The following is a 54,069-nucleotide window of genomic DNA, read 5'->3' on the forward strand; positions in this document are numbered from 1 at the left end:
TATTACGTAGAAGCAGGTAGGACACAACATCATAGCCTTCTTCACTGGCATCAGAGAAATTATGTAACTGAGCCGATGTGACTTCTCCAAACTCTACAGGTTTCAAACATCTTTTTGTCTCCAAGCCATGAAGATCTTCAAGCCAGCTTCTCCATCTCTGTATATTTGATGGGTATGACACTATCCCATCCAATCCTTTCGCTGCAAAGATCCTGAAGAATCTTCTTTGCGGAAAAAACTACTGGAGACAAAAATCTGAGCGGATCATACATGGCACTAATCACGGAAAGTATCCGTCTTCTAGTAAAACGTCTGTCCTTGATTACTACTACTCCTAAATTTGAAGGTGTCAGATTCAGCACACCACTGTACACCTAGTACCCTTTACATCGGAAGCACATCATGTTTCAAGTCAAGATCCTTTACTTCTTTCACCCAGTCTTCTTCTAGTATGGCATTCAACACTCCACGACTATTGCTCATCCATTTGGTCAGATAAAATCCACCTTTAGCACACATCGTATGGAGTTCCTTATATAGTTGGATCGCATCAGATTCTGTGGGCACAAAAGTAAGACAATCATCTACATAGAAATTATTTTGGTTGACTTCTGCTGTCCTGCAATTAAACACATCTCAATGGTCCTCTGCACATCTCCTGAGTGCATAATTAGAACAACTTGGGGATGAAGAAGCTCTGAACAGATGTACAACCATTCTGAATTCCTCTAAGCCTTCACTCAAGTTGCCTTTTGGCCACCATAGAAACCTTAAAAGGTCAGCATCTTCTATAGGAACCTTTACATGATAGAACATAGACTCAGTGTCAGCCATTAAGGCCACAGACTCCATTCTGAATCCGGTAAGAACACCTATTAAAGTGCTTGTTAGATCTAGTCCCTGAAGGACTTGTCCATTCAGTGATTTTCCCTGAAATTAAGCACTGCAGTCGAAAACAACTCTGAGCTTTTTCTTTTTTGAATGGTAAACCCCATGATGAGGTATGTACAACACACGACTGTCATGCCTCCCAAGTTCTTCAACAGGTACCTTTTCTGCATATCCTTTGGAAATCATGTATTCCATGGAAGCAGTATAATCTGTATGAAATGCAGAATCTTTTCAGAATTTCCTTTGTAGGTTTAAAGCTCTCTGTTCTGCCACTATTCTGGCATTTGGAATGACCATATCCTCATTCTTGACTGGCAAACCAATGCAGTAATGACCTTCTTTCAGTTTTACAGACTGAGACACCATATTCATGAACTGAATATCTTCTTTAGACATTGCAACCAGTTCATCCTAAGCAATTTCAGGGAAATCAGTCTTAAACTGTTGTTTCCAAAAGTCCTCCAATTAAGAGACAGAGGACCTGTTTACAGTCACCTGAGCCTGGTCATTACAGAAAATTTCATACTTTTCCATTCCTTTAAGAGGTCCATTCACCGTCCATCCAAATATGGTTTTAACCACATATGGTCCATTCCTTTGACCACAAACAACCTGCCACGGCTCCAGTGCCTCTGGTATGTTAGCTCCAATCAAGAGTTCAACTCCAGCTTTGATTGAGGGCAAAGATATATGATTTAAAGGGTTAGTTCACCCAAATATTAAAATTATGTCATTAATGACTCACCCTCATGTCGTTCCAAACCCGTAAGACCTCCGTTCATCTTCGGAACACAGTTTAAGATATTTTAGATTTAGTCCGAGAGCTTTCTGTTCCTCCATTGAGAATGTATGTACGGTATACTGTACATGTCCAGAAAGGTAATAAAAACATCTTCAAAGTAGTCCATGTGACATCAGAGGGTCCGTAAGAATTTTTTGAAGCATCGAAAATACATTTTGGTCCATAAATAGAAAAACTACGACTTTATTCAACATTGTCTTCTCTTCCGGGTCTGTTATGAGCGCGTTCACAACACTGCAGTTTAGTGATATCCGGTTCGCGAACGAATCACTCGATGTAATCGGATCTTCTTGAAGGAGTTCACCAAATTGAACTGAATCGTTTGAAACGGTTCGCGTCTCCAATAAGCATTAATCCACAAATGACTTAAGTTGTTAACTTTTTTAATGTGGCTGACATTCCCTCTGAGTCAAAATTAACCAATATCCCGGAGTAATTCATTTACTCAAACAGTACACTGACTGAACTGCTGTGAGGAGAGAACTGAAGATGAACACCGAGCCGAGCCAGATATAACGAACGAAAGAACCGGTTGCATCAGTTTTTGGATCACTAGTAGTGATGGGAAGTTCGGTTCTTTTCCGCAAACCGGTTCTTTCTGACAGTTCGATTCAATAAACCGGTTGAAGAAAACTGTTCACCAGTTCTTTTGCGCTCGACGTAATGACGTCATTGGCGATGATTGCCCTTGATTCAAGCTTTCGGTTTACCCGCGCTCATAACATTAGCACAGAATCAGTTCAGAATCAATCATCAATAGAACCAGTTCAGTTCAGATGCGCTGTGTGTCAGTCTGCTTCACGCTGAATCACGCATGCGCAGTATCATCAGCTCCTCTGTTCTCGAACCGGACGCGTCCGACAGAAAGGGTTCTTGACTCGAGAATGAGTCAATCTTTCGTTCGTTATCTGGCTCGGCTCGGTGCTCATCTTCAGTTCTCTCTTCACAGCAGTTCAGTCAGTGTACTGTTTGAGTAAATGAATTACTCCGGGATATTGGTTTATTTGAACTCAGAGGGAGTGCCAGCCACATCAAAAAAAAGTTAACAGCTTAAGTCATTTGTGGATTAATGCTTATTGGAGACGCAAACAGTTTCAAACAATTCAGTTCGATTTGGTGAACTGGTTCAAGAAGATCCGGTTACATCGAGTGATTCGTTCGCGAACTGGATATCACTAAACTTCAGTGTTGTGAACGCGCTCATAACAGACACAGAAGAGAAGACGATGCTGAATTAAGTCGTAGTTTTTGCTATTTTTGGACCAAAATGTATTTTCGATGCTTCAAAAAATTCTAACGGACCCTCTGATGTCACATGGACTACTTTGAAGTAGGGCTGGGCGATATATCTAACGATATGATCATGCGCATCTAGTCAGTAAATCTGGTTCCCTGATTACCGCTAAATCGCCATCACCTGCTTTTTAAATGGAGCGGCATTTAATAGATAGAGCCATAGATCACTGACAAGCTACGCAATATCGCGTTGATTATCGAAGGCGATACATCTGCGATAATGAACGTGATATTGCGTAGCTTGTCAGTGATCTACGGCTCTGTCTATTAAATGCCGGTCCATTTGAAAGCAGGTGATGGCGATTTAGCGGTAATCAGGGAACCAGATTTACTGACTAGATGCGCATGATCATATCGTTAGATATATCGCCCAGCCCTACTTTGAAGATGTTTTTATTACCTTTCTGGACGTGGACAGTATACCGTACATACATTCTCAATGGAGGAACAGAAAGCTCTCGGACCAAATCTAAAATATCTTAAACTGTGTTCCGAAGATGAACGGAGGTCTTACGGGTTTGGAACGACATGAGGGTGAGTCATTAATGACATAATTTTAATATTTGGGTGAACTAACCTTTTAAGTAAGGTCATTGAAAAAGATCGCTCTGCGTGGGAATATTAGCCTTAGATACTGGCATGCTTTTCTGGGTATACACTTCAGGCAAAAGACAATAGTGCATCTGATCCAATCCAGCAACTTCTAAATCTTTGATGACATAACTGGAAACCAGTTTGTCTTGATTCATGGTTTTAAGTAGTACACTATCTTCAGTTTTTTTGCCAGACAGATTGAGCTCATTCATGAGACCTTCAGTACAGAATGTTGATGAACTGCCTGAATCTAAGAAGGCATAAGTTTCCACAATCTTGGTTCCATTCTTAGCTTTAACACGTACCGGAAGAATGGACAAAGCACAAGCACCTTCACCTGCCCCAGTAAGACCACTTGACTGAACTGAAATCAGAGCATTACCCACTGCTTGCTTTGGCTCCTCAGTTCTATCTTGCTGGAAAACATGAAGAATACTAGGGTGTTTAAAGCCACACACTCTGCATGTAATTAGCTTCTTGCAATCTCTACTAATATGGCCTGTGCATAAACAGGCAAAACAGATTCCTTTTTTCTTCAGAAAATCCATCTTTTCCTTATGTTTTTTTTTTTTTGGTAAGCACAGTACAGGAATTCAAGAAATGTTCTTCGCTACAACAAAGACAGGATACACCTTTATTAGTTTTCCTAATGTCTTCCATTCCTCTTACAGTGACAGTGGTGGCGAAACTACTTCACTTAGGCTTAGAATGAATCAAGCTTTGACCTACCAGAGGAGCCTCAACAATATTTCCAAACACAGGATGAGTAACAATTTTTTTTTTCCTCAGGTCTTATGGACTTCCAAGAGAGCACTTTGTCCATGTATGCTGAAGATATTTTGACTTCATTTCCAAAGTGTTCCTTAAGTAAGGCCTTGGCTTTCAAGTAACCCTGCTTAGAAGCCATATGTTGACAACTTCTGACGAGTTCTCTTGGTTGACCTCTAGTATACTGATCAAGAAAATAGAAACAGTCACCACAATTGTACGCCTTTTTTTCCACAACATCCTCAAATGTTTGTATGATCGTATGAAGCATTGATATTGCAAAGGATCTCCATCAAAGGATACAATATCTCTGTGAGGAGGTAATGAAATTTTACGTTGTTGTACCAACATAGTAGTGATTTCATTTTGTTTTTCCATAAGACCCAATATATTTCCTTGTTCTCCATCAGCTGGCTGTCTTGAAATAGGTGCATCGCTACTACGGTTACGGGGTAGCTGCGCATTAACTGATGCAGTTGACTGTAATGGTGTTATGGACCTCGGTTGTAGCACAGGTTGAAGCTGAGTATTACTTTACACATTAACTTTAGCCATAGACACGGCTATTTTAGTTTGAAGATAAAGTTTTCCCTTCTTTTTTCTTAAGTGCTCATCTTCCTCTTCCCCAGCATGCTTCTGTTGGAGCATTTGCTGACTGGCTAATAAAGCCACCACTTCAGCATCTAGTGGGGAGTCGTGGCCTAATGGTTAGAGAGTCGGACTCCCAATCAAAGGGTTGTGAGTTCGAGTCTCGGGCCGGCAGGAATTGTGGGTGGGGGGAGTGCATGTACAGTTCTCTCTCCACCTTCAATACCACGACTTAGGTGCCCTTGAGCAAGGCATTGAACCCCCAACTGCTCCCCGGGCGCCGCAGCATAAAATGGCTGCCCACTGCTCCGGGTGTGTGTTCACAGTGTGTGTGTGTGTTCACTGCTCTGTGTGTGTGCACTTCGGATGGGTTAAATGCAGAGCACTAATTCTGAGTATGGGTCACCATACTTGGCTGAATGTCACGTCACTTCATCTACTAGATCGTGAACCAGAAGAAGAGCTCCTTTTACCTTATTTTTACTGTGTACATTTGAGATACTATCTGTTGTCTTGGTGACATCCGCAAAGTCATCACAAGGCAATGCATTACATTCATTACTTTGATTCAGAATCCTTTGTAGATTTGCACAATCAGAGGACATGACAGCAGGCAATTGATCATTTAAAGATGAATTTTCAACAGTCATGGTCTTGTCACTGAGGTGACAAAATATTTGTTACTCTGTTCAGACACTGCTGCTGCAGCTGGAGTAGACAGAGTTTTCTGAAAGAATGCAAGATCATGCAGCCATTTCTCCACATCTTCAATGAAACCTTTGTTGAACTGTAAAATTGAGCCATACAATTAATTTTGCTTTGTATGTTCCTCAGCTGGAAGTAAAGGAATCACACTCTCATGCAACAAAGTGACATAATTTCTCAAAAGCTTCAGTGCTTCCATTAAAGAATAAATTTTTGATGAATTTTCATCATTTTGCATAAGCTTTTTCATTGAAGCAATCAATTTTTTTATTTTATTCACTTTGGATTTACGGTCTCTTTGTAGCAATTCAATCTTTAACTTGCAAGCCTTTGCTGTAAGCTTACTCTCCCTTCTGCACTCCATAACCGCATCAGCCTCATCTTCATCCATTTTTTCTCATCAAACTTCAGCCACACATACAATTTCACAGCAATCCATTTAAATCACACACAATAAACTGAGCAAATCCCAGCGCTGCATATAACACACTCCAAACTCCACGTGTCCAATAGACCTCAATTGATCCAAACATAAGCAGCTCCGCGCTACACAGCCAGCACAACCAACATAGCGTTTGCAGTAGATAAGCCAGCAAGCAGATAAATAATAATCTGATTCACATACCGGTCCAAGTGCTGTGCGTCTTGTGTCCATGGCCTTTTACAATCCACAACTGCGTTCCAAATGCAGCACATGAACGGAATATCTTTGAAACAAAGCGCCATTTTCTGTTGACTAATATTAGTGGCATCCAGTCGCCACATAGAGGCTAGGTAGTGGGCTTGTGACTAGTTCATAGTCGGTCATTCTCATCAAAGGGAAACTGACAATCTTAACTTGCTTTCGAATTTTATTAAAGCATATGAAACATGATTAGACCAATGCAATACGGTCAACAGAAAGTTGGCTACTGCTCCTCACCCCTTCCAACCTAACAAACAATTTGACAAAGGAAATAATAAAGAAAACGGAAGTGATCACCTGTGCCCATGTGACCGTAAATAACCAATAAGAAATAACAAACAATTAATGCTCTTACACTTATAATGGTGTAGGCTGATGAGTTGATGAAGACGAGATATTGAAGGAGACCGGCAGCCTTGTTTCTGACTGCAGGCCCGGAGAGACTTTATGTGTGCAGGTTCACGTGAGCATACAGCTAAATATTTTGATGATTGAGACCCAAGCAACGCTTACGCAACAGCTCGGAGAGCACCGGTATTGCCAAGTCTGCATTTTTTCTTCGGAATTGGGCTATTTTAACACTGTTGCTGCCGGTTGCTTGTCATGTCTGTGGATTGAAGTGACCCCAATAACTCTCGAAATGCGATTGGGCTAGTTTTGAGTAGCAATTGGTGGTTTTGTTGAGAAAACCTGGCAACCCTGGAAAGCACTCAGAACTCTGCCAATGTTTCACATCCTCTGCCGAGAAAACTCCAAAGCCTGTATATCATCCAACATTGCCAAATGACCACAAACATTCATCGCAACACCAGACCAATGCCAACGATCTAGTTTGCATCTTGAGAGAATGTCAAACTTGGAATCCTTTGAAGGAGACAAACTTAACTATATGCAAGTAACCCCAGGGAAAGTCAGGCAATAAGTCAAGCAACAGTTAAGCAACAGCAAGAAACGTCGCAGCAGTATCTGCAAACACAATGAAGGGTGAGTAGAGGGCTTTTATATTCCTCGTGTTGAGTGCCAATTGGCTAGATCTAACTGTAATGTGTGACGTGGCATTAAGTCTTCCTAGTAGAACTTGCGCTGATGCTTCCATTTCCTTTCTGTGATATATTAATATAACCCCATACCCCCAATTCAATATTTTCTTCATATATTTCGACCATCATGAACACAATGAGCTGTTGTTCTCTGCCTGCTACAGTATTTTCTCCTCTTTGCGCTCGTCTTCAGCGTCTCTGGCCTCTGTTCCCTGTCCTAGCAGATCCCAGAAATAACAAAGAATGGAGAAATGTAATGCATTTTTCTACTTATTTTCTTGTTATTTTCGGGAACTACTAGGACAGTGAACAGAGCCCAGAGACGCTGAAGACTAGCGAAAAGAGGAGACAAAACAGCTCTGCTTTGTTTACAGCGGTAACCAAGGAAATGCTACTGTATATCACAGCTGGTTTATAAACACCACCTGCTGGTAGAGAGTGAATTTGCCTCTCATTCAGACCTTGTAAAGAGTCCATTGAAAGCGAGCTTAGATGCACCCAAGTGCAGTTTATTTACAAGGTGCAATCCAAACATCCAAATAGAGACTTGACGAAAACAGACTAGACTCACCGACAGCAGGTTACATTAATACAGGACAAGAGACAATGGCAATGACATGGCTACTTATAGCAAACAATGAGGGTAACATAACGGAACAAACCAATGGGAAACAAGACACATAACTAAAGCAACCAATGAGCAAACAGAACTGATAATCACATGACAAGACAATAACCAATGAGAACCTGACACATACACAAGGCAGAGATACATGAGGGCAAGGGAAGCATGACACAAACAGCATAAAAACTACAAAATAAAAGACATGAAAACAATGAACAAGAAACAAAACCCAAAACAGACCTGTTGTTTTTGTTTCATGCAAATGTGTTTTATGTAGCAAAAAAGGCTAAAGTCAGACCATTCTGTTTTTGTTTTAAATCCTGAAACTGTACAACCTATTCCAAAACAAAAACAACTGCTATTGTAAAATGACAGTGAATTTGCATCTCATTCAGACCTTCTGCTGTTTTTGTTTCATGCAGATGTTTTATGTAACCAAAAAAAAAAAAAAACCAAAGAAAAGGCTAGTCAGATGATTTTGCTTTAAATCCTGAAATCCTCAAAAATAACTGCTCATGCCTCATGCAACGTGTGTAACATCTTTGTTTGGATCGTGATTAAGATGCAGTGGTTGCATCTAATTTCAAATGCCTACAGATATTTTTGTTTAAGACCAGTTTGCTTGTTATAAAGCAAATAGCCAATAAATACATTTGCTTAAAAAAAACAACAACAACAAAAATAAAAATTCAGCAACCAGTATCAGAATTAACCAATTTTCTAATTAAAAAAAAATAAATAAAATTGTGATTCTGAATCAGTCACGATCGGTGCATCACCATTTAAAATACTAAATAAAAGGCCTCAAACTGGAAGTACAATCTGGGATGTTTCCTATCGATTCTTCAATAAATCTTGTCTATCATAAAGGCCAAGGTCAGGGATCTTGGGCTTAGAAATGTTGGTAACCACTGTTCTAAATCATAAACATCTTAAAGAAATTTTCTAAACGTCTATTTGACATCTGATAGGAAATGTCCTATAAACTTATTGCAGATGAGCACTCTATGTCTTGCAGATGTAAATGCAGACGTCAAATAGACTATCAGGGGTGTGAATTCTTCCACGACGAACATCTAATTGTCTTTGTTTTTCAAGACAGCCATGAGTAAAATTAATGCTGGAGTTTTCTTTGTAATGGTGCATGTCCACTGGAGCGGAGCAGAGCGAGCGCTTTTAATTCATATAGAAGTTGAGCTTCACACCCTAAAGCTCAACTTTCATAGGAATATACTGAAAATGCTTGCTCTGCTCCATGCCAGTGGACATGCACCATTAGCCACCATTTCAACACTGTTAAATTATCATCATTTTTTCACATTCTAACAAGCAACAACCATAAAACACAGTCTGACATTAATGACAGCTGAGAGATCCTACAATGTGACATGAGGATCATGTTTGTACAGTCTGACAAGCAACAATCATAAAGGACTATTATTAATCACACAGTTGCAAAGTTTCAGGAGTGACATGCATCCACATGTAAATGCAGCATTTATATGCAGATGTTACTATCATTGCAATGATAATCATAACAATGGACAGGGCAAAAATATGTCAAAATATATGTAGGCTACATTAAGGTTAGATCCCCCTTATTAATTACAGAAGTCTCAGTGATTTGATTCTGGAACTGGGGCTGTCTGTATCTGGAGAAGTAGGAGAAATTATAATTTTATATATTTCTATATAGTATCTTTATATTTACCATATTAAAACCTCCTCTGTATAGCACTCTAACACGATGTAGTACGTGCTTGGTCCTCTCCGATATGGTGCAGATAGCACACAAACTTATAACAAATTTATACCCCAATATATAATTTCATGACAATAAAGTTCTATTTGTCTATTTTAAAACCATATTTTAAAGTAGGCCTAATATATTAGGTTTTTGCATTGTTTCAGAGACAGCTCTAGTTCTCAGCTGAATGTGCAGGAAAAGCATTACTTCTAATTTGGCGAAAGAAACGTAGTAAAATTGACATTTTTCTATATTAATTTGTGCATTTTGAAAATTAAAGGTGGCACAAAAAGCCATAAACAAAAATCTGAAAAGAAGTCAATATTTTAGTTTTGCGGGCAACATTTTGTGTGCATGGTTCTAATTTCAATTTTGGTTGAAAATTTTTTAAAAAAATGAAAAATGAATGGATGCAGAAGACGACCCTTGGCCTAGACCAGCTCCACCTCTTTGCACGTAATGGGTGGAGCTTGACCTAGTTATGTTTAGGGATAGGGTTATGGTTGAGCATGGTTGGATTCACCATTTTATCCAGAGAGTGGCAGCTGGACATCAAGTTCCAAACTTTGGCTCTGCAGCAAGCACCTTCTCATTACATTTCCGGCCCGTGGCCAGGGAAAGGCTAAGCCTACACACACTATACACACTCTGCCTAGGCTGTCTACTTATTTGAACTTTTATTCAAGGTGAGCTATAATGTATCTCAAGCTCACATATTAACTCAGAACTCCACACTTCTTGTCTGATTAAAAAAGGGAAATGAATTCTAAAGTCATTTGAACGCTTTTATTCAGTCTGTCCTTTTGAATTATACTCTGGACTGCAGAGTCTGAATAGAATCACTGATAGCCTTTACAAGGAAATGGACACAAACCTTTTGCACAAACAAATTGCATTAAACAAATAGACTGCTGCCATTGGTTGACCTGTGGCCAAACTCTTTCTGTGAGAGCCCATGAGAAAACATTCCTTTCCAGATAATTAGCTTTCATTCACCCATCAACCAAAAGAGCCTAATTTCTCTCTCTTTTTCTCAATCATTCTCCAATGTCTTGAAATCTTTTTCTTATCAAGAAGCTAAAATGTGTAACAAAAAATCCGAGGTCAGAGTTAGAGAAAACTGACACCATCTGTTTCCCCCCTCCCACCTCTAACAAACACCAGGAGAAACAAGATACCACTGCTGATGCCAGGAAGAATAAGAGCCGTAAATGTACTAGTGTGTTAGTTTTGAACTTCCCTCAAGAGGTTTGGCAGAAAGAGCTGGCTGTAGTTTTGTGTGGTTTGGGGTCACTTGTATTAGTGTGACGTGAAGTGAGAAACTGGAGACAGGTGTGGATGAGGAACATTTACCTAAGCTAATGCAAAACACAGTGAGAAAACTTAATATGAAGGGACATGGTCACAGGGCTTTGGAAGTCATGGGACATTTGTTAGATCAGGGTGGGAGGTAACAGGACAGTTCAGTGAAGCATATATTAGCATTTTATGCTCTTGTACATCTAATTTGTTTTTCACAATTAGATTTCAGAGCAGATGTAACAGTAGTAAGAGTAAGTTTCACTCTTAGAGATGGTTGCAGATATAAGAGGGGTTTTTGAGAGAAGAGGTGTTTCTAAGTCTGCAATAGTGTAATACACCACAAATCCAGTTTCACAATTAATCATGGGCAAACACAGAATACAAACTGGTCTTGCAAGGAAGGAAGTGAAATTGTTTTGAAATTTGTGTGTGATGTGTTGCAATTAATATCATCTCCCCCAACTTTCCCATTCGTGTCATTTCTGGTGATGCAATTCCTTTGAAAGTTTTCTTTACATGTGTTTAGATTTATTCATTTTAAAACTGTATCTGAAAATGTTTCACTTGAATTGAGTTTTTGTAATGTTTCAAGTCCCTAATCCTCTCAGCTTTCAAACTACCACACTTGTTGTTGCCACAGTGACTAGGTAGGTGTACCTGCATATGTAAATTCTTTAGACATGAGCCAGTGTGCAGCTTTTTCAGCTCCACCCACAGGACCTCCCCTGAAGCCGGTTGCCTGGCAGCAGCCACAGAGATAGAGAAGGGGAGAGTAGGAGGGGCTGGAAACCCACAACTGCTGTCAGAGCTTCTGCGAGTGTGTAGAGGGACGGTATGTAGTCAAGCAAGCAAGCCTGAATTGTGCAGTGGGTTCACACAAGTTTCAGAAACTATTAGATTAGTTCATGAAGTGAGCAGATGAAAATAATCAGCATAAGGATTCTCTCTCTATTCCTTGATTGTGGACTACAGTAGTTAAGAACTTTTGAACAGAATCTTACTAGTGGATGAAGCTTCACCTGTTTCGATTTGAGTTGGATGTCAACAGTGGATGAAGTGGACTGTGAGGAGTGGAAGAGATCATGGTCACTCGGTTGTGAGAGACAAGGTAAGAGGAGCTCTTTATATTGTGTTTGACAAAAGGAGGAAAGGACTTAAAAAATATAAGGAATTCATGTCAAGTGTTTTACATTTGTGTTGCTCACTCATGGATTACATTTACTTGTTGCTTCTCACACTCTGTTTCATTTGTTTTCTCCCAAGTCTGACATTCTTTACTACCACTAATATGCTTAGACTATGTCTTTTGTTGATCTCCAATCTTGTTCTCTTTTGTACCTGTCTCTCTCTCATTTGTTAAACTGTCTGATTGCCTTGCAGTCAGTTGATAATGAGATTAATTGTTAATTGAGGGCAACTGGCAACTTGTGTGTGCACAAACCTAAAAGTCATTTATAGGACCAGCAGACATAATCAATATGTAGGTCAAATTATGTTTCACAGTTTTTTCTGACATTGACACTTTTTTGCAAAACATAAATGTACTTTTGCTGTATGTGGAAGGTCCCATGAGAGTGATTGATATTAGAATGCGGTTAACATTAATACTTTCCATAAATACTTTTAAAACCTGGTAGAACCTAGGCTGTTACGATGTTCTGAATAATATACTATATTTGAATAATATACTGTAATCTCACAATTTTATCTAAGTTTACAAATGTAAGTCTTAATCATATAATTGACTATAATTGTGTTCCTTGTGTATAATTGTGTTCCATAGAACACACCTCATCATGTAACTAGACCAGCTTGAGGCATGACAGATCATTTAAAATGTATTCTAGGTGAGTGTTTTAGATATGATTTGAGTGTCAATGAATATGGGTGTCAGTTGCTTAAATATCTAGTCTGTAACTGAAACCTACAAACACAGAATTTCCTTAAAATTGTAGCCTAGTCTAGTTTATCTCAAATGAAATATGTTAAAACTGCTGCTGATGGTAGACTTTGGAGAAAGATCACCATTACACAGATTTTGGTTAACTTTAATATTGGAGTTTTTAAATATCTTACTTTGTATTTTAAAGTTAAATTGTTATTGGAAGTATGTAAATGTGACTGTGGCAGCCCTGCTGTCCCTATCTGTCATCTCGCTGACATTTGTTATATCACCTGTCTCTCACCCTCGCAAACAGTCTTTCTTTTTCTTTCTCTCTGGTGTCTCAGTTAGTTTGAGTCTGCTAAATATAGACACAACAGGACCAGGGCATACTTTAATTTAATTTCCCACTAGACTTTCCAAACACATAAAGTATTGTGTAAAATGCACACTTACCTGCAAAAAAACCTCTGAAAAGCTGTCACAATTTATATTTTGACCACTAATCAATTGTGATGTTTTTAATTAGAAAAAAATTATAATAATTTGATATTTAGAACACCTACATTTTTTCTATACGTATGACATTTAGCAGCAGATGTGTTTTGAGAAATTTCTTTGACAGCTGTGTTATTAAAAGTACTCTTGAAATCCCCATGAATCTTTTCTGTATCTCTGTGTCAAGATATCTCTCACATAAAACCCCTCGGCTTGAGTTACCACTTTAGCACAGTGCAGGTTTCGATGCACTTACAAGCTGCACAGCACAGTCTAAACAAAGACCAGCTGTATGTTTCAAAATGAATAAATAAATCTTCGATAGAGTGGCCAGGCACAATCTGCACTATACATATAGCACTACACAGAAATAGAATGTTTATAAATATTATTAGTATTATTATTATTTTTTTTTTTTTACTGATCCATTAAATGCACTGTTTAAAGCTGAGAATTAAGCATTTGGGAAGTAAACCTGGTCTTGGCAAGGAGTGTTTGCTGTTGACAAACCTGTAGTTTGAGCAAGGGTTTTATTTATTTATTTTTTTGGATTGCAAATATTGCAGTGCATCTCAGGATGGTGACTCATTGGCTCCTGTGCATCAGCTTGGCCTTGACAGATCTTTTTTGTTTTTTTCCTGGGTGTGTGGGAGTGAAACTGTCTCCTCAGCTAAGTGAGAAATGTGAATCAGTATGATAAATTATACTATAATCATTTATAAAAATGGAAAATACACTTGTCACTTCTGTTCTAAAACTCTGCTGATTCCAGATTTTCAGTATGTAAGAAAATACCATGAGATGGGCACATGGTCAAGATTTATATGCAGCAATATTAGACACTCAATTTTACATGGCAATAAATTCTTACATATGATCTCAGCTCGCCTGTTCACACACACACACACACACACACACAGTAGTTCCAGTGTGCAAATGCCTCTTGGGAATCTTCTCTCTGTCTCCTAAAATGATTTCACTCTTAGCTGAACAGGCCAAAGATAGCCTACGATAATTTTCTGGCAGTGTCAGAAATTCAGCATGTTCATTGCACAGTGTGTTTGCAGTTGCAACCCACGTTTACTTACCAACCAGTAAAAATGCGACATGAAATCAACACGCAACAATGCAAAGAAAGAAGGCATAACTTTTATTCTCACTGTAGTAATGTTGTTGTGCCACCACCATGTTGTGGAGATGCTGTGTGTTTCATTGTGAAAGCGAAACTACTTTGTTTGGCCTTCCAAAAGAGGACGCTTCATCATGCCTAGATCTGATCCGTCCTGGTCGCTGAGGAAATGCAGCAACTTCGCGCTGTGGATCGCCAGATCTGCTTTCATCATGGACGAAGCAGAGTCCAGCCCAGGGTCGTCACATGTGCTTGCCGCAAGCCCGCTGGCTGCTCCTTCGTCGAATCCGACGGCCGTGCCGTTCTCAAGCTCGTCATATGTGATGCTGTGTGTTTCGTTGTTTGACAGCCAATGTGCAGGTTTCTCTTTGTGAGGTTTGGTTAGCAGTGACTGAAACACAGCTTTACACAGAACTGCCAGTCTGCATGGAGAGGATCTTGAGACTCCAGTAGCTTCAAACACCTGTCTGTTGCTCAGCAATGGCGTTTTCACCGCTGGCATTACAATACAGTTCATTTGTTTGACAGAATCTTTCCTTAATAAATCTTTATCTGACCAAGATCTTCTGTGCTCTAAGTCACTCAGAAATCTTTTGACAGTTCAATAATTTCTATTTGCTTTTCACGAAATATTGTTTGTTTTGATGCCTTTTGCAAGACATTGCATTGTTTCATACTTTTCATCTTCAGAAAGATCTTTCTTCCTCACCATATTTCATGGAAACTGTGACTTGCTTAATAATGTGGAACAACCTCTTTAAGTAGGGTTTCCATTTAACTAAGAAGACCTGGCTAACTATTGAACAAACCTGTCTGAGATTTATATCAGTTATCTAAAAAGATGTGAAAAACAACACAAACAAAAATCTGACTCTTTATTGTACTGAAATCCTATTGATGTCACTTGCATAATAATTTGGAATGCAGTGTATAAAGTGAGGCAGTTCCAACTTTGCAAGGACAGTCTGGCGCTTTTGACTCACAGCCTGTAAGTATGTTTATATATATTTAATGAATTTGCCAATGATGATTCAAACGCGAGTTTTGAGCAGTGTAGTGTAGCGATTGTTGTTTGTCGTTTCTCCGATCACAAATGCAGACATGGTAAAAATAAAGTCATTATAATCAGTAATTATTAGAGCCCGACCGATATTAGGGATATAACTGTATGAAAATTTCTTATCACAATTATAGTGACCAAAATTATCCCGATGTGCTGGAGATGTTCAAAAAGTACCGACACACAAATCACTTCACCAAGTTTTATATTAATAAATCAACAAACAACAAATAAAATGACTTTTTGTTTGCATAATCACAAAAACAATAACGTTACCAATGAACTCACTTTTGTGGCCAGCAGTTTAGACATTAATGACTGTGTGTTGTTATTTTTAGGGGACAGAGAATGTACACTGTTATACAAGCTGTACACTCACTACTTTACATCGTAGCAAAGTGTAATTTCTTCAGTGTTGTCACATGAAAAGATATAAAATATTGACAAAAATGTGAGGGGTGTATTTACTTCTGTGAGATACAGTGTATATATACAGACTGTATCTGTGAATATTAAACTGCAAAAAGACGAATTAAATACGAATGTTCTGCATGTTCATTTGATTACCAGAAAATACACAATACAGAGTTTGTGAAAAAAACATTAATTATTATTTATTCATTTTATATGTTTACATTTGGAAAAGCTGTGCTTCCTGCATAAACCTGCCACTGTTGGTTTGGCAGTAGCTTGCTTGTCCTACACAGTTACCTTCCTTAATTTCTTAATTCAGGTTATATATATTTTGTTGTATTTGTGTTAAGTTATTTATAATAAGTGAAGTGAAGTTTACTGTTAAGTGCACTGATGTCAGACTCATTTTGAATAATAAAGTTTATTGTTAAATACCCTGCCTCCACTACATAGGCCTATGTTTGTCACATCATTATAAGTGTTTGATCACCACCTTTGAGTTATCATCGCAAAAAAATGTGTTTATGTATATATTCTGTTTATGTAGGCTATATACTGTATTCTATATTCAGTACCAGTCAAAAGTTTGGACACATGAATGGGAAGTGTGTCCAAACTTTTGACTATACTGTACTATAATATAGCCTACACATAAAGAATATTGGCCGATAAATCTGTATTAGTCTTTTTTTATTCCCTAATATCGGTATCGGCATTGGCCCCCAAAAAACCCATATTGGTCGGGCTCTAGTAATTATGTCCCCACTGGATGCAACAAATGCCTCGTTTGTAATGGGTTTTATTGGTTTTGTCTTGTCGTGCCAGGAGACAGCATCACAGTATGGTAAGGGCCGTAACATTTCCGTCACACGCGTGAGGTTTTTAGCCAATCACAATGCACTGGATAGCTGTCCAATCAGCATACACCTCGCTTTTCAGAACGATGAACTTTGTAAAAATCATCGCGTTTCAGAAAGGCAGGGCATGGAGGAGCAACAATAATGTACATTATGTGGAAAATGATGTTTTTTTTTTTTTAAACCTTAAACCGCATAAACTCATTGCATTACACCAAATACACAACATAATGTTCTATTTAGCAACGTCATATGAGCCCTTTAAATCTATAATATGTATAAATGTCTAAGCTATATAACTGTCTATCTAATAAACATTTTGACTTTCCCCAGTGTAATAGATATTTTAATCATAGATAAATAACAACTAATATAAAACAATTATCTTCAGGATGTAGTGCTGCTAATTTAGCTGTGGCGTCATGCTTCCTCCCATAAGTCACTTGGTATTGTCTATAGAGTTTCTGGGCTTACAGCTGACAAATAATAGCGTTCCATAGAAATCCCTCAGGAAAGTAACCACTCCTCACTTCGTGAAATTCAGGTCTTCATGCCTAATGGAAAAGTCAGACTTTGTGCAGAATTTGTTGTAATTTTGAAAAAGGCTTCTTTTATTCCTTTATTTATTTAAAAAATACATTTTTTAAACAAAAACGTTACTTGTAAAGTATGGTTAATATCAGTTTGGTTTGGCAGGATCAAAAAGTAATATGTTCAGTTTTTGCTTCCAGAATTACTTTTTACTGCAGTGAATATTTGTCATAGTAGGTTTATTTTAAAAGTCTATTTCTGTACTGGGACATACCTTAATTATTTGAATATGAGTAAGCTACAGAACATTTTTACCATTTCTGCTCAGGAAAAAAGATATGGGTTAGGTTACAGTGGAACCTTCCATAATCCATTATACAGTCTATTATTATTTATTTTATATATTATTATTTATTGCACTAAAACAATTATAAACCTATTCATGAAAAAGCAGAAATTTTAAATGTAGACTATATAACAAATATTGAACCATTGGAACATTAACTAACTTAACTAACAACTAACAATATTTGAGTTATATCTCATGTCCAATCCAGGGAAGTTATTATACTGGTAAATTTTAAGTTGTAATTGTTAGTTACAACAATCTTTTGTGATTTGTGTTATTGAACTTTTATTTGAAAACCTCATAGTTTTTGAGATGTAGTAACATCTTGATATAGTCTGGTGGTTGATCTGTGACAACATCTCCAAGTAGAGCCAGTCTCCGATACACTCATTTTGTGTGTGGACTTTTACAGACTAAAAGATTAAGAAAAGTTATTTAAATGCAAGGTAAAATCATCCATTGAATGTGTAAACTGGTGAACTTAACCAGTAGTTTGAAGAGAGTTTGCACTGTGGAGCTGTTGTACATTTGACTCGCTTTTTATTCAAGTTAGTAAAGAGGCCTGATGAGGATTGCTATGAATTCTCAAGGCAGTTAGCAGTTAAATGGAGCTTATGATGATAAGCTGTTAATAAGGTGGAAATGAGAACAGGGCCCGGGGGCTCTTTGGTTCAAGGGCGGACATGAAACTTGACATTCTAAAAAGTGTCCATAAGACCCTGATGTACACTATTGATCCTGTAGTTGTCTTTAGCTGCACCCATTCTGCCCTGGGGAAGGATTATGTTTTTATAATTTCTCCTTAGTGATATCGCATGAGTTTACCTTTATAGATTCTGTTGTTGAATTTCATGTAATTACCTGACTATACCAGTTTGTTGTTTTGGGAGTAGTGTTTCACCCTACATGAAACATACTTCTCTTAGAATGATGTAAGAGGCAGGTGGAGAAGTTTGTCATTGCTAAGCTTACTCTTCCTTGTCTTACTTAATCCTAGTATTGTGTTTGAATCCAGTCACAAGTTTTTTTTTTTCTCTCTCTCTCTCTCTCTCTCTCTCTCTCTCTCTCTCTCTCTCTCTCTCTCTCTTTTCACTTCAGCTGGTTTTGAGTCATTTAATAATTGGTGCTTCTCTTGCTTTCTGTCTAAATTAGACCCTGCTAACTGTACATGTTCAAATGGCTAGTTAGGCCCCTTTTAGTTTTGCTTACTGTATTCATGAAACAGCTGCCCACAGTGGCCTTGAAGCTGTTTGCCGAAACCCATTAAAGTATTATGTAGTGGCTGGTGGGTGGTATGTTTGTGACTTACCACCCACCATCTGTCTAAGTGGACTGGTGGAAGACACGTCCTTAACTAGATGATAAGTCATTGCTACTTCACAGATTCTCAATCCTCAACATTGTGTTTGTGCTGAAAATAGCTTTAGATATTGTACTCAATGACAGCTGGGAAAATCATGAGATGAGAACATAAATGATGTCTAACTATGTGGTGTTACTATACAGTAAAAAGTACCCCCCCCCCCCTTCAGTTTTTTTTTTTTTTTATTATTATTATTATTACCAATTGGCATTTTACATTAACTGGGATATGGCAGCTTAGAGAGAATTGACATGATGCAAATGTTTTTAATAAATGAATAGATAAATTATAATAAATGAGCATCACAACACTTGTACATGTGCTGTGAGTGAAACATTCACAAGTGAGATACTCCTGATCACTTTTTTCCTGATATCCTGACATGCTACTTGAAGTGCCCTCATTCTCTGTTTACCAACTGGTTTCAGTTGATCAAAGAAAACAGCAGAAACTTTAACAATAACTACGTCATAACAAACACAATTATTATTTTTTTGTATAGTCATGTCAGGTCTCAGAGGTTCACAAAGAACATGTTTTCAGACAGCATGCCTTTTCAGTTTCATGTATAGCATATTGTCTGAGTAAGGGATTACATAATGGTTGCAAATGAGAAGTGTTCTCAACATCTGAAAAATACACTTTTATTCTGAATGTTAAAATTATTTGGAGACCATTATGTAATATTATTCTAAAGGGGCATTGCAATGTGAAATGCGATTACCTTTTGTGTATTTCACACATGCATAAAGCATTCAGTGTGTGCATGTACAGATCACTTTCTAGCATTTTTAGAGTGGATTTGTTTAAGAGCTTCCTGCAGGGCTTTGAATGTCATGTTTCAAGTCACGGCAAGTTGTGCATTTATAACAATGTGTGTGTGTTTTGTGTGTGAGAAAGAAGGTGGGAGAACAGTGTCTCAAACAACTGTGTGTGTGTGTGTGTATGCTCACCGCTTCTGTGTATGTAGGACCACTCACTGTTCAAGCAGCCTGACCACACACTGGCATTTTGTATCCCTGCCCACTCATGTTCAGCACAACAGAATACTAAAGAGCTTTTTTTTTCTTTCTCACACATGCACACCCACCTGCTGTGTGCTCAACTTACAAAAGTGTCTGTTAGTTGTAGAGCCAGTTTGGTAAACCACAGAAGGAGTGTGTGATTGATTAAAAATTGGGAAGAGATTATGCTTTTGCAGTTATGTCCATTCTTCTGCAAAGAAGGAACATTGGTGCCTGCCCAAGTTTAGCCATGTAGCTTTTGTTTTTGTTGTTTCCACGCCAAGACATATTATGAGCAGTTTACTTCCTTCTATTTCTTTGTTGTATTTTCTTTATTTGTTATTCAGTGTCAGGGAGAGACAACTTTCCTGATATCACAATGAATAAAACAGCCTCATAAACACAATACATTTTAGAATAATAATATTTTTTTATTTTTATTTCTTTAAAAATGTTGCATAACCAAGTCAAAGTCACGTGTTCCAAAAAAAAAAAAAAAAAAAAAAATTGATTTTACTAACCAGTAACCACATGACTGTTTTAAGGTCAGTCATTTTCTGAAACATAATGATGTAAACATAATGATTTGAAAATTCATAAAACCTTGAATTAATATATTTCAAAACTTTTTCGAATATAATGATTATGATTTTTACTTGATGGTTATACATCATGCAGTTTTTAGTTACATTTATATGGTATAAATGGTATAAAAGATTTTCAAAACAGTATGAAACCAATATGAATAGAAGGAATATTTACATATTTAACACTAGGGTTTTAATTTTGTTTTTTCTTTCTTTGACGCTAAATTTGCTCCAGTCACTAATATTACTACCATATCAAATGGGTGAACTGTTGATATCCATATTCACAGCATGTGAGGCACCAACATATGGTTAGGGTTATCATAGATAAATGCAGTTGTCACTCCCAGAGATTTTATTCCTGTCAGACATCCATGCGTTCATGATATTTTCATAATTGTTTCTATTCTTATGTAATCCAAGTTGGTTGCTGTGTGACTGTTCTAACAGTTTCATCTCTTTTGCTTTTGACAGTAGTCAGGACAGGCCAGGATACCAGTTATCATGTCCATCCAGGAGTGCCCTGAGAGTCCAATGCTCGAGGATGAGGAGGGTGAGGAAGGCAGAGGGGTGGAGAGAGAGTCGGACAGAGACAGTGCAGTAGACAGCACTCTGTCGTCAGAGATATCGGATGGAGGGAGAACTGCAGAAAAAGAGGAAGGGATTAGGGTTTGCCTCCCAGGAGAAAAGTAAGTGTTTTTATCATGTTTTCTTGTATACACAAGGCTGAATTTATGGACTTGCAAATTAATTCATGAATTGAATAATTATTGCTTTCACTGATATTAAGTGAAAAAACTAAGTCTACAGAAAAGTGCACAAAAAAATAAATGCTTTTAAAATTTCCATTTCTTCTCTCATTCCTCAAGGTGTGGTCAGATGTATAATCGCTCTGAGACTTCTGATCATTCTACACATTCATCTGCCTCATTAAATGAGGGGCAGTTTGAGGACTATGGAGAAGGAGAGGATGGAGACTACACTCCAAGCAGCCCCTGTCCAGACGATGAGATCCGCATTAATGGATGTTCAGATCTGGGCTCTTCTGTTTCCTCCAGGTGTGTTGGTTTGTGTGTGTATTCCTTTTTATGATTATTATTATGTAATTTATTTTTATTTATTTTTTTTACATCTAACTACAGCAGTACTGTCTCTCCCTCTGACTGCCCCAAAGCCTGTTTTCAAAGATTTACTTTAAAATGAAATGATGATTAGTTTAGAAGTCCAGATATCTGCCTTCATTACACAAGATTTCTTTCAGCATGCACTGTATATATTAGTGACTGTATTAGTGGATGGATCTGTTTGACTGTGGGAAACTTTTTCACTCACAAGAGATACAGCGTTAAATTTAAATAAAATAAAAAAACACTATCCAAAAGGCTGGATTTTCAATGTTCAAAATAAATAAATTAATTAATTAAAAAAAATAAAATAAAAAATAAGCACAGTGTAGAAAACAACTTTTGTGCATTTAATTTGTTAATCATATTTACTTGTTCTAAACATGTTTAGCTGTCCCCCAAAACCACTTCCTTCTGTTATTCTGGTCAGCCATTATACTGTATGTATTTTTTTTTTTTTTTTTTTATCAGGGAGATGTTGAATTGTAGTATAAATCAAATTAAACAAAATAATCTTCTTCATATGATACATGTTCTGTCATCTAATATGCATATCTGATTGCAAATCATATTATAACCCAGAAGTGATATGTTGATTTTTCTAGCCCGAAAGCTTTTTTCATCATGTAAATACTTTATATTTGTACACAATCTACTACCACCTTCAAAGGATGCTGGTCATGTATTATAACGATTGCATCAGTGTACCTAATTTCTAAGTGCTCAAACTGATGGTGTTACCACCATCCCCCAGTCTTTTCTATCCAAATATTTTTCTTTGGAAGTTGTATAATCTACTTGGCTCAAATAACTGTTGAGGCATGTTTGAATAAGCATGACGCTTCTGTGGGGGAGATTTTTATCAGACTTGGCTTACTAGAGATTATCACTTTTTATTTTTGTTTCCTTAGGTTTCACTATAGTATATTTTTTTTCTACATTCTACTTATATTGTTTATTGAATATTTTCAGAATGCTCATTTGATATGCCATAAATGTGTTTGACATTGTCTCTTTCCCTCTCCCTGTTTCCTCCAGTGCTGGTCAGACTCCTCGGAAGATGCGCCATGCTGGTAACCAGATGGATGTGTTTTGCTCTCAGTGTTGTAAGAGGGTCAGTCTGCTCAATGACCTGGAGAACAGGCTGAAAAATCTCAAAACCAACAGGTACTACAAAGGCTACAGTTTATACAGTATCTGTTATGAAAGATAAAGTAATAAAATACTTTTTACTGGGTGTAATACTGGGTGTGAGCTCATCTTCAGAAAGAATTGTTGTTAGAGTTAAACCTTTGAAATAAGGGTTAAGTGGTTATTGACTTGTCTAGTTTCTCTTCAGTAATGTAAAAGGAGTGACCCCTCACATCTGCAAAATAAGCTTTTAGTGGCTTGGAATCCACATTAAATATGCTTTGGGAGGATTAGTAGTTATCAGTTCTTCATTGCCTTCCTGAGGGCTACAATAGACGAAATTAAAGTGAGGCAGTATGTTCCTCAAGGAGGTAATGTGAGTATATGAGAACACAACTGAGGTGGAGGAGCTCTGATATCTTGCTGCAGTCTCTCTGCACCAATAATGATTCACTTCTTTTCCATACATCATTCTTCCCACCACTTTAGAGCCCATTAGAGCTTTATTAGGCATTTGGAAGTGGGCTACACACATATCCTCATGTTTATCGGACTCTGTGCATTCTGTATTTTGAATCATTCTCACTCACATCCACATTCACGGATGAATGAACAGGCACACTCTGAGGCTTTGGATACTTTGGATACTTTTCTCTTCTTTTCTTCATCCCTGCCAATTTCAAAGATTTCCAGTGAGTTTACATTAACATTTTCCTTTTTTTTTCCTTTTGAGAGGGCTTGTAATTAGCTTCTCATATCTTAGCTTCTCAAAACAGAGGATGAACTAGGAATTGGCTCAGATAGACTGAGGGATTTTGGGGAAGAAAATGCCATACTATACAAGGGGAAGAAAGAAAAAAAGACAGAATGGGCTATATGATAGAGAGGAGGAATGAAAGCTGAATGCCCTGTCAGCAGGCTGCTTCAAGAAATGCATTAGTTCACACCTCATTCTGTCACTGCTAGAAAAAGCTATGTTGGCAATAGCTCTGTGTGTGTGTGTGTGTGTGTGTGTGTGTGTGTGTGTGTATGAGAGAGAGAGAGAGAGAGAGAGTTTTGAATCTGTGTATGAATCTTTAGTATGTGCTTTCCTATAGAAATTATTAATATTTGAGTTCTGAGTGGACAGTGAAGACTTTAACAGTCTTATAGAAAGGAAACCATTAACAGTCACATCCTTCAGTTGCTTTCTTCTTCTGTTGTGTTGATCTCTTCTCCAGTAACTTGAGTAACTGCAAGTTTTACTCAAGTAGCAGTTGTATATTTGAGCAATGTAACAAACTCTATTCAAAGACTTTTTGTGAGCTTTGTTAAGGTTGGAGGTATGTAAACTGATATTCGTGCCAGGGCCGACACTATATTCAAATATGTTGTGAGTCTGGGTTAAGTGCAAAAATGGAATGAAGTCTTTACACTAATAAAGGTACAATTTGGTGTCCCATTACTTTTTAAAAGCATTAGACACAAATTTTATGTTTTTGTTTTGAGAATTATTATCATATATAACATATAATTAACTAGCATGTCTGTATCACCCTATAATTTGGTGATTTTGATCTGTTCCACATCAGAGCACTTGACCATCTTGATTAAAATCATATGTTATCATATAATCATATAATAATGTTGAACTGCCATTCAATTAATTGTTGTACAAATATATTTGTAATTATTTTTCTTAACTTATTTTCAGCAAGAATGTAACGTAAATATCAAACCGAGGGATTCACACCTGTTAATATGTAGTTCTAATTGGCTGTCTTTTGTTTGTTTTCCAGCCCAAACAGAAAGATCTCCAGCACTGCATTTGGAAGGTAGGTCACTCAATATCGCTCTGCTCAGTGTTTGTTTGTGTAGTCTATGCTGTTAATCATTAATGTGTTACTTTCCAACTCCCTCACTGCTTTGACTGTGGGCACCATGTGGTTAAATACATTTTATATGAAGTTTTGATATCAATATTAAGCTGGCAATATTAACCACGAGGTGAAGACAGTTTGGGAAAGGAATGTCAATTCAAATTTAATTAAGATGGTTTTAGTGAAATTTTATACTCCAGTGATAAGTCACTTGAAGATTTACAATACAATAGAAGCACATAACCATGGAAAATTGCCTGAATATGTGCTCTAGACCTATATTCGCCAAGATTTCTTGTCTTATGTACCACAACAGCCCCTCAGTAAGGTTACATCAAATCAGAAATGTGTTCCTCATATCAGCACAAATTAAATATAGTGTGAAATCTATATATATATATATATATATATATATATATATAAGTATCATTCCACATAAAATTACAAAACTTACACACTTTGTTTAAAAATCTTTTCAAGAAAACCCTAGGGTATGGATACCCCTGGTTGGGAATCACTGCTATAGACAGTTCCTTTGTGTTTAATTGCAAGAATCTGATCAAATGTTGTGTGGGAGTGTAAACGCTGGGTGGTAAAAATTGTGTGGGTGAATGGTGGTTTTTCTTGTCCCTTTGGCAACCAGTCTCCTACTCTAAATCACAGTGACAAGATGAAAGTGGCCTGCCACAGTTGACCTGAGTGTAAGAGAGAGGGAGAAAGCAGAACCACAGAGAGAAACCAGTGTGTGTAATTTATATAATGGAGTCTCATGTTGTGAAGTCATTGCTTTAATGAGAATGACACACAGCAATAAAACAAAGTGACAATCAAGATCTGACTCTGCAGAAGAGTTATGTGAATGTGAATTTGTGTACACAAAAGATTATGGATCTCAGAGGCTAATGCAAGTGGGACAAGAGAATGGTGTGCGTGTCTGCGCATGCGCGTTTGTCTTTTAGATGAGCGCTGTTTGGTTCTGGGTCAACTGTATCAGACACTACACCAGCTCTCACGATGCCTGTACTGGTCAGTCCCTTCTCTCCCTCTTCACTGCAGTGCTCCTAAAGATGCTCAGGCATGAAGAATAGATTCATGGAATGGAAGAGTGGTCTGCTGCAGTGATGCATAATGGGTAGTGTAGTTTGTAGTTGTACTGATGCTGCAGTGTAGTCCAATACATCCATAGGTCTGAGCAGATAGGTAAGTGGGACGTTCCTCTTGCAAAATGTAGCTGTCAGCATGGGATCTGAATGCTGAGGGTGCAAATAATTAACTGGTGCGGTGTGGGATGAAACAAAATATAATGTAATTGTAATATTATTGTGATGCATTATGTTTTATGACTCACTTATCTTGTTTACGTGTGTATTTGGGTCCAACAGGCAGCTGCTCCACAACAGTAACCTCAGTAGTAATAACGGCAGCACAGAGGATTTGTTCAATGACAGCATTGACTCCTGTGAAATAGACATTACTGAGAAGGTAAAATCCCCTCACAGCACACTCACTTCCTTCCTGAACACAGCCCTGTGAAGACTGCATCAGTAATTCTGACTGTCTTTGGAGTGTCTTTTAAAACACACGCTTAGTCCTGACCTGCGCTCAGGAAATCTCATCCGTAGGTGTAAGCTTCTTAATGCAGGGGGTCAAATGGGATGACTTCAATTGGATTTTGTCTGTATCTGGGTGTGCATTATTTAAAATCTTTAAAAACAGATTTTAGGATTTTTCCTCTAACTGTTTTCCAGACACACACTTTCAATCTCAAAATATAAAACATCTTCAGAAAATTGTTTCTATGGTGTGTGTGTGTGTGTGTGTGTGTGTGTGTGTGTGTGTATGTGTGTGTGTGTGTGTGCATATATATTTTAGCCATTTGCTAAAATCATTTAAGTTCATTTTTTTTCCCCCATTAATGTACACACAGCACCCCATATTGACAGAAAAACACAGAATTGTTGACATTTTTGCACATTTGCACTGAAATATCACATGGTCCTAAGTTTTCAGACCCTTTGCTCAGTATTTAGTAGAAGCACCCTTTTGATCTAATACAGCCATGAGTCTTTTTGGGAAAGATGCAACAAGTTTTTCACACCTGGATTTGGGGATCCTCTGCCATTCCTCCTTGCAGATCCTCTCCAGTTCTGTCAGGTTGGATGGTAAACGTTGGTGGACAGACATTTTCAGGTCTCTCCAGAGATGCTTAATTAGGTTTAAGTCAGGGCTCTGGCTGGGCCATTCAAGAACAGTCACGGAGTTGTTGTGAAGCCACTCCTTCATTATTTTAGCTGTGTGCTTAGGGTCATTGTCTTGTTGGAAGGCGAACCTTCGGCCCAGTCTGAGGTCCTGAGCACTCTGGAGAAGGTTTTCGTCCAGGATATCCCTGTACTTGGCCGCATTCATCTTTCCCTCGATTGCAACCAGTCGTCCTGTCCCTGCAGCTGAAAAACACCCCCACATCATGATGCTGCCACCACCATGCTTCACTGTTGGGACTGTATTAGACAGGTGATGAGCAGTGCCTGGTTTTCTCCACACATACCACTTAGAATTAAGGCCAAAAAGTTCTATCTTGGTCTCATCAGACCAGAAAATTTTATTTCTCTGTTTTTTAGCAAACTCCATGCAGGCTTTCATGTGTCTTGCACCGAGGAGAGGCTTGTGTCGGGCCACTCTGCCATAAAGCCCCGACTGGTGGAGGGCTGCAGTGATGGTTGACATTCTACAGCTTTCTCCCATCTCCCGACTGCATCTCTGGAGCTCAGCCACAGTGATCTTTGGGTTCTTCTTTACCTCTCTCACCAAGGCTCTTCTCCCTCGATAGCTCAGTTTGGCCGGACGGCCAGCTCTAGGAAGGGTTCTGGTCATCCCAAACGTCTTCCATTTAAGGATTATGGAGGCCACTGAGCTCTTAGGAACCTTAAGTGCAGCAGAAATTTGTTTGTAACCTTGGCCAGATCTGTGCCTTGCCACAATTCTGTCTCTGAGCTCTTCAGGCAGATCCTTTGACCTCATGATTCTCATTTGCTCTGACATGCACTGTGAGCTGTAAGGTCTTATATAGACAGGTGTGTGGCTTTCCTAATCAAGTCAAATATATAATCAAACACAGCTGGACTCAAATGAAGGTGTAGAACCATCTCAAGGATGATCAGATGAAATGGACAGCATCTGAGTTAAATATATGAGTGTCGCAGCAAAGGGTCTGAATACTTAGGACCATGTGATATTTCAGTTTTTCTTTTTTAATAAATCTGCAAAAAGTCAACAATTCTGTGTTTTTCTGTCAATATGGGGTGCTGTGTGTACATTAATGAGGATAAAAAAATGAACTTAAATGATTTTAGCAAATGGTTCAGTGGAAAAGCGCCATTTGTTTTGGTAAGCCTTTAATACATTCCATACCCACTATATATGTATATATATATATATATATATATATATATATATATATATATATATATATATATATATATATATATAAAAATTTAAGGGGGTCTGAATACTTTCCATACCCACTGTGTGTGTATATATATACAGTGTATATAATTTGGGGACTACTAACACCACAAATATTACATTTAAATGTTATTTTCATTACAAAAGACAATACAATACATGAACATAATTCAAGGTACGATGGAAGTAGCGTTGTGGTGGAAATCATGGATTATGATGTTTCATAAAAATTACAGAATTCAGCTGCGATACATGTCCACTCTTGGATCTTGTTATCATACACATTAAATAAACTAGTTATTGTGTAAAAAGTGTGTTTATTTTAAATGTCCACATGGCCAAAAGTGCTCATAGTTGAAAAAAAAATCTGTTTTTCCCCCCTGTTTATTTGACACAGGATCACTATAGGTTTGTACACATAAACACTTTTCAAACCTTTAACCTGCATTGTTGTTCCAAAACTTGATCAAGGGTTATGCTTACTGTAAGATTTGCATATATTGTTACTTTGTTACAGGTGAGTTACTTGGACAAGAAAGTGACAGAGCTGGAAAATGAGATTCTGATGAATGGGGATGTCAAGTCGAAGCTGAAACAGGAAAACATACAGTTGGTTCACAGGTAATTGGCTACTCAAAGTCCAGCCACCCACTCTGCAGACAAAGTTCATTTAATTGAAACTATGTTATATGCACATGTATTTGCATACTTGTCTCTTTAAAGAGTAGTTTTTTCCATTAGCAAAACCTTCCATTAAAATAGTCCTAACAAAAGTTTTGCATCTGCTAAATGCAAAATGGTCAAAGTGGGCCTCAGCAGGACTGACAAAAAATTCATGATGATGATGAGGACTGTGCTTCAACAGGATTCACGAGTTGGAGGAGCAGCTAAAAGACCAGGAGGTCAGAGCGGAGAACATGATGGAAGAGGAGCTCAGGAGACACAGAGAGGCCTACAGCCGACTGGAGAAAGACAAAAACACACAGATAGAGCTGCTTACAAATCGGTTGGCTCATCCCAAGACCAGAACTGCCTTTTTGTTTCTTGTTTTCCAGTAAAATTATCCAAACATCTTTAAAACAAGATACTTTTTCATTAATCTAACTAAACAGGGAAAATTAAAACTAACTAAAAAATTGAAATTAAAAATGACTAAAAAAAAAATTAACTTAATTGTGTTTTGAAAACAAATTACAATTAAGTACATTTGTCCTGGTGTATTTTGGATATTTATAGGGATGCACGATAAATATCGGCACGAGTAAAACAGTTAAGCCATTTCTGTAATCAGCGGTAAATCTCTGCACGTGCGTGCTTTCACGTGGAGCAGCCTTTACTACACAGAGCCGTTGTTCACTGACAAGCTGCACAAAATGTGCAAAATATGATCGTGGTTTTGCATAGCTTGTCAGTGAACAATGGCTCAACGTGAAAGCACTGACGTGTAGAGATTTACCGCTGATTTCAGAACCAGCTTTACTGACGAGATGCACATTAAATATCGAGCAAAGATATTTCGATGTTTGTTTGTTTTTAAATTGGAAAACAGGGCAAAAATACTAATAATACTATTATTTTTGTCATGCAGTAAATACTATTATGCTTTTAATTTTATTCTGAGGTTTTATACTCCATTGTCCCACTATTTTTCCCTCTTCCTGGGAGTTCTTCCAGTGTTGATGCACTTCAATTATAAAGCAATCTCACAGGGTCCTTCATGAGGGTGTTAGATAGAAGAGTGGCAGTTGAGCCACCGAAGGAACCATTACATTTCATCCAGAAATCTTCATCTAGAGATTTTGATTCTCAGGGCTATAGATTAGTGCAGGTTTATTGCAAGAGTATGATGAATGGCTTGTTTTTATTTGATTTTTTTCCCACTGGCAGAGTATACCAGCTAGAGGATGAAAATGGAGAGATGGCAATAAACATGAACAGACTGAAAGCCCAGACAGGGAAACTGGATGAGGTAGGATATTTATATTATACATAAACTGACTTAAAGTTTTTAAGAGAATATGGAGGAAATTGACTATTGTGATTTAGGCTGAAGGGGATGCAAATGAGGATGTGTGAATGCTTGTAATGTTACTGCTAGTTAAAATGTTTTGAACAAAATCAGTTCCTAACACCTGTTAGTTTTGCAGTATCTGGGAGTTCTCATTCTTTCAAAACTGATGAAAGGTATCTTGTATTTTCAGAGGGGGGGTCTGTGTTTTTTGTGGAGGATCAATGAATATTTTAAAATATTCTTTAAAAATAAATCGTCTTATGATGGTTTAAATTCGACTCGTCTAAGATTGTATGGTTTTGCCAACTGAAAATAATTACAACATGAACATACAGTATGATTGTGAAAGTAGTATAGTGCGTGAAAAGTGTTTTCTAAAAATCCATAGAACCAAAAGTGCTCATAGCTGAAAAAAACAAAAACAAACAACAACAACAACAAAAAAAAAAAAACACGGCTTTGATGGTATCTGATTAAATAAAAGTATTACATAAAACATAATTTTAAATATTGGGTCACAAAAAAATTACCCAATAGTGAATGTATAGATAAATAAATGACCATCAGTTGACCTAATTGACTATGCATAAAATTTTTGTTTGTGTATGTGAAGAGAGACAGCGGATGACAGATAAGCTGGAGGATACAAGCCTACGGTTGAAGGATGAGATGGATCTGTACAAGAAGATGATGGACAAGCTACGACAGAACAGAAATGAGTTTCAGAGGGAAAGAGATACCATGCAGGAGGTAAGATTGTATTTAATAGATTGTAAGCTTCAAGTGGGCAAAATTTTACAGTTAATTTCCGAAATGGCAAGGAAGTAAACAGTTGTATTATTCAGCAAGCTGTCAAAAGCAAAGGTTGTCTACTTGTGTGCCAATTGTTTTAAGATGTATGTAGTCACCCAAAAATATTTACAGAAAGAAAAAGAGTGGCAGAGCATTGGCCAGCTTTATTTGGCCTCCCCTCAATACATAGGATTGTGTACTTAAAAAACACAACTGGATATAGCCTAAAAATGCACACATATAAGTCAAACACTGAGAAGTTGTTACACAAACATAGAGATGACTATTCACTAGTATATTGAAATTAATATATTAATTTAGTCCAGAGCTATACCTTTATGTTGTATTCTGCCTAAAGGCTATACAGCAGTCATGTGCTTGATCGTAACATATAAAATAGTAATGTTATCAGTTCAGTAGCCTAGTGCTTTTTCTTGTTTTTTAGTTTATTTTTATGTTTTCTCTTTTATTCATGTTCAGCTAATTGAGGACCTTCGGCGAGAACTGGAGCACCTCCAAATATACAAGCTGGAGGCAGACAGAATGGGGCATGGCCGCAGACCTTCCATTAGCCTATCAGAATACAGCACTCGAACACGTGAGAGTGAGCTGGAACAGGAGGTCAAGAGACTAAAACAGGTGAGAGAGATGGAAAACTGGTAACTCGATCTTTCAGCAGGTCTATTTCCTGTGGCGTTGGCTATGTGGCATTCTGTGTAGTCAGATCTCTGAGAAACAGAATGAGTGCAAATTATTTTGCATTTTCACACAAAAATACAGTATGCTTATCATTTAAAAACACTTAAAGGATTTCTTTCTTACCTTCTTTATAAATGTTATTACGTTTTAACCTCTTGGAACTGGATGTGATATAACTGGAACAGTATATTTCCTCCAGCAAAGGCTGTAAATGTAATTCAGATAAAAGTCTCCACTTTTTGTTTTAAAAAGCAAAGAAAGCACCAGAAAACAGTGATACCAAAATAAACTCTTTTTTTTAATCATCTGTCTTTTATTTAATCTTGTTTACTCTGTGTATATGCAGAGGAACATTTCCAAGGACATGCCCTTTGACCTCCACAAGCTTGTGTCTGCTCGGACACAACTCTGTCCGAGTCTGATGGTAAACTGTAATCCCTGTGCAGACTTAATATAATTTAATTAACCACTAATGTGTTCATTCACAAGGAGTCTTCTCATTTGTGACCCTGGACCACAAAACCAGTCTTAAGTCACTGGGTATATTTGTAGCAAAAGCCAAAAATACATTGTACGGGTCAAAATGATAGATTTTTTTTTTTTTTATGCCAAAAATCATTAGGATATTAAGTAAAGATCATGTTCCATAAAGATATTTTGTTAATGTCCTACTGTAAATATATTAAAACTTAATTTTTGGTTGCTAAGAACTTCATTTGGACAACTAATTTGGACAACTTTAAAGGCGATTTTCTCAATATTTAGATTTTTTTGCACCCTCATATTCCAGATTTTCAAATAGTTGTATCTCGGCCACATATTGTCCTATCACAACAAACCATATAACAATGTAAAGCTTATTTATACAGCTTTCAGATTATGTATAAATCTCAGTTTCAAAAAAATGACCCTTATGACTGGTTTTGTGGTCCAAGATCACATTTAACATCTAATATAGCCACACTTTTTTCCATGTTCCTGTCAAAAGAAGGAAATAACTACACAATACCACAGAAGTGCTATTATACTAAATATCATCAATATCACCTCTTGCCCACAGCAGAGCCAGAGCCATGTTTCTCAAAGATTTCTGGTTTCATTCCGCTCTAATTTTTCATTTCCTGCACTCCACTGATACTTCAGCCTTAAAAAAAAAAAACACTCTTCACCCATGCAAAACTCCATTCACATACGTTGGAGTGATACAAATAGTGAAATGGCCCGGTGCTATTATATTAAATATGAGCACACTTGGACACCACTTGACCAATCAGATTAGGGGGCTGGAACTAATTGTGGTATAAAGTAATATAGCTAATGCTGCTGCATTATTGTAAAACAAAAGATTTAGTATAGTATTAAGTTTGGCTTAGGTCTGTTGTAAAGAAGATCTGGTAATTTTTCTAATCTACAGTCATTGCATAACCATCTCAAACAAATTACTGCTTTCTTTTGCCAGCAGAAGCTGGCCAAACCAACTTCTCTTGTTTTAATTAACAAGGCCACAATAAGGAAAAGGAAAAGCAAGACGACTCTTGGGTTATCTTTCGAGGTAAATTGTAACTCTACCCTCTTTCCTATCACAGGAGAACCAGAAACTGAGGGAACAGAATGAAGATCTAAATGGTCAGCTTCTCAGTCTGAGCCTCCATGAGGCCAAAAACCTGTTTGCCACACAGACAAAAGCGCAGTCTCTGGCCATGGAGATTGATCATGCCTCCCGTGACCAGGTAAGATAAGTGAGGACTTTGATTTGAATATTGTAAACAAAGAGTACATGACTTTGATCTTCTGATAAAACTGAAAGTGCCCCTATTATGGGTAATGAAAATATCATATTTTGGTTTTGGGAGGTCCCCAACAACAGGTTGACATGCATGCAAGGTCAAAAAACACTTCCATTGTCTTAAAATATGCATTTATTTTGTTCAAGGACTCCCAAATGATTTCCAAAGCCCTCCTTTGCGTGACGCTAATCTGCAGTGATTGGTCTGATGACCCAGTCTGTTGTGATTGGTCTACTGCAGGGTGTGATAAAGCACTGCATTTTATACAATGACGTATTGCTCTGTTCTTTATCAGAACTACAAGTAGTACCAATGACAAACATTCACTATTCATCAACACATTTTGAGACAATTACGAATGAATAGACATTGCTGTTAGCCAGTTAGACGGAGACCTACTGTAGCTGCGTGGAATGAACACAACACACACAATTAAATACGTATTTTGCATGCTACAGTAGAGAGTACATGACAACAACAGTTTTTATAAAGAATTACTCCACTTTCAGAATAAAAATTTCCTGATAATTTACTCACCCCCATGTCATCCAAGATGTTTATATCTCCCTTTCTTCAGTCGCAACTTATATAGCAAAACGATCTGTCATATTCTTAAAAAAGTAAATAAAAATTTACACTTTTTAACCACAAATGCTCATCTTGTCTAACTCTGCGAGGCGCATGCATACTCTGTGTACAACGGTTCAAGACAGGGTATGTCTAAAAACTACATTGTTGTCTTACCTGTTTTTTTTGGGGGGTTTTTTGGAAAGGGTGTTTGACCCTACTTGCACGTTCACTTTGTAAACACTGGGTCAGTGCTTCTGTAGCAATGTAGGATCTGATCCTGGAGAACCCTCAACACTGCACGTTTTTGGTGTCTCTCTTATCTGACACACACATTTGAGGTCTTGGAGTCTTCACTAATGAGCTGATGAGTTGAATCAGGTGTGTTTGAATAGGGAGACATCTAAAATTTGCAGTGTTGGGGGTTCTCCAGGACCAGGATTGGGAACCACTGCGCTAACAGATTTCCCCTCACAGTGCAGAGCACATCGTCTTCTCCACAGGAATCCGCCACGGTGTTTAAAGGGAGGGGATGTTCAAGTTTCCCAGGTCTGCACGCACAACAAGTGGGTGGGGCATAAATATGCTAATGTTTCATTTTGACGTCACCTTGAAACAGCTAAAGATTCGTTTTAAAAACGACTCGTTTTCATGACTCAGAGTTGACTCTTTCTTTTGAAAGACAATAACTTTATACACAGTGGATTTAAAACTTTGCAGGATGTTTTCATTCATTTAGAGCTGTGTTACACACTGCTTGGAAGGTAATTTTCAAAAATCCATAATCAGGGCACTTGAACAATGCTAGAGGAAGTCTATAAATAAAAACATCTTTTAATGTGTACCAGTAATAGAATAGTATGAAGCACTTTTTTTCTGGAACGTTCTCTGAAAAGGGCCTCGGGTTCCATTTACACTATAAACAAAATATATGAATTTTGTGAGGTTCTTAAAGGAATAGTTCAAGGTTCTTAAAGGAATAGTTCACACAAAAATGAAAATTACGTGATTTACTCACTTTCATACCATTCCAGTGGAGGAGGAAAAAACAAACAAACAAAAACTAAACCCTACTAATGAATGAGCTTTTGTCTTCTGAGGAGCACAAAAGGAGAAATAACATAAAATGTTCATTAGCATAATTGGGACAGAAGTTTTCTGAAACCACCAATAACAGGAACGGGTCAAAATTAAAGTTGTGTGTGTGTGTGTTAATCTTGACCTTCTCAGTAGTTCTCAAATCTAATTCAAATTTTTTAATTTTCGGCAAACTTTCCATTTTATTAGAAGCTTATAATACATTGACAGGTTTTGGAGACCTGTCCAAATAACAAGTCCAATACCATTCTAAAATTGTTTTGATTCCCACAGTTGATGGAAGCCCTCAAGGAACAAGAGGAGATAAACTTCCGACTCAGGCAATACATGGACAAGATAATTTTATCTATTCTGGACCACAACCCATCTATTCTGGAAATCAAAAACTAAAAGCTTGTCATAAGCTGTTTAAAAACTTAACAGTGGATCTAGAGCTGCCCCTGAGGTAGCGCTGAACCTCAAATGCCTCTGAATGCACAATAACTACAATGTCCTGGTGTTTTGTGCACCTTTCTCATGCTACAGAAATCTAAAATATACTGGTGAAATATTTTTCATGCACTTTTTAAGGGCATTTTTGCTGCTCTGTACAACATAAAGGAGTTTTAATTGGAATGTCATTATGGTTATTGAATTGCACCAACTAATATGTGAATATATGACACTGGATGTTCTCACAGTGTATTTGCGTCATATGGATGGTGTATCTTTGCTGAGTTTGCACTGGGATGTGATGAGAAAGGTTGAATGATAAAAAAGATTAAAAATAACTTTCTATTTGATGGCCATTCGAAGCCTGTCCCATTCATAGTTGCTTTATATATGTAATGATTTTGGCGAGAGAGATTTTGACCGTCTTCCAATTATATTATATGGCATGTGAGGGAACAATGTAAGGAGAGACAAATTAGAAGAATAGGGGAGAGGTAATTGAAACTGGAACTTATTAACACTGTCTGTTGTAAAAGAAATACATTTTAGAGCAGGGCAGTGCTCTAGTCTATGTTTGGAATTTAAAGGTGAGATGTTTATTCTGACATTACATGCAGTATGTGTGATTCAAAAAGGAGTGAAAATGCAAGAGGGTGAATGTAAAATGTCATTGTGAATGTACCAAACAAGTAGTATTCTGTAAGTAGTAAGTCAGTTCATCAGCTGAATTATGATCTTAATAGCATTAAAGAACATGCACTTGGTATTCCAAACTAAAATAACATTCAGTTAATAATTTCATATGCAACATTCTCATGATTTTCTATAATGTGATTTAAATGCAAATAAACATGTACATCAGATAATGCAAATCTAAAACACACAGAAAACTGACATGTGTTCCTATCCCAGGAAGGTTTCATATTTTGAATGTCAGACATTTATTAAATGTAAAATTCATCTAAAAATGGCAACTTTTTTTTTTAAAAGAGTATCCTAGAAGGTTTCCCCACAGTTACACATTTCTCTTATTCAGTCAATAGATTGTATAGATAACAATATCAAGCATCTGATTTATTCTGTGCTGATCTAGGCCTAGGTTCAGTATATGTGATTCTGTAAATTAGATTTTTTTTTTCTCACATAAATGCCTCCTTTTTCCTTGTAGCATCGTGGCTTTTCACTCATCAGTTGAACCCTCAAGGAGACCCTTTATTCAGTCACACATTAAAAAATTGCTGAGCTTTATACATGTGTGTAGGATTTTAACAACTTGTAAATGATGTAAAGAAATGACTTTATACTTGTGCCACTCATTGATTTTACATTGTTTCTCTGTTTATTTTGTGAATATTTTTAGTTGTCGAAACACCATGACAAGTATCTGATTATTTCGTATTCTCTTTATATTTATAAAGGAGGTGCTGGAGGAGGCGGCAGTATTCATTTTGTTTGTTTATGAGAGAGCAGACTTACTCAGTGGCTCATAATGTAACAACATGTTGAATGGTGACACACTTTAATCCAAAAAAGGGGTATCTGTACACTTGCACAAAATGTATACCGATTGCATTTCATTTTCTGCATAATAGATTTATCTGATATGCCTTAGCAATACTTACAACTGTGGGCTTATTTCTGTTTCAGATCTAAATTAGATCAAGATGTGCATATAGGCGTTTTTGCATGTCAGGTGTTACTGAAGACTGAATTTTGAACATGAGAAATTAACAAACTGATCTTTTAAAATAAAACAATACAAAATTCCATATATGGCTTAAAGGGTTTGGTATGTGCATGACACTGTATTAAAGACTGATGCAAATAGCATCAGCAGACAGTAAGAGAGGTTTATATAATATGAAAATTTTATTTAAGAATCTCGTAAGTGATGTACATTTGTCATAAGCAAAGAGCATTAAGAGTCATATAGGTTATGATACAATGGATATATAAATAAATAAATAAATAACATCATAAGGAAAATCAAAGCAAAAGATATCACAAATAACAGGAGCAATGAACACCTGCTATTGCCATGTAATGCTATAGCCTACAATTTACATAAACTTATTATATTTTGCATAAAGGTAGAAAGATAAGTGGTCAAGGTATGTTCACTAGGATAGTTGGAACTGTTAATGTCTTTAAAACAAATATCTTTTGCTGGAATACAGGCCGCAGATGCCTACAAGGCATATTTTTTACTTCATACTTTGAATAACAATCTTAATACTTTATATTGTTACTGTTCCTTGTTTTCATCACAGCACAGAAGCTTGAATGCAACTCTGAAACACTCTTGCTCTTGAGCTGATATTTCTGAGGTAGGCCTAACTTGTGCCAAGTTCACACTTCACGACTTTAAACGTCGACAGATCGCTGGGCTGTTCAGACTACATGACTTGATTGTCTGTCTTTAAAGGGATAGTTCAATCAAAAATAAAAATTTTATGTTTATCTACCTACCCCCAGGGCATCCAAGATGTAGGTGACTTTGTTTCTTCAGTGGAACACAAATTATGATTTTTAACTGAAGCCGTTGCAGTCTCTCAGCCATATAATGGCAATGGTAACAAAATCTATGAGAGTAAAAAAAACATGCACAGACAAATCCAAATTAAACACTGCGGCTCGTGACGATACAATGATGTGTAAAGACACAAAACGATTGGTCTGTGCAAGAAACTGTATATTATAAGTCTGCGATCCACCATAAAGGGTTTCAGGTACCCCCGAATTGAGGGTATTGTCAAGAGGAAAATGAGAAACGAGACCAAAAAATGCAGATGAGCAGAAGGCCACTGTCAAAGAAACCTGGGCTTCCATACCACCTCAGCAGTGCCACAAACTGATCACCTCCATGCCACGCCGAATTGAGGCAGTAATTAAAGCAAAAGGAGCCCCTACCAAGTTTTGAGTACATGTACAGTAAATGAACTGTACTACTTTCACAAAAAGTGTACTACTGTTCTACTTTCCAGAAGGCCAACACTTTACTAAAAAGGTTTTTTTTTTGTTGTTGTTTTTTTTGGTCTTATGAAGTATTCTAATTTGTTGAGATAGTTGAATTGGTGGGTTTTTGTTAAATGTGAGCCAAAATCATCACAAATAAAAGAACCAAAGACATAAACTACTTCAATCTGTGTGCACTGAATTTATTTAATACACAAGTTTCACAATTTGAGTTGAATTACTGAAATAAATTAACTTTTCCACGACATTCTAATTTATTGAGATGCACCTGTATTGCCATAGTCGTGTGTTTATTAGTCACATTGAATCAATGAAAGCAGTTAAACCTTCTGTTAATTCAGCTGCAGCTAGGTATTTCCCGGATTTCTTCTTCTGGGCATATTCTGCTTTCTTGGCATTTTCGTGGCTGCCAAGTTCAGCTATAGAAGCACGCAACATCCGGTAAGTGACGCTTGCTCGCTCTTATTGGCTATCACGGGTATCACGTCAGAGGCAGCCAAATCAAGAGTTGGAAAGATCAAACATGTCTGATTTGAGTTCGGCGAAGCTCAGTCTCGATCAGGAGCAGTTAAATAATCTTAATGACACCACAGAAAAGAGGATTTTTTGGACAAAAAAAATTGTTTGCTACAAGCCTCAAATCGGGCCATCGGATATTGAGAAATGCAAATCGGGTTTAAGATCGCCCTTAAAATCCTCTAGTGTGCAGCCAGCATTAAACATCTGCAACTTTACTTGGCGTCTCTCAGTCCTCTTGACTATATGACGTTAGCTCTGGTTAAATGTTATAATGCTACGATAACACTTCTGCTATTCATCAAAAAAAATAGTAAAAGTGTCTGAATTCAGAGTACCCATGCGTCCCTGTTCTTAATGAGTATTTACAACACCCTGCAAAGTTAAACACCGGCAAGGAGAGCGTTTAAAGCCTATATTACCGCTTTATCATGTGGTGTTTGCTTTGACCATTCGAGGGCGCTGATTGCTTTAGCAGTTTCAACTCGTGTTAGCGTAATTGTTTTATTTAGAGCCAGTACTTGCTCGCGGTAGTTTTACCACAGTGAAAACTAGACCACAGTGAAGTGAACGGCCGCCGCAAGAGCATCGCTTTCATTCACCATCGTATCACTGATACGAGCAATAGTTTTGACGAAAACGAGGTCGCCGCCGTGAGTTCAAAAATCTGAATACTTAATAAGTTTGTTAATGATGACAAAACGTAGGCTAATTTAGACAATGACAGATTGTAATACACGATCACATAGCCTAACGTACAAGAGAGACATGGATATTTGGCACAGTGACTAATTAAGGTTAATTGATACAGAAAACGTCAACAAAAACCCTGTCCAAAAGAAAAACAAACAAACATAATTCTAACATAATTGGATAATTTTGAAAAATAAAAAACGAGTTAAATCAATTCAATCCAAATGCATTTGGGATAAATCACAATGACAATTTGAAATTAATGTTAAAAAAAAACGGATTACCTTTCAAAAGTCGAGTAATATTTCTAACACTACCAGAATGGAATGTTCATGTGTTGTTTGCATTTCACACATTTTTAACATTTAACATTTCGACACATTTAACATAGGCTTAGCATCCGGAGGAAAAACATATCTCAGTTTCCTTTGAAGATCTTAACTTTAAAGGGGTCAAAAAGAAGAAATGCACCCAAACAAGTGGAGGCCAAAAAAAGTAAATAGAAAATTCCCTCGGATGGGTAACCACAGCATCAAGCCACAGCCCCCTAGTCAGGAAGAGGACTGGGAAAAGGAGTTGGAGGAGATTTCACAACGCATTGAAAAGCAGAAACAGCCTCCTTATGGTAATTTCATTTACAAATAAAGTTTTATTGAATCTCTGTTCCTTAAAAATAAGTTATAATAAACAATTTATGTTGATCGACATTCATAGCTGTATTTCTACCACAGATCCTGGAGATGATTTGACTACCGAAGTAAGGGAGATGTTTCGTTGTAACATGAATGGCCCAAGTTCAAACCAGGGACACTACAGCCCAGCAATTCACCACATTCAACCTGTGAAATGGGTCCGGTTTATTTATGCTGTAGTGGACGACCAGTTTGCTGATGCCGAAGAATAAGGCTGTTAGTTCCTTGTAAACTGTATGTGTTTACTTACAGAAAAAAAAAATTGTAAATTTGCTCAGGCTAATGTTTTAAGTAGTACTCTTGTTGTTGTTTTTAATATTTGATGTTAATTTATAGATTTTTTTTTTTTTTTTTGCCAGTTGAAGCCAATTTATGTTTTAATCTCTAAGAAATTTTGAATTTGATCACAGTTTCTGTATAAAAAACCGAATTACAATGTTAATCTGTATTAAAACAAAGTGACAGGAAGGAATTGTGTTCTTGTGTTGATTTAAGGCACAATAAAGAATTTTTGGAATTGAACGAAAAAGGTGCATTCATTTGCGCAATGTGTGTAATTTCACATGAGTTTCCACTAGGTGGCAGTATTGTCTCAGTCTTCAGGAAAGATTTGTCTTTGGCGTTGGCACTAATCTCTTAATAGAGTCACATAGCTATGTTGTTCCTTGCTTTTAGATACAGATCTCAAATGTCTCTATATCTAAAAATCATTCTGGGATAACATCAATCATCACCTTTAACACAAGTATTTCCAGTGCTGCTGTCAAAAAATAAAAGGGGAAAAAAAACTTTACAAAACAAAAAATACACCCTCACTCAAAACTGATTACAACTATAATACTATTATATACACTACTGTTCAGAAGTTGGAAGTCAGTAAAATTTTTTGTAAAAAGTTGTATCATAGTTTCCACAAAAATATTAAGCAGCACAACTGCTTTCAACATTTATAATAAGAAATGTTTCTTGAGCACCAAACCAAAAAATTAATATGATTTCTGAAGGATCACATGACCCTGAGAAGACTGGAGTAATGGACTAATGGAGTAATGGCTGCTGAAAATTCAGCCTTGACATCACAGAAATAAACAGAAAATAGTAATTTATTCAGTTTTATAAACTATCTGTGATCAAATAAACAGCTTGATTGAGCTTCTTTCAAAAAACATTTTTTTTTATCTTACTGAGCCCAAACTTTTGGTGTAGTGTATGTGTAAATAAACTTATTAAAAAGATAAAAAGAATTAGAAATTAGAATCATGCAAATTTGAAAAATATAAAGATTTTAAAATATTTTTCAAAGTATTTGACCTTACAAAAGACATCTGAGATGAATATCAATATGGTAGGCCTCAGTGTTTGATAACAAAAAAATAAAATAAAAAATGACGGGGAATGATTGTTTTCTGAATGGGACAGCCTCTATATTATCTTATAAATTTTTTATCCATTATGACTGTGAAGATCAGACAGTAGTATAGTGAAAGTGACGTGACGACATACAGCCAAGTATGGTGACCCATATTCAGAATTCGTGCTCTGCATTTAACCCATCCAAAGTGCACATACACAGCAGTGAACACACCGTGAACACACACCCGGAGCATTGGGCAGCAGTGTTGGGGGTAATGCATTACAAGTAACGCGAGTTACGTAATCAGATTACTTTTTTCAAGTAACTAGTAAAGTAACGCATTACTTTTTAATTTACAAGAAAATATCTGAGTTACTTTTTCAAAAAAGTAACGGCAGTTACTTTGTATTCCCATTTTTTGACTGACAAGTCTTCTGTTCCCATATTGGGAGAAATCGGAAGTACGGAGGCGTTGTGTGTGCTTGGTGATCATGATATACAGTAGTTCAAGACTAAATGTGGATGTCCATTAATTCATCCCACTCACAAAAAAAAAAAAAAAAAAACAGTGAAATGCAAACTCAGAATATGACGCAAACCTGCAATAATTAAATATATTAAATAACACAAATGTATCTAATCCCATTTTATTAACAGTGTCTTTGCTGCTGACCTTTAATGATCCAGTTCAACCATACTAATAATCAAAAATGACTTTAGATAAACTAACAATTGTGCTTCATTGTTCTTTTTTTTATTGCTGAAGAGTGTTGAACCTTCTTCTCATGTGTTCCACTGTACAGACTTGAATTTACTTTTCCTTCAGCCTGAGGTTTATTCATTACACTTTTTGGTGTGAAAGGGCTTTTACATTTGCTATAAATAGAACTTCTTATATTAAAAACAATCAAGCCCTGCTCATATTTAAAAAGTAACGTGAAAGTAACGCAAAAGTAATGCAACACATTACTTTCCATAAAAAGTAACTAAGTAACGTAATTAGTTACTTTTTTAGGGAATAACGCAATATTGTAAGGCATTACTTTTAAAAGTAACTTTCCCCAACACTGGTGGGCAGCCATTTATGCTGCGGTGCCCAGGGAGCAGTTGGGGTTCGGTGCCTTGCTCAAGGACACCTCAGTCGTGGTATTGTCGGCCCGAGACTCAAACCCAAAACCTTAGGGTTAGGAGTCAAACTCTCTAACCACTAGGCCACGACTTCCCCAAGTAACAAGTATGTAACAAGTAGTCAGAAACTCTACAAACCATTATTTTTAATCTAGGCCAGTTTTTATTAAAGACTACATTATTCTGAGTTTAAAATGTTTTGCACACAGTCAGTTATACTTTTTTTATTTTGTACAATGTTGTTATCTTACTGGGGTTCAGTGCAGCTGGCCTTTTGGGCAAAAGTGCAACAAAGACTTAATGTCTAAAACATTTAGAGTGTGATGTTTAGAAATAACTGGCAAGTGTAAAGGCATGTTTATTGGTACAATAGTTTATTTCCTAACTCAAATGGTGCAATGCTCTTCTTTTGTGAACAGTGTAGGCCTTCCAAGTAGGCCAGCCTTTTTGCACAGTCATGATGGTGTATGTTTCAGATTAAATGCAGTTTCAATCTTATATGAATGGTTTGTTTGAAGTACTTCTACTTATGGGCTTTTTCAAGAGTCTTCTATGACTTAGATATCTAATTTAACACCCTTTTATCAGAATCCTAGTGGTTGGCAGGTTAACTGTAGTTCACATGCAGACCCAACAGAGGGTGGTGTTCTACAGGTCTGTGGCTCTGAGAGCTTGAGATGCAGAGTTTGTCTGCGCAGGGAGCTGTGACGCTAGTCTCCATCACTGTCTAGACCAGCACCAGGCAGCTGTCTGGGTCAAGCTATAGACTACTGTTACTCGTGACTGTATAAAGTGTGAAAAAGATGCTGAGGGAAGAATATAATGTAATAACATACATTTTTCATACTGTTCATTATAATGTTATGATGCCTAAAATCATTTGTGGCTTTTAAGGGGTTTCTTTTTAATCTTTAGTTTTTCATTTTTTATTTAATTTTAGGCAACAATTTCTGTTATATGCTGGCTTCAATAATGGTGCATCCTTAACTGTGTCAACCAGTATGTCCATGACTGCTGTCCAGGGCACTTAATGGAGATGTTCCCAGGATCTAATGATCTGGAAGGCCAAGAGGTCACCCACTGTAGAAGGCTGGCTTTGATCACCAGGCATAAACCCACATCCTCATTTCTAGGATAACTTAGACCTCTGATAAGGGCATATCCTCCCACAGACGCTTTAAGGAATAGTTCACCTTAAAATTAAAATTTGCACAAAATGTACTCACCCTCAGGGCATGCAAGATGAGATTGTTTCTTCAGTGGAACAGATATGGAGAAATTTAGCATTATATTACCTATGCAGTGAATGGGTGCCTTCGGAATGAGAGTTCAAACAGCTGATAAAAACCATCTCAATCATTCACAAGTAACTGAAATGACTCCAGTCCATCAATGAAATTCTTGTGAAAACTGGGTGGATGTAAAAAACAAATCTTTCATTAAGACTTTTTCAGTTTAAACAGTAGCTTCTAGCTAAAAGTCCTTTCTTCGGTGTAAAAATAAATAAATAAATAAATGTCTCATCTGAATCAGGACAGAAATATGCACAAATCAGTTCAAAATAATATGTGTAGGTGGATATTGATATGAGAGGACAACAGGGGATGGTCTTTTTCACTGTAGGAAGAATTATTATATGGACTTAGAAGCGTTGTGAAGTGGCTGTTTAAAGTTAAAATGCCTTGATGGATTTCTTTCTAACAGTGATGTAATGCTAAATTTCTGTAAATCTGTTCCTATGAAGAAACAAACTCATCTAAATCTTGGATGGCCTGAGGGTGAGTAAATCTTTGGGAAATTTAAATTGTGGGTGAACCATTCCTTTAAGGACAGGAAGAGACTGTCATCTTGTTTTAAGAATGCACTTTAGTCATAAATCTTGTGTCAGTCCTAGGGCTAATACATTCTTCTTCTTTTTTTTAATTGACTAATGTCATTGAATTTCTCTAGAAATATTACCTTAGTGACAAAGTAGTCAGGTTCTAGTTCCCTTTTACTGATATCATCAGTCCCTATGTCTTTTTATGATTCTGTGCAGGGTTCCGTTCTGTAATCACATGACATTGTCTGCTCTCTGCATTCTGTCTTCCTGATTTCAACAATATATTTCCATGGTCTGTCTCTGGCACCCTTTTTGGCCTTGGCAACCCATCGCAAGGTCAGTCCTTCCAATGCAGTGCTGAAAGGTGTGGGCAACCTCCTACATTCACAAAAGAGGTCTTGGGTGTGCACATGTATTAGAATGAAATCAAAAAAAAGAAGAAGAAAAGTGGATGGGGAGGTGGGTGTGCACACCTGTGAGAAAGAAAAATATAGTGAACATCAGATCACCCTTTCATCTTACTAAATACTAGTGTTTAAAAAAAGAAACCCTCTAATTTATTCCTGTAATTTCAATGCTTATTAGAATACGTTGCCAACACCCCCCTCCCCCCATTTATAAAAAGGCATTTTTGATTGGAGGACAATATCTGTCATTATGTCGAAACAGATGGGTCCAGGCAAGTTAAATGTGAACTAAAGGTGGTGTGTAAGGGTATTTTCTTTGGATTAAGTGATGACCTTTTGTGTTTTTTCAAAGACAAGTTATTCATAGTTATATATATATAAAAAAAAAAAAAAAACACCAAAGAAACGTTTAAGAATGATGTACATATTGAGCCATGTATCATTCAAAACTTATAATAATGCTGAGAGAGGTTTATATTTATATATTTATATTTATGGGTCTCTTAAAAAAAAGAGGGTCTCATAATTTATTCCAAAATACATTAATATATACAGTAATTAACCCATATACAATTACTTGAAAACACTTTTCTATAAGTATGTTTTAATGTCTGTATTAAAATACATTTTGATATTTTAGGGGGTAATGCAATTATCCTTTAGATGAAGAAAAAGCCTAAATAATTAAAAAAAAAAAAAAATGCAATTCTTGAAAAGAAAACTACAACCAACATGCAGGGAAAAATAGCCCATAAAACAGGAAAAATATCAGGCCTTTTAATGACAAGCCAAGGTTAGTTTGGAGTGTAAAATGTCATGTAATAACTTAATGGTATTCATGTATGATTATTTTGTGACATTTGTCATAAAAACAATAAATAAATATATAAATAAATATAATTTACCTTAAAAATATTATTACTTGTTTTTGTTGTTGAGTTTGAGTCATTTTCTTGATTTAGTCTTTCTAGTTATTTCTAGAACTTTATTTTGTATTTGTTTCTTTACCTTTTAGTTTACTTTGGTTAGTCAGCTTTGGTTATTTCTCTAGCTCCCCTTTTATCTTGTTTCTAGCTCATAGCATTCTTGTCTGACTTTTTGCTCTTGTTTTAATTTTTATTATTATTATTATTATTATTATTACTATTTTTGTTCTCTTGTTGTCTTAAGTCTTGTCTAGTGTTTTTTGTGAGTTCTGTCTGTTCCTGTCTTGCCTCCTGCTATCTCCCTGGCCACTGGGTCTCCCTGCCTGGAGTTCTGACGTGTGCGACTTCACCTCCATAGCCAAGTGCCCTAGGTTCCTGTTGCTGTGGTCTGGTCTCTAGCACAGCCTCCTCTACAGTCCTGCACTCGGTTGTCACCCAGGGCCCTCCTCGGTGGTCATCCCCCACCCCATCTGCCTGCTTCACTGATGTATGCCCTATCCTACTGTCTGGACTGTTCAAGCCACATCCTCCTATCGTGCTTGTCTAATTTGTCAATAAACGTCCCTTGTTCAATCTGCATTTGGGTCCTCTCCAGTTACCTTGACAGGGTTTCAGTTGAAGGTAACTAAATTACAAAAAACAATGGCTTTTTATATTGTCTATGCAGGTAGAACTGAAATGTGTATATTAAACATGTACAAGAAAGTAATGCAGTTTTTTTTTTTTTTTTAAAGCCATCAACTGTTGACAGTCACTGTGCCATGATTCATTATATGTTCCTGTTCGATAGAAAAGTAGTGCTAATGTATTGTCTGAAAGGTTCGATTTTGAATTGGGTTGGCTGTGTTTTGATAGAGTTAGTATATGTAGAAAAGGGTATTCAGCATTTTGAAATGTAGAGTTTGTATTTATTTAACAAAATGTGGTTTTGGCAGGAAAAATAACTATTTGGCTAATTGTGTGATGTAGGTGTGTTGCTGTGTTAAGAATTTAGAAAAAGTACTTTAAGTATTGGCAAATGCTTGTTAGCAATTGAAAAAAAACTGTAAAGCTTTTGGGAACGGCAGCCCTGTATAATGCTTATCAGAGAACAGAAAAAAAAACATGTCACAAAAAACAAATTGAAATTGTAGCCTACATAGTTTGTGCAATTACATTTATTTAAATTGAACGTTGAAAGATAATACTGATCATGTTCTTTTCTGAAATGTTAATAGAAATCATACACTGTCAGAAAAAAAGTTGCATTTTATGCATGTGTGGCTGGGGCCTGTGGAGGCCCAGCTGCATTTCACAAAATAAATTTTAATTGAATACAAATCATCAAAAAAAAATCATAATGCCTGACTACGCCACCTTGGGACTTTCACCCAAAGAATCTCAAATTTGCACAGGCTTCCTGCCCAGTGGCAAGCAAAATGTGGAAACAAAGATATCAAACACCAATCTTTTATTAAAGTAGCATAAAATCAATAAAAAGAAACATCCACTATCAGAAAAGCTTGCAATCAGTCATTCAAAATGTCATGGAGCTGCGGCCTAAATTACAGGGAAGACTCTCCAAAAAGGGGGCTCTTAGTCTACACACTCGCATACCAAAATAAAGACCACAGTGCACGCCAAAGGCCACAACACACAATGAAGAAACACCACCACCATCTAAAGAGAAAGTAATCGACCCTGGTCAATGAACGCCAGCAGCTCCTAAAGAAACACACACACACACACACACTCATGTTTGTTTTTATGAATTGTGGGGACATTCCATAGGCATAATGGTTTTTATACTTTACAAACTGTATGTGCTAATGCCCTACACCAACTTACAGGAAACTTTGTGCATTTTTACTTTCTCAAAAAAAACTCATTCTGTATGGTTCATAATGTGTTGAAAAATGGGGAACTGGGTTATGTCCTCATAAGTCACCCTCTCCTTGTAATACCTGTGTCATACCCATGTAATTATACAAAGTTGTGTCCTGATATGTCACAAAAACATGAACGCCAGCAGCTCCTAAAGAAACAAAAGAAACACACACAGAGAGAGAGAGAGAGAGAGAGAGAGAGAAATTACACAAGTTGCCCCAGATCACAACCTACACAAGTCTTAAACAATACACTTGAACTCAAAATATCAAATGAGAACAGAAGTGATTAAATCAAAACAAGATTTCACAATATTAACAAAATCAAAAATAATCCACTCAAATTAATATAGCTTATACAGAAAATAAACAAATTTGAAAAAGATGAATAGAATAAATAGAAAAATCACAAACAAAACTACAACACAAAATAAAGACTCAAATTTTCAGAAACAAAACCTGTACACAAAAGACAAAATCCATTGGCATGGGTCCAACAAAACAAACACAATTATGCCACAATCTACCCCCTGATTTTGTGTCGTTGCCCCGACGATGACTAAAATTCCATAGCCTAAAAAACACAGACACCGCACTATAAACTATAGGAGTAGCAGACACAGACCATCCCACCGCCTGAGGGAGCCAATGAACATTAGGATGATAGCTGGCCATCATTCCCCTCAACCATCGAACCCCATCCTCCTCTGCAATGCAGTCCTATGGGCACTGAAGGTGCCCCTCCCATTGGTGCCCCCAAACCAGCAGAGGAGAGTTCCACACAACCTGGCTCCCCAGGATGTGGGGCAACAGGAGCCTGATGCTCTAGTACTACCACTCCAGCAGAGGGTAATCCCCCACAACCTGGCTCTTCAATACCCAGTGCCACAGGGGCTTTATGATCTCTGGAACCCACCAGTAACCAGTCTGCCTCATCAAGCTCTCCCTCCTACACAACCAACTGCTGTACGGGAGAACCATTCTCCCGTGTCTGCTCAAGCAGCACTCCCTGATTTTGGGCCTTCAATAAGGAGCGATGAACATGCTTTACCTTATCTGGTTCATGCACTGGTACAACCGAGTAAACAGCACCGCCTTCCCTCGGCACCTTCACTACACGGTGCACCACAGATTTCCATAAGTCTTGAATTTTATTACGACCTCGCTTACCAAAGTCCCGGATATAAACCATCTGACCTTCATCCAATGGGTCATCCCGAGCATGCTGATCGTGATTAGCCTTTCGGCGGTCTGCAGCCACCTTTATCCGCTCACGAGCCCCCTCAAATGCAACCTGGAGCCTGGTTTGATTTTCTACCACCCAGTCATGTACTGTACCAGGTGCCACATCCTGGACCCTTCCCAGAAGGAAGTCCACTGGGAGGCAGAGTTCCTGCCCGAACATCAAGAAATGGGGTGATTCACCAGTGGTCTGGTGGGGAGTAGTATTGTAACAAAACACTACTTGTGGGAGACAAGACACCAAATCCCTTTTTCTGGAAATTGGGAGGGTACACAAAAGGTTGTGCAGTGTACAGTTGAATTGCTCACACTGGCCATTACAAGCCGGATGGTAAGGCTTAGTGTGAGACCTCTCAACCTTATACAAATTGCACAACTGTTGCATAAGCTGGGACTCAAAATTTCGGCCTTGGTCTTAGTGAATTCAACCAGGCACCACCAGCTTATAAAACCACTCCATCACCATTACTCCCACCACAGTCTCTGCCCTCTGATCTCGAGTAGGGACAGCCATACTGTATTTAGTAAAGACTTCCATCATCACTAATACATTCTCTATACCTGTTGGTGGAATTGAACTGCTGGTTTCGTCTGGTCAGAGGAGAACTGGCCCCCCGACTGAGCCTGGTTTCTCCCAAGGTTTTTTCTCCATTCTGTCACCGATGGAGTTTTGGTTCCTTGCCGCTGTCTCCTCTGGCTTGCTTAGTTGGGGACACTTCATTTACAGCGATACCGTTGACTTGATTGCAAATTATTGCACAGATACGATTTAAACTGAACTGAGCTGCATGATGACATCACTGAATTCAATGATGAACTGCCTTTAACTGTCATTTTGCATTACTGACACACTGTTTTCCTAATTAATGTTGTTCAGTTGCTTTGACACAATCTTTTTTTGTTTAAAGCGCTATATAAATAAAGGTGACTTGACTTGACTTGACCTGTTTGCAAACAACCCAGCAGGCAAACCACCCTCAAGAGGTTCAAAAAGCACAGTAGTGTCTGCCTTGCACAGTAGTGTCTGCCACTAATTTAATTGTGCCACTGGGTATACGACATGCCCGGTGACCGCATACTCAAATCTTACCAGCACGGTCCTGAACAGGCTCAGCACTAACCTGACAACAATGCTGAAGAGCCTGAACCATCATTTTCAAAGCTTCTGACACTGATGGTAGACTAAATAATGCAGGGCCATGTTGGCCAAAGAGCTCCTGGTAACAGCGCAGGAGAATATTTATTCCAAGCACACCTGGGTGTTGAGCCCACCAGGATGATCCCGGACCACCAGGACCCCGCATTTCAGAACTAACTTACCACAGAGTTCGACATCCATCTCTACGTATCCGATATATGGTATCTCGAGCCCATTAGCAGCTCGAAGCTGTAACCACTGACATGTTTTAACCCCTTGTTCAAAATGCTTATGGAAACAACTTTCTGTAATTGTTGAAACCATCGACCCAGTCAATCAAGCAGGGGATTGAAACTCCACCAAAAGAGGCATTAAGATGGGGGCATGACGCAATCAATGTAAGTGTGGAATCGGAATGCAACGTAGAGACATTAGACTCCCCAACTGAAATGTGGCTCTGCAGTCCAGTGGGTACTAGTTTTCGGACTGCCGTGCAAAACGAATTTGCCCTCCCCCAGCTGCGGATTCAGCCATAAAAGGAGGCCCGGGGCGAGGGGGAACACCCTCCCCATCACAATCCATGGCAAAATGACCAACTTGTTGACAACATCTACATATTACTGGACCACGGCGAGGAGAAGGGTTCCGCAAATGAGAGCCCTGTAACCGGGCAAGCCCTTACACAAGTTGGCTTAACTGTTCTTGTTGTTTTAACATGTCCATTAATTCATAAAGTTCAGACCTTGGGCTACTTACATCCACTTGCAACTTCCCTTGTACCCCGCACTGAAGCCCATATGTTACTGGAAGTGACAGACTTCGAAGCCTCACTCCCCTGACACACCTTCCCGCTCCCACCGAATCGCTTCAATGAAGACATCCAAAAATGTACACAAAGGTTGATGACGAACCAATTGCTTAAGTTCACGATGCAATGTCGGATCCAAAACAGACAAAGAGCAGAACCCTGCTGACTACACCAGATTGTGGCCGGGGCCTGAGGAGGCCCAGCTGGATTTTACAAAATAAATTTAAATTGAATCCAAAGCATTATAAAAATTGAAGAATGCCTGACTACGCCACCTTGGGACTTTCACCCAAAGAATCTCAAACTTTGCACAGGTCCCCTGCCCAGTGGAAAGCAAAACGTGGAAACACGTATCAAACACCAATCATTTATTAAAATAGCATAAAATCAATAAAAAAGAAACCTCAGCTCTCAAAAAAGCTTACAATCAGTCATTCAAAATGTCATGGAGCTGCGGCTTAAATTACAGGGAAGACTCTCCAAAAAGGGGGCTCTTAGTCTACATAACACACTCGCATACCAAAATAAAGACCCCAGTGCATGCCAAAGGCCACAACACACAATGAAGAAACACCACCACCATCTAAAGAGAAAGTCATCGACCCTGGTCAATGAAGGCCAGCAGCTCCTAAAGAAAAAAAAAACACACACACAAGAGTCAAAGATTTCACAATACACACAATGGACAAGATTTCACAATATTAACAAAATCAAAAATAATCCACTCAAATGAATATAGCTTATACAGAAAATAAACGAATTTGAAAAAGATGAATAAAATAAATAGAAAAATCACAAACAAAACTACAACACAAAATAAAGACTCAAATTTTCAGAAACAAAACCTGTACACAACTAAGACAAAATTCATTGGCATGGGTCCAACAACACGGCTGTGACCCAACACACACACAGACTCAGTGAAGTTTGACCTGGAACGAGACAGCAGTGCTGCCACTGCGAGGATTTATCCACCCAAATGATCACTCCGGGAAGGTGGTGAAGCCAGATGATTAAATACAGAGCCTATATGCAACAGCCGATGCCGTACAAAAACATTAACAAATTGCATTTCGCACCCCTTTCCATGGATGAGAAGCATATAAAAATCAATGCATACCTGGAGGAGGAGAGATGTCGTCACATTCATCAGCCAAACAGAATAGCCGCAGCAAGATGCCAAATAAGGAAGTGGCTGTACACACAACCACTCTGCTAACAACGAGAGCACAGACCAGATGCAAGTCAACTAAAACCAGAATAATGGAAGCAAATGCAATACATCAAAGGCTGCATTAACCAACCTTTACCGACCCACAGTCACCCAACCCCATCCGGGAAATGAAACCTGCCCAGGTACATCAGCAAATGGCTTTTATAGACTGCACCAATCAATGACGCAAATCGTCCGCCCTAATAATTCAATTCAGGAAATCACGCCCATCTTACCTATTATACCACACGTGCAACAGCCTTTCACTGGCAGTACCTTATGAAAACGAACCATGTTTTACTAAAGTGACCGTAGTTCAACTGTATATAAAGTTAAGTGGTTATCATTACCCATTTGTAGATTTCCATGGTTACCACTACAGTAAACATATTTTAACCACGTATAAACAAAAATATGATATTTATACTTTTAAAGGATATTTGCAGTTGCCTTTAAAAGTATCGGTATGGTATCGAAAACAAAATAAGTGGTATCGCCCATCCCTAATGAGCAAACATTGCAACATGAGCGTGTTACCCAATTGACCTTGGTTAGTCCCTCCCCTCGAACACAGATGAGCCAATGGCAGTCGAGTATCAGTTACACGGGGAGCGGAACTAGGACATCTTTAGCTTTTAGCACCATAAAGAAACATCGGAAGATCCGAAGCCCGCATTGGTTTAATGGTGTTTTTGCTGCAAAAATGGAAAAACGATGTGCCTGTGGTACTTGTAACACTAATTCCAGTTATCCTGAGAGGCAATGTAATTTATTTTATTCCATTTCCTAAATCCAACCAAAATAGAGCAAAATGTCCCTAAGCATTCAACCCCAATCACAATGAAGATGAATATGTTTATTTTCTGGTTGTCACACTCTCATTAAGCTACTGCTCATCTGCTCAAGCAGAACGTTAATGTCATCCTGTGCTTCAGCAAGGTATCTCTGGCTAAAACTAGCTAACGTTAAAGTTAGTGAGTCCATGTTAATGCACAAACCTAAATAGCGAACTGTTCTCACATACTGTGCAGTGAAATTCAAAAACACATAAATGTCTATATGAGAGTGCCTCTCCATATTAATCTGGTTAAATGTAAATTAATTTAATCATACTCTGCAGTATATGAACGGTGTTGATTTATCCGGGATGTTGTCATTGCGATCATGATGGCCTTAAAATTATTTTCCTGTTTTTTTTTTTATATATCTTTTATATATCCCTCCATTGCATATTTAAGTCCCACTTGAAGGTTGATCTGTGTCCCAGATTTATCAGAAACACCTCGTAAGGAGGTTTTCACTGACAGCTGTCATTGTAAGACAGTGAGCAACTCCGTTTGTTTGTACGAGTGAGCAACAGTAACTAAGGGGGGCGGAGATTACCGATAGGTCAATCGGTAGACATGACCTAACCTACTTAATATACCCATATACTTTTGACAGGTTTTTATTTATTTATTTATTTTTTCCCTAAAGAAATCATTTGGGGGTCCATGAAATGGTTGCATATATCTGAATAATCTATAAATGGTCCTTTATAAGAATACACAAAATTTCCATGTTTGGTTTAACTCATTAGTCAGTTTTCAGGTTTGTGGCTGTAAACGAGC

General features: G+C 37.6%; 1 protein-coding gene and 3 long non-coding RNA genes across 4 annotated transcripts; 2 read left to right on the forward strand and 2 right to left on the reverse strand.

Moving 5' to 3' along the window:
• Positions 1 to 11,835: 11,835 nt before the first annotated feature.
• Positions 11,836 to 37,448, forward strand: LOC109088781 (rab11 family-interacting protein 4B-like). Its single transcript, XM_042758135.1, has 13 exons — positions 11,836 to 12,151; positions 21,192 to 21,406; positions 21,587 to 21,775; positions 22,880 to 23,008; positions 24,751 to 24,786; positions 26,214 to 26,313; positions 28,811 to 28,914; positions 29,159 to 29,299; positions 30,181 to 30,262; positions 30,917 to 31,054; positions 31,577 to 31,735; positions 33,382 to 33,525; positions 35,521 to 37,448. The coding sequence occupies exons 2-13, from the start codon at positions 21,222 to 21,224 to the stop codon at positions 35,635 to 35,637; spliced, it is 1,524 nt and encodes a 507-aa protein (XP_042614069.1). The 5' UTR covers positions 11,836 to 12,151; positions 21,192 to 21,221; the 3' UTR covers positions 35,638 to 37,448.
• Positions 31,683 to 32,954, reverse strand: LOC122145292. The gene is made up of 3 exons (XR_006160235.1): positions 32,843 to 32,954; positions 31,919 to 32,000; positions 31,683 to 31,824 (listed from the first exon to the last, which is right to left on the reverse strand). It is a non-coding gene; the product is annotated as an uncharacterized LOC122145292 (long non-coding RNA).
• A 1,688-nt stretch (positions 37,449 to 39,136) lies between the features above and the next one.
• LOC109088785 lies at positions 39,137 to 41,361 on the forward strand. The gene is made up of 3 exons (XR_002017575.2): positions 39,137 to 39,824; positions 40,256 to 40,489; positions 40,596 to 41,361. It is a non-coding gene; the product is annotated as an uncharacterized LOC109088785 (long non-coding RNA).
• A 10,007-nt stretch (positions 41,362 to 51,368) lies between these two features.
• Positions 51,369 to 52,809, reverse strand: LOC122145230. Its single transcript, XR_006160179.1, has 4 exons — positions 52,551 to 52,809; positions 52,367 to 52,461; positions 52,179 to 52,272; positions 51,369 to 51,874 (listed from the first exon to the last, which is right to left on the reverse strand). It is a non-coding gene; the product is annotated as an uncharacterized LOC122145230 (long non-coding RNA).
• Positions 52,810 to 54,069: the final 1,260 nt, after the last annotated feature.

Source organism: Cyprinus carpio, chromosome A6 (assembly GCF_018340385.1).
Source record: "Cyprinus carpio isolate SPL01 chromosome A6, ASM1834038v1, whole genome shotgun sequence".
Lineage (NCBI taxonomy): Eukaryota > Metazoa > Chordata > Actinopteri > Cypriniformes > Cyprinidae > Cyprinus > Cyprinus carpio.

Coding starts and splice junctions, on each gene's coding strand:
- LOC109088781 (XM_042758135.1), top strand. CDS start 21,222: ATGTCCATCCAGGAGTGCCCTGAGAGTCCAATGCTCGAGGATGAGGAG. Junction 30,263..30,916: donor AGACAGGGAAACTGGATGAG/GTAGGATATTTA, acceptor TGTGTATGTGAA/GAGAGACAGCGGATGACAGA. Junction 31,736..33,381: donor AGGTCAAGAGACTAAAACAG/GTGAGAGAGATG, acceptor TTCCTATCACAG/GAGAACCAGAAACTGAGGGA.